Source organism: Amphibalanus amphitrite, unplaced genomic scaffold (genome assembly GCF_019059575.1).
Source record: "Amphibalanus amphitrite isolate SeventyFive unplaced genomic scaffold, NRLGWU_Aamphi_draft 001501F_arrow, whole genome shotgun sequence".
NCBI classification, from domain to species: domain Eukaryota; kingdom Metazoa; phylum Arthropoda; class Thecostraca; order Balanomorpha; family Balanidae; genus Amphibalanus; species Amphibalanus amphitrite.
In genome coordinates this window covers 1-71112 of record NW_024882994.1, presented here as the reverse complement: position 1 = coordinate 71112, position 71112 = coordinate 1, and the positions used below count along the sequence as shown (strand labels likewise).

Here is a 71112-nt window from a genome sequence, read left to right as displayed (position 1 = left end):
GCGGCTTCTGCTCATACTTTGTGGTGCGGTGGTGGTGCGTCGGGCTGCGCGCTCTGACTTCGGCCAAGAAAAATGCGTCAGCTGATCTTGTCATTTCTGCCACTTGCGTGTGGTGAAATGGGGTCATAACTTATAAGACGGCTTTATCATATCAATTATTTTACATCAAATCATATTTCAAACCATAAATAATGTTCGACAGCCAAATAAAAGAAACAATACCAATACGGGCTTACAGTTTAAGGCTCGATATTGTGTTGTCTACGATTAGACAGCTGATAACTCATTCCCGTACGTCGTATGGTCGTAACACTATAATGACCTTTGCTTATTGTCACAAGTGCGCCGCATTCGCGATTGTTGCCCGACGCCTGTTTGCAGGTGAGCCCACTACAGTTGTTATACATATCTAAAAACCGATAAACTTTTAGGCGAAAAAGGCACTATTCCAGGCCCATTTTTGATTTTTTTGCGATATTAGGTAAAAACAGAAGCTTCTTATCCTAGGAAAAATAAAATGGGAAATCTTTCAAAGGTGGCACACTACCTTTAAGAGAAAAGAAGTCAACATATTGTGCCGAAATGGAACGAGTATTGACTAGCTACCTACAAACGCGAGCCAGGGCTTAGGTTTCGCGATCAAAAGCAACATACCCATACATACATACATACATACATACATGTTACAACATACCCCACCCGGCTCTGATACAACATGTACCTCGCCGCCATTTTGGAAAAAACATCCTCGTGCTCAAAAACAGCGGACAGAGCTGGAGAAATCCATTTTCACTCACGCAGCCTTAGAACCTCCCTCACCACCGCTACGGAGATCTTTCAAATTCGTGCACATCTAAATGCCCAAAACACACATTTTCTTGCAACTTATTTTTTTAGAATGACATTAAAAAAAAAAAAACATAAAATCGGCTCTCACCACGAGACGCGTCTACCCAGCCACACGACAGAACAGGGAAAGATGGCGCCCGGAAAACCTCGTCGGCTGGTCGTGTCACGAGCGCTATCTATTGGATAAGTTTGGCACAATTCGCCCTGATACAACTTGGACATGATACAACTCTCCCCGCTCTCCCCTATTCTAATTCCAGACTTGGAGAAGCAGGAGGAGAAGCAGCAGCAGCAGAAACAATAACAACAACAACAACAACAACAACAACAACAACAACAACAACAGCAGCAGCAGCAGCAGGAGCAGCGCCAACAACAACAAGAACAACAACAGGAGCGGCAGCCAGGCCGGCACCTTGAGCACCTCCGGAATCTCATAGAGGCGACGCGAAGACACCGCCAGCAGCTCATCCAGCTCCAGGAGCGGCACAACCAGGAGCTGGAGGAGCAGAGGAGACGTCACCGGCAGGAGAGGAAGGATCTGGAGCGGCGCCTCGGCTGTCGGCGGGACAGCCAGGAGCGGCGCCACGAACAGTGACCAACGTGAGTTAATTCTGCAACTTGAAAATTCCTCTATGTCAGGGGCGGATCCAGAAAATCTCCAAGGGAGGGGCCATTAGAAACCAGGAGGCCCCCCCCCATAATCCCACCTGTTGGAGGCCCCATCTTCCCACTTGTTGGGCCCCCCCCCAAAAAAAAACTGCGTCTATTGAGCTTATCTAGCTGTTCAGGCAACATCTCAACATCTGTGCAGGCTTGGAGGCCCTCTGTGCAGGTTAGGAGGCCCTGTAAAAGTGGTCATCTCTGTGAGTATAAGAGACCTCCAAGCTATGAAAAGCTTTACCAATCTTCTAACAAAGAAGTCTTCTCAGCTAGTCTTCTAAGAAATAACTAAGTGGGTAGGTTAAAAAAAAACTCATCGGATTTCGGCCACTTTATTTTCAGGAGGCCCCCTTTTCAGCTTTTTAACTTTTTAACTTTTTATTTTATTTTTGAAAAAAATCGGCCAAGGGGGGGGGGGGCATGGCCCCCATGGCCCCCCCCTTGTATCCGCGCCTGCTCTATGTGTTCCGTATCAAATCAGAATAATTAACCCGCGCATGACTGTGGTACCTATTTTCCATAGCACGGCTGACCGGGGGCTCTACAGAGCCCTCCTATCTCCGAAACTACGGGGCCCATCGTCAAAATTCAAAAGGCGTCTGATAGCACTGAAAAACTATAGAACCAAACTTAATTTCATTGACCTCCAGGATACCGATGACGTCTCAGATCAGGTCAAAGTAAAAATTATGAGCATTTTGGCTTGTTCATAATTTAGGCTCTTGTCACCGGCTTACAAGTCCGATTAGGCTCATTTTTGGTTTACACAATCGTTGGTATGTATATGCCAAACATACTCTGAGGATGTCAAACTTTTACTTCAAATTTTTCAGATGATTCCCAGGTCATCCTAGGTCACGGAAATGTTATGTCATGTATCGGTCTCGCGACACGAAAAAGTGTCGTCTGTGCTATTTAGGTCACTTTCAGCTGAATATACCCAGCTGAGCTCAGGTCACCTTCAGGTCAAAAAGGTTTAAACTTAGAAGTTAAAATTATTAACAAAAAGTGTTTACCAGATGCACTTAAAGCTCAGAAACACGATGGTGCTATTTATTTATTACTTTACGATGTCAAAAACGGTATCTTGCTGTATTTTTCTGTGCAAAGGTATCTTGCAGTGCAATGTCAAAAACGTACTGAAATAGGTATTGATTTAAAAATTGAAAATGGTGAAACATTGACTATACCTAAAGCGTATAAATCAGCTAGTTTTGAAGATATTGGGCAAAAACTTCCTAGAGTAGATCATCAGTCATCGGCATGTGTTCTATCACATGTATGTCGTTTTTTACGAAAAGTCAAAAACGTAAAGGAAGAATTTAAAAATCAAATTCTTGCGTTTTTATGCGTAAAATTTTCAACTTTTTTACATTTTGAAAATCCGAGATAGCAATGCCTTGAATTCTAAGTCCTCCCATGCAAAGAAATTGGACTGGCTTAATAACTGAGTTCTTGAGAACGATTGCCGTAGTTCAATGCTTTGTATCAAAATTGGTCAACATTACGTCACTCTTACGTCTTTTTCGGCCGACCTATGGTAGTTACGAAACTTTCATTTAACACAAGGTGCCAAACTGATGCAGCCGGAGGTGCTGCACGTTTCGTGCTGATGCGTTCAGGGGCTCAGAAAATATTGCAGAAAAATGGAAGGGGGCTCCGTAGATCCCCCCCCCCGTCATGCGCGGCTTAATGTGGAATGCAGCCCTGGAACACGGATCTGAGAAACTATCAGGTTTGTCATGTGGTTTAGGTCTCCTCAGGCTCATATTTGGTATATCCAAATAACCTGTTATATGTTTGTGTTTCAGGATATCAGCGGAGTCGCGGACCACCCCGAGGAGGCGTCACTGGAGAACAGTCGAGTACCAGAGATTCGTTATCTCGGAGAAGTTGAAAATGAATCGGCTATGTAGTTACTGGAAATAGAAAATGAAAACATGTACATAGTTTGTATCATCACCTTTCCACAAGGGCCAGAAGTTACAAAAAGGATGCATTTTAGGTCATTGCCATTATCATTATGTAGGTATACCTATGTACAAATTGGCGATGTTCACGATGTTCATGGCGTGTAAATAAGTGTACACTGTACATGAGATATTGTACAGTGTGACCGATGTCGTTGTCCAAGTACAAACTGGTGTTTGATGATGTCACATATTGAGGTGGGCTCAGTGAACAGTTATTGTTATTGTTGTACTTATTGATGCAAAAATACTATTGACGATAAGAAGTACAGGTCTCGCGGGTTTTAATGGTAGGCTTTGCACCTAGAAAATTTAGTGTACTTCAGGCTATATCTTGGTCGTCTTAAGCTTTTAAGTGTTGAAGATGCGATCGACTTGTTGGGTAACAAGCCGGCCATGATCGTGTAAAATGGCTTCATCGTAGATCGATTAGTTTCTGAGAAATAACCGGAAATGTAAAAGCGCAAAACCTACCGCTTAATCTCACGAGACCTGTACCTACGCGACACTTTCTAATTTCTATCTACACCTTTCGATGCCAAACAAAAGGCCCGCTGCCATGTGTCATTGAGGTAATATGAATTTATAATGGATCATCACATGGAAACCTTCGATAATAGCATTATATCTAGTCTGTTTTTATTCAAAAGGACTCTGGCTCCAAGTTCATTATCGAAGCTCTCACTTGAGTGTTGGCAGCTTCAGTGTCTGGCCAAGAATTTCTCACCGAAAAAAAAAAATGGAAAAAAGTATTCCATTTCAAATTATGCTCGGTAAATGCATGGAAATTATACCTTCAAAACTGAGCAATCTTTGATGACGTCACTGGTGGCGGCTGGCACCTAATGTCCGTACAATGGCACAAAAAGTCAACGAAATTGATGAAAATTTCGTTTTCATTGTAACCGAGGTTAGAAGGTAGTTATGCACTGCATTGCAATGCAAGTTCGTTAGCATGACATCACCGCTGTCCTAATATCTAGCTACACAAAACGTACGTATGGAAATTATCGGGAAGAAATCACTTGTTAAAATAAGTCGACGTTTGATTTTCTCAGATTCAGTTTTTGCCCACTTTGCTGGCTAAATCGCGTGCTTATTCGGAAAACACATTTGGAGCCAGAGTCTTTTTTAATAAAAGCAGACTATAGTGGCCATTGGATGCAGTGTTATATAGTGACAGCCTGGCACGACCCCGTTAAAGGGACCCTTCCACCTTAACATTAGTTTTGAGTTGAGATAGCCAAGTTTGCGGCCAGGCTCAGAAACCACCATTTATCCTGATCGCAACCCCCGCAGCTTTATGGTGTTCAAGAAATTTCTTCCCTTTACTTGCAGGGTGGGACCAGCGTGGTCCCTATCTCTTAACCATTACGGGAATCTGATGACGTCATCAGGCTTTCGAACGTCCGTCATTAAGTTTGACTAAAACGTTTTGTAGCACGCGGTGGTATATTGCTATTTGCGCGCAACATCTGCCGCAAACGACGCACTTCTAAAATAAAGTCGCTAGAAACAGCGGAGATCCCAAAAAAGTAAACAAAAGTAAAAGTCAAATATCTTGAAAACCGGTGAATATTTTTCGGTGAAATTTGGTAGATATTCGTTTTCGCTCTTTCTGAACCGAGCGACATCACTTTCATGCCAATTCATAAACTTTTTTGAAGGTGGGAGGGTCCCTTTAAATTCTGGCAGGAATCTGGTAGACTTACCAGTGAATACTAAACACCTATAGGTACTGTTCGATGAGCCTGGTGGGCCTGCGCCCCTCGCTGGGCGTGCGGGGGCGGTTGGCTGCGCTAGACAATCCGAGACACGGCGGCGGCGGTAGTGATCTATTGGAGACAGTGAATAGGTTGAGATTTGGCGCCACGAGATAAGCCCATGACTTTTGCGCCAACTCTCCGTGATGCATACTCGATGCACCTCATGTATGTAGTTTGTCAATAAAGTTCGTGTGTGTGTGTGTGAAAAAAAGACAGCGAAGGGACACTGGAATACCGGCCGGGCTCCACTGAAAGCGCTGATCTGCACCGCCACGTCCGGCACAGGAAGGGTGACGACAACTGCGGCCGACTGGCCAGGAAGGGCGTCAGATAGGCGCGGGCTGGCACCGCCGTCTCCTCTAGACGCAGGCAGGATGGTGCGGTTGGCGTGTCGTCGGTTAGGAAGGGGGGGGGGTTCTGGGGACGGGGCAGCTATCTGGACAGAACCAGCTCATGAGAGTTTGTGATCTTGCATTGGTCACTGGTCAGAGACCAGTGTTTCTGACCAGTGGTCTGGGTTAAGTCATGGGGCTTGGGAACTGTAAAAGTGACCATCCCACCTCAAAGTGACCATCCCACCATTAGTTTTGAGTTGAGATAGCCAAAATGGGGTCCCTGGCTCGCACTTACCAGTTTGGGCGCTCACAACATCGAGAAACGCTTCAATTTGGAGATATTCAATTTCAAAGTTGCAGCATTTTGGATTCAGGGGGGCTAATGCATTTGAATACCCCCTCTGATTTTGTGACGTCAGCGCAGATCTAGCGATTTTAAAACTTTATACAAACATCTTTGTGAAGCAGTGGTGGGATATGCTATTTGCACGCAAAATCTACCGCAAATGCCGCACTTTTTAACCCGCGCCCTGGTGGGGTCTGTTTATAACGCGACCGTGGGTGGGGGGTGCTATTCCCCCCCCCCCTCGTATCTCCAAAACTACAGAACAGATCCGCAAAAATCAAACGGCGTTTTTTGAAAGTTTGAATATGAATTAACAGTTCTTCTTTTTGTTTTAAACAATGCCTACATAGCGTTCCCATATTTGGGTTTTTCGCTCCCAAATATGGGAACGAAAATGCGTTCCCAAAAATGGGCACGCTTGACCATAGTTCGCCTACTGAAATTGTTGCTAAGCCGTTCCTACAAATTAGCACCCGTGTCGAAAAATAGTGATTTAGCGGGTGATTTTAAGCACCCTAAATGGGTGCAACCATTTAGCACCTAGCACCCTAAATGAGTTAACCCTCGCCGGCACAGGGGGGTTGATGCAACCCCCTAAGGTTTTTCGCGAATTACTCTCGTAAAAAGCGGCCGATTGCGACGAAACTTTCAGTACCCTCGCATTGATTAATTTTACACCTACCCTGAAAATTTCATGACCCGGAGCCAAATGACCTTTGACCTGTGACCTCTTTTCCGAGACAATGTTTGGCCGGAATCGCGATTCGGCGTATGTCGGCTCGCATTAGCCGCGCGTTTGCAAGCTTTTCGTGGTTTCAAACGTTCAAACATGTGATTTGATGTTGCTCCCATACATAATGCTGGGTGTCAAGGTCACCTGAAGGTCAGGTCAGGTCATTGACCTTTGGTGACCTCGGGTGACCTCGGTTCACTTTTTCGAGTTTTATAGGTATGTTTCTAGGCTAGGTTTTTAGCTGAATTCGAATTTAGCAACCATTTGAACATTTACGAAGTAGTTTTGGTGCCTTCGTAACATGTTACGAAGCTGTCAGAGGCGGTTGACACGTATTACGAATACCCGTCACAACCCCTACCGGTTGACCTGACCTGACCTGACCCGACCTGGTCTAAATGCTTAAAGACATCATCTCTGATCAAAACTAACACGATATTCGTGATCAGCACCCCGGAAAACCACATAGCAGCCACACTTTACGACTTTCTTACAGGTCCCGATTTTCCCGGTTTTCGGGTCATTGACCTGACCTGGAAGGTCACCTGATGACCTAGGACCTTAAAATTGGGTTTCATCGGCTTCCTCTTGTGGCGGGCAACACGCTCGTTTTTTCCGCGAAGCTCTAGCTCGATCAGGGGCCAAACGCGAGTGGGGGTCGTACACCCCCCCCCCCTTGTGCCGTCGAAGGACGCAAAATGGCCTGTGCCGGCGAGGGTTAAGGTTTAAGGACCCTAAATGGGTGCAACCATTTAGGGTGCTTAAAATAAGCCGGTACAGGGAGCTACTTTTCGACACGGGTGCTAAACTTCAGTAACAGTTTAGCAGCCATTTAGCCTGCTTTAAGGGAGCTGCCAGTACAAGGAGCTGGTTTTTGACACGGGTGCTAAACTTTTTTACAGTGTATGGTAAAATTCATGTGACATCGACGTGATACCGACAGGCTCTATTTATAGCGCTGGTCTGCACCGCCACGTCCACCACAGGGAGGGTGACGACAACTGCGGCCGACTGGCCAGGAAGGCCGTCAGATAGGCGGCCTGACACCGCCGTCTCCAACTAGCCGCAGAGGAAGGCCGTCAGATAGGTGGCTTGCCACCGCCGTCTTCACTACCCGCAGGCGGGAAGGTGCGGTTGGCGTGGGGTCAGCCAGGAAGGGGGCTGGGGACGGGGCAGACATCTGGAAAATACTGAGCAGGATGGAACTTGCGCCATTTTGCCCGACTGAGATCACAAACGTGATATCAAGCCCTGGCTTCGATGCCTCTCGGACAAGGTCGTCCGGGAGACGTCGATGTCCGGGAAAGATTCAACGTCGTCCGGCCAATGACGTTCGAGGTCGGCGGGGCTGGGCTGCTGCTATCGAACGGCATTGGCCGGACGACCTAGAATCTTTGTCGTCCGGCAGACACCGAATCCAGCCAAGGTCTAGGGTCAGGTCACAATAGAGTGATCGTTGGTTGTCATATCACTAGGAAGCTTGTTAATTAACCCTCGCCCGGCGAGGGGGGTTGATGCAACCCCCCCCCCCCCAGGGTTTTTCGCAAATAACATAAAACGGCGGTGCATAGCGCCGCCAAATTTGGCATACCTACCCTCTGGGGCAACCTTTCCGCGCCTATCCTGAAAATTTCAAGTCCCAGTCTGTTCAGGTCAGATCACCAGGTCACAAAACCGGACCGGTACAAGGTCAGGGGAAAATTGGACTAGTTTAGCGGCAACTGAATGACGGAGTTATTCGTTGATAGCGTGAATGCTATGGCACGTAGCGCTACCAAATCTCAGACACAACTTAGGCCATCTATTTGACACATGACTTGGGAGTTTTAGATTCCAGTGACCTGAGGTCAGGTCACAAGGTCACAAAAACCGGTACATAGTCAAAATGGCACTAAAAGTGCACTATTTTGTTCATGGAAACAAGAGTTCTTATCGATTTGATTCAAACTTGCAGGATATGATAAGGTCACCAAGTGGCATCACATGCATCCCAGTTTTTCAAAATCGGTTGAACTGAGGTCATCTAGAGCCCATGACAATTTTTAATGAAATTTTTCCGAATGTGTAAAGATATGAGATGTGTGCTTTCTTTTAACGTTTTTTGTGTTGTAGTTCCTTGCTTTACATCTGCTTGGTGTTTGCAAGCTGCAAGAACGCATGGGTCGGGTCAACTGAGGTCAACTAAGGTCAAACAACGTTTTTGCTAATAACTTCCCAGTAAACATGCCGACGTCGGCCCAACGTCGGTTCAACCTCGGCCCGACATTGGCTGGACGTCGGATATGCCCGCATGTTCCGACGTCCAGCCGAAGTCCAGCCGACGTCGAGCCGACGTCGGGCCGAGGTCGTTTGCCGAGGTTGACGAGATCGTTTGTCGTTGGACCGACGGGGCCGACGTCGGCATGTTTATTGGGACAACGCGCCAAAAATATCAACCGACGGCGGGATTCGAGCCCCCCTGTCGCCGACGTCGGCATGTTTACTGGGACAACACGCCAAAAGCTTCAGCCGGCGATGGGATTCGAACCCCGTGTCATTTGAACGAGAGGTTAGTGCGCTAACCACTACACCACGCAACCAGATAGCGCATTTAGTTTGTTTTGTTGGGTTATGCCCTTTCGGTCTGACAAGACCATTTCAGAACCGGAATGATGATAGGATGGAGACATTGGTCTTCTTGGCGAGCACCCTGGGTCCAGTTCATATACAGTCCCTGGTCCCATTGCTTTAACGTGACACTTATTGGAAAGGGCGACCCCACAATGGATTCACATAGCCACTCTTACACACCTGCACCAACGTTTCCCAAAGTGTCCTTTTGATAAGTGGGGCATTCCACGATAGATCGTACCACTTTTTTCCAATTTGACACCCTCATCTCTCGGAATTTGACGATAATTGGTCTCAGGGGTAATCAGGGGCTCTGAATCCACCGGTAACAATTTCAGGCTTATCAGATAAGTATTTTTTGAGTTATGGTGTATAACATTTTTTGGATCTTGCTTTGCAGCGCTAAGTTTGGCGGGCTGTAACTCTAAGACGGATTATTCAAATGCCAAATGTTATATAACAGTAAACTTGCAATGAAACAGAGATTAATATGTATTTTTGAAATTTCGAAAAATACGCTATTTTTGATATATGACATATCGAGTTTTCTTTCATTTGTATTTATTGGACTTTGGGACCAATTTTTTTTGAATTTTTATTTGTTTAAAAAATATTTGGCTCATTGTTAAGAAGTATGCAAAAAATTAGGAAGGTGTTCTTTCTATAAATTTATTTATTTTACGTCACGATAACGGTTTCGAATAGTGATTTCGGGAGGGGAGCTTACAAATGGCGTGGTAAGGCTGCCTAGTGACATCACGGGTTACTGAAATTTCAATTCAAGTCTGAGTCATTTGAAAAAAGTGAAAAGAGGGTTCATTCAACCCTCTTTCCTATAAGCGCGAGGGTGAAAAAGGCTGTTTGGTTCTGACATTGTTTTAGACGCCAATGACCATAGCTGTCCAAGATGAAAGTTACAGGACGTATACATGGTGTCCTCCAGAGGTCTCACAACTTGTATATCTGGGAATTTTTCAAGGTTACATGAGATCAGGTCGGTCACGTGACATCACTGTTATATATCAATGGGGAAATATAAAAACTGTTATTTTGGTGCCGAGAATGATCTAAAACTACCCCACGTACCTACATGGTATCGTGATTTCGTGCACTCCTTGCAAAGTCCAATGCTTTACTTTTGCATTGTTAACCTTGCGTGACGTCATTTATGACGTCACTAGGGTCGTACGAGTTTTTCGTCAATAACTCCCGATCCAATAGAGCTGGAGAGTCGGGAAAGCCACCAATGGACTCGGGAAGACCTTCCGAATCGAATGATATGCCATATGATACCCTTTGCCCAGCTTCGTGACCTGAGGGGCTCTGACCTGACCTTGACTCGAGGTCAACTACTTAAGTTGACCTCACCCTAGCAAAAAGTATGCCATTCGATGCACCTGAGCTAGGCGAACACAATGATGCCCAAATCGCGGCTCTGCGGCCATTTTTTGCGAAGTTATTTACTAAAAACCGAACCCGTAACTTCAGTCACTTGACCTGACCTCAGACGCTACCGGTTAACCTGAGACCTTAAATTTGGGTCCAAATCGCTGCGACTTGTAACGGCACACACGCTCGTTTTTTTCCGCGAGGCTCTAGCTCTATTAGAAGCGAAACGGCGCGCTGGGGTCGTATCAACCCCTCCGAAACCCATTTTGTTTGCGGGAAAATGAGGAACTTATAGAAAGAACACCTTTCTAATTTTTTGTATGTCGATTTGCAATGACATGAAGTTTATTTTGAAAAAAATAAAAATGTGAAAAATTTTGGTCCCAAAAGTCATTAGAGGCAAATGAAAAAAGATTAAGGTTTTTGCTCAACAATGAAAATTTTTCTTTGGAATTTTTAAATGGTAATATTAATTTTTGATTTATCGCAAGCTTAGTGTTATTTACTGTTTGTTGGTTGTTTAACCCGTTTTTGAGTCATAGGCCATCAAACTCACCGTTACAAACCGAAGTTAAATAAATGTATTGCAATATTACTCAAAAAGTTTTGATCTGAGAAGTCTGATATTTTGCCAGGCATCTTTGGGGCCTATGATTACCCCTAGGACCGATTTTCATTAAAATCTGAGAGGTGAGGGTGACGGGCCTGGTACGATCTATCGTGGAATGCCCCAAGTGGCACTTTGGCAAAGTGACACTTGCCGACTGGCCTTTCCATATGAACTGGGCCCGGCCCTGGTGAGTTGCCGGGGCTGAGCCTGACCAAAGGATAGGCCGAGCAGCCCCCAAGCACTCACCGCACCCGGCTACGGGCGAGCTCGGCTTACGGGCAATCCCAAATGGGATAAAGTTTCCCGTCCAGTCCGGATCAGGGGTTGCGGCGTGGATGAAGATTTGAGTTTCCTGAGGATATTTTGGATACAGAAGCTCTTTATGAAACATGAAACATGTATCTTATATTATTTCTAACGGTCAAAACAGCGGCCGATGTCGGTCCGACGTCGCCCCGACGTCGGCCTGACGTCGGCTGGACCTCAGCAATTGATCTCGGTCCGACGTCGGCCTGACGTCGGCTGGACCTCGGCTGCTGCCATTGTCCAACCGAATTCCGAATTGGACATCGGACAAAATCGGAATTCCGAAGATTCAAGTACCGATTGACACCACTAGTGTAATTGCGAACATTCGTCAGTGGACAGTAATCGCCACCCTACGTGTGGATTGTCTATATTGTAATGCATACATACATGCATACATAGACTTACGTTGATATAACTTAGAAAACGCCTGTCGATATGGCCTACCAAAAGAAAACTGAAATCCGTTGCGCCGGTAATAGGAAAAAATAAATAAAGAAGCACAGCGACAATATAGTCATCGACGACATATCCAACTATATAACTACCATCTACTTTTTTTCTTCGGAGAATCTATGCACCATAATGTACCTATACCTATTCTGTTTCCGGTGTCAGGAAGAAGAGTAGCTTTGCCCACCTAGAGCAGAGCCGCGAGTATTGGGGGGGGGGGGACAAAAGATACTAGCCGTTTTCACGACGGCCGTCTGGTACACATTTGGTGTACATTTGGTGCAGATTAGGTGCAGATTTGGTCAAATTAGGTTCAGCGTGTCTCTTAGTGGCTATCAGCTAGGGTTGCACTAACTGCTTATATGTCTGCTCTATCATGTTATCAGAGAGTATCATCGTATAAACACACAAATAAATTCATAAAATGAAGATATTTACAGTAAAAGAGATTAGGTGCAGATTTGGTCAAATTACGTGCATTCGCCGGATAGGCCGTCGTGAAAACGGCTAATATGCCCCCCCCCCGACATTTTGGTTGGAGGGGACGTTTCGCCCGTCCTCCCCCCCCCCCCCCCGCCGTTGGTGGAGCCCATGTGAGGGACGAGAGAGTGGACGTCGAGGCGACCGGTCCGAAGAGAGGCCGGGCGCGACCAACCGGTCGTCGGTCCGCCTCATGCATGCGGTAGTGCCTATATACATATGGCCTCGTCGGCAGTGCAGTTACGGCGTCTGTGCGCTGCGGACCGCGGCTGGCACCGTGGAGGCTCTGTGCCCGGCGCCATGGAGTGGCTGCGGCGCGCGCGGAGGCACGTGGCCCGGCGGTGGACGGTGCACCGTCTGCTGGGGAAGTGCGGCGCCGACGCTCGTCTGGCCATCGACTCGCTGAGCATGGCTGACGAGCTGGTCATGGGACTCCCGGCCGCCAAAGTGGCCGAGATGGCCCAGTTTGCGGTGCGCGACGCGCTGGTGTGGCTGTCTGAGTGGCCGCTGTGGGCCGCGCTGCAGTTCGGCAGGAGCGCCGCCGTCCGGGAGTCGGCGGACAGGTGCCCCCGCTGCACGCCGGCCACCCCGCTCCGCGTGCTGCACATAGGCCGGTCGGGCAGCAGCGCCGAGGGACTGGCCGATCTATTTCAGGATCAGTCCAGTTCGTCCGACTATGATCTCATGTACGAGTTGGGCGGAGATTTCCGATGGATGGACAGACCGCTGGTGCCCCCGGGCGAGGAGCCCGACTGCATCAGTGCGCAGGACGCGCCGCAGCTGTGGGCCCGGCCCACTGAAAACCCTGCCTTTGTCACGCTACACTGGGCCCGCACGGTCGAGTGTGAGCACCAGTCGGCGCTGCTGGCGCTGCCCGCCCAGGAGGTGCGCCGAATGATGTCGGAGTTCTGTCATGCTCTGAGACCCCGCAGCACCATCGACACCCCCGGACCGGCCGTCAACGCACAACGGCCTGAGGACAAACACGGCGGAATGGACCACGTGCCCTGCCTCAGGCTGCCCGTGTGGCCGGGGAGGGAGGCGTTCCTCTCGCGCCGCCGAGTGACCGAGTTCCCCTCTGCGACGGCGCGTCAGGAGGTCTGCCAGTTCGGCGTGCACCTGGTGCCCACCGGCCGGGAGGGCAGCGCCACAGAGCTGTACGAGTGGCGCCTCTCCTTCTCCCGCGCCGAGGTGGTGGCCATTCACCAGCTGACGGTCACTCAGCGAGCCGTGGTAAAGGCCGTGAAGAGGATGAAGAACTACATGAGGGAAGGCGGGGCGAACACGCCGCGGGGCCGCGCCGAGCTGCTGCTGCAGCCCGAGCTGCTGGCTCGGCTTCTCACCGAGACCGTCCCGGAGAGAAAGGCGTGGCTGGAGAAGAGCGACCGAGAGACGCCTCTGGTGTATGGCGCTCCTCTGCCGGCCTGCCAGAAGTACCGTCAGCGCCTTGAAAAAATGCTAGCTTGCAGCGAAGGCTTTGTTCCTCACCTCAAGCCTTTGCCCGGTATGGACGAGAACACTGCGATCACAACAACCCGCGTGTGGCAGCTTCGCGTGCGCCACCTGCTCACCGGTGACCGGTTTAAGAGGCAGTTCTGGGCGGCCATCCGAGGCTCCGTGGGCAGATGGAGGCTTCGGCAGCATGTTTTGGGCGGCATCACGGCTGGCGAACACCAGACCAGCAAACAGGAGAGCCACCGGAGTCAGGAGCGTCGGCGTCACGAGGAGGAGGAGCAGCGCTTCGAGAGGTACGTGCTGAAGGTCGCTGAGCTGGTCAGCCGACAGGCGTTGGAGCTGAAGCAAGCACGAGCAGCGAGTGAGGACGAGTCGCAGGACGATGGGGTCCGGGTGGAAGTGGTGTATACCTCTCCCGGACCAACGTCCGGTCGGCGGGGAGCCGCTCCCCAGTCGGGAGCAGGTGATACGGAGCCGGAGGCTCAAACACACGCTCGAGCTGATGAAAATGATGGAGAGGCATCAGCGGCAGCTGGACGAGCTCGATCGGCTGGAGCGGGACGGAGCGCTTCATGAACACCAGGAGCAGCAAGATCATGACTCACAGAACGAGTTGCCAGAACAGTGATGATACCGGGTGATCATTTGGGAATGAGATAAAGTAAGTGGCACGTGCAGATGTGTATTCAATAGCACACCAGACAAAAGACACGTCATTAGACTCGTCATCGTGGGACATTTTGTACTGCACACTATTATACACCTGCAAGCCACTGTTCATCTACAGCAGGTGCTCAAAGTGGCCACCCCCTTCTGAGCGGCACAGCTCAGCCCGACGGCGTGTGTGACGCGCCATCTTTCGCAGCTGCTCTTCGTCCATGTTGCGGGCGAAGTCCTCAACCAGTTCCTTCAGCTGTTCCAGCGTTTGGGGCTCGCTGCGCACGATCTGAGCCGTCACCAATGACCAGAAACAAAAGTCCAGACAAGACAGGTCGGGACTGTACGGCGGCCATCGGTGTTCACTGTTCCGGGAGATGACGCGGATGGCCAGGATGGACCCTTGTGAATTCTGGCTAACCCATGATGAGGAGTGGTTTGAGCGTGTACTCTGGAGTGACGAAAAGTGGTTTGTTCTGCATCCGTCTCCAAACAAGAAGAACACCGTGTGCTGGTCGCCAGAGAATCCGAACAAGCTCGTGCCATGCAAGAAGGCCCAGGGGTAGAAGGTGATGGCGTGGGTGGGCGTGGTGGATGGGAAGTGCCTGCCAGTTCACTGGTTCACTGGCTCCGTCAACAGCGACGCCTACCTGGAGATGCTGCAGACGGTGGTGTGGCCTGCGGTGAAGGCTCGGGCGACGCGCCACCAGTACTGGTTCCAGCAGGACGGCGCGCCGCCGCACGTCACTGCTCCCGTGATGGACTTCCTCCACTCGAAGTTCGGCGGCCGCGTCATCTCCCGGAACAGTGAACACCGATGGCCGCCGTACAGTCCCGACCTGTCTTGTCTGGACTTTTGTTTCTGGTCATTGGTGACGGCTCAGATCGTGCGCAGCGAGCCCCAAACGCTGGAACAGCTGAAGGAACTGGTTGAGGACTTCGCCCGCAACATGGACGAAGAGCAGCTGCGAAAGATGGCGCGTCACACACGCCGTCGGGCTGAGCTGTGCCGCTCAGAAGGGGGTGGCCACTTTGAGCACCTGCTGTAGATGAACAGTGGCTTGCAGGTGTATAATAGTGTGCAGTACAAAATGTCCCACGATGACGAGTCTAATGACGTGTCTTTTGTCTGGTGTGCTATTGAATACACATCTGCACGTGCCACTTACTTTATCTCATTCCCAAATGATCACCCGGTACATATACCCAAAGGAGCGATTAGGCTCATCTCGTTCAGTGGAACATATCCTAAATTTCGTCTTATTATGTCGGCAAAATTTGATAGGCGATACTACAACGAATATATTTTTTAGACCACGTTTGTACCAGTCTGGACCACTTACAGGGTGTCCCATAAGTTCGTTCTCACCTAAATTTTACGTTTTTAGGCTCTCTTGCTTAAAGGCACGCTGAAATTGGTTCGTTACTGAGCTTACGTGGTTGCCATGGCTGGTAGAAATTTGCTCCACAGTAACTAATTTCTGTAGACAAAATAGTTTTTGCTAGAGAGCCCGTTTCCTACACAGACGACTAACGCCGCAACATAGAGGTCTCCAATACGGGTACGTCTCAGTATTTAGTCAGCACGTGACCATTCGCGACGATTGAGGGTGATTGAGGCCTACCAGTCTGTAGACAATGTCCATCGCTAACTGGACGCACAGTCAGCAAGTGACACCGATGATTTGTCGGGAGTCAATTATTGCAAGTTTATCCTCTTTTTTGTCAGCGCTCAGGAGTGAGCCATGTGGCCAAAACTGTGTGGCGCCAAAGTGGCCATCAAAAAGGTCAAAGGGTTAGAAAGTTGGTAAGCACCCTATTCAGAATGGATTACCAGCTGTCTTAGAGTGTTCTTTCGGGGTACATAACTCAAGGTGACTTAAGCTTTGCTTACCGGAGGGCTCAAAACAGTCAAAAACGTCTTAAAATGGCCAAACATGAGTTTCGTTATGCCTGAGGCTAAAAACACTAAAGGGCTGAGGACATCAACCAGGTCATCTGGACTAACTAGTCCACGTTCGAGACGAAACACCCGTCCAAACCCGAAAACAACCCCATAAGGGCGAAGGAGGAGGCCTCCGTTTCGTCCCGTTATGTTCCTATGCGAAAGGCCAAGGTCACGGTATTGTGGGGTTGTAGGCGTCCAGACGCTGACCAGGTTGCGATTGGTGTCCCAGAAACAGCTTTGGGAAGCATAATACTTTCCGAAGAATATCTAGGAGGAGTTTCAACCCTCAAGCTGAACTCGAACCGCGAGTATGAACACATTTATAGAGGAGAAAATGGCATCCGAGAGGTCGTAGGCCCATCTTCAGGCAAAACAGTGCATCAGTGCACAGGTCAAGCAAAGCTTAAAAGCGGTGCAAGGAGACTGTGACAGGCGTTTGTGGCAAGACCACATGCCAGGCACCTCATCGGATCAAAATTTCATAAAAATTTGTTGGTTATGCTGAAAATTAGGCTCGTCGAAGCGTAGCGCTGTTCCAGCCTCGAGGAGCTCACGGCGCATGTCAAGTCAGTCTGGGTTAACTTTAAGCCTGCTATGCAGCCAAACATGCCGGTTGGCATGCCGCAGCATGTGTTCATGTGTTTGCCTATTAAATGGGGAGCACATTGAGGGGTCACAAATATATCAAAACGCAATGTACTCTGTTTCACATGCAAATATAATGTGAGAACGAACTTATGGGACACCCTGTAGAAATAAGGTTTGCTAGGAAATCGGTTTCAGGACAATTCACCGTGTCCTGTGACTTGTCTGGCGCCCCATTGGAACTTTTGTTCAGGTTCCACAGAAAGTGACAAGAAGTACAGGGTGTCTCAAAAGTTCGTTCAGGGGTGTCGTTTTCCGAAAATGATTGGTAGGGCCCAAAGGCGGCGGCCGGCCACATGTGGCGGGGCTTAAAAGGTAGGGTACCCCCAAATCTGCCTTTCTCATCGGATTTCGGCCACTTATTTTTCGCCCTGGTCATTGACAAGACAAACCAAAATCTAAAAAAAAAAAAAACATTTTGGAAGTCTAGGTCCTCAACGAGCTCCATGCACAAAACGTGCAGTTAAATAGGCAGTTATAATAGTGTCGGAGGAATGCACGCCATTCTGAAAGAGGCCCACGCCGACTTAAAAGCACGGCTGTGCTGAAAGGGGCCAGGGACGGTTTTGATGGCCCAAGCCGAATGAAAAAGACGGCTACGGGGCCAGGAACGGCTTTGAAGGCCCACGCCAATCGCAGGGTTGGACAAATAACGAGGTCTCGAAACACCACGATAGTTAGAAAGACCTGCTTGCCAAAACAAAAGGATGACGGTACAAGCCGGCATTCAGAAAGTTACATGCCCGACCATGAAGAAGCAGAGAGATACGTCATCGACTTATTAGACAAAAAAGTTCATTTATTCAAATAACCACCGCTAAGACAAACACATTTCGCGCAGCGCTTCGGCCTTCGGGAGAGCCCTCAAAGTCTCCATAATTAATTGGGTTTTGGACCCATCCCACGTCCAAGACGGCTGCTTTAGTCTCCCTGCAGTCAGCGAAGCTGCCACTGCTAATTTCCTTATGTTGGGGAAGAGGTGGCAACCAGAGGGTGCAGGGTTCGGAAAAAAGTGGATGCGACAACAACTCGAAGCCACATTTCATCACTTAACTTATCGTCACCCCGCGCAAGTACGCAGGTGCGTGGCCGTGGATCAGTTGCACACTTTATGTCAGCTTCTCTATAGCCTCTCCTCGATGTCTATCGAATGGACGCACATCATCAATTGTGCGCCCCTGTTTTAGAAAGTTGACAAGCAGAGCCCCGTCGGCATACCAAAATGTAACACTATCACTTTGCCGACTAACTTCAACTCGTACCACTCATTTGGTGGCCGTTACTCGGTGTGCACTGTGCTTCCACTTGCGCAACTCGGCACGGTGTCCCTTAGTGTCAACGTGTGACGCCCACAATTCCTTTACGGTGACAAGTCAATGATATCTTCTAGATATTCGATAAGGGGCCAAACACCCCGCTAAGCCTCCTTTCGAGCTTGCCTTTTCTCTGCAGTGTCAGCAAACGGGGGATACATCTTGCAGAGATCTTAAACATAGCATGATAGATTCCAGTGGCGTAGCCAAGTGGGGGGGGGGGGGGGGCACAGGGGGCGCGTGCCCCTCCCATCGGCTCCAGGGGGCCCTTCGGGTCCCTGCGGCGCCAATCGGCCGCTGAGGGTCCACGCTGGCCATATTTCGTCTCAAAGGGACCCCACAGGGCTCGTCAGAGCATCTCATGGGTCCCTAAGTGGCGTATTAAGATCTTCGTAAGTGCCCCACGCCGGCTTCTTAGAGCCCTTGTCACCAGTTAAGGCCCTAAGAGGCCGCCAAGGGCCCCTTACCAGCCTGCCCCTCACGGTCTCTGAGAATCTCTTGCTGGCCTCTGAGGGCCCATTGGTGGCCTTGGCTCTGAGGGCGCATTGGTGGCCTCGGCTCTGAGGGCCTATTGGTGGCCTCTGAGGGCCCTTACCGGCCTATTAGGAGCCGGCTCTACGAGCTGCATGCCCGCCTGTGATGGTTCAACACCAATTCTCTTAGGGCCCCAATAACTGTGAGGAGTGCCTCTGATAGCCCACACCGGCGTTTCTGAGAGCCCACGCCGGCGTTTCTGAGGCCCCTTCTCCCCCAGTTCTGAGGGTCTTCATCAGAGGCTCCTAAGGCCCTACACCAGCGACTCTGACGGCTCCACTGAGTCCACACTGGTGACTCTGAGGGTCCCAGTGGCGTCTGAGAATACTATTCCGGTCTAAAGGGACCCCCTCGGCGCTCCTGAAGTCACCACCGACCTCTGAGGTCCCCTTGTCGTCCTATGAAGGGCCGGCACCAGCACTCAGCTCAGCAGCTCTAAGGGTCCCACGCATATCTGTGATGGCCATAAACCAGTGTATCTGAGGGCCCCGAAACGGCGCTTAAGAGGGCCCTCACCGGCGACTGTGCAGGTCCCACTCCGGCGCCTCTGAAAGCCCCACACATATGCATCTGACGGACACCCACCAGTGACTTTTGCGTGGCCCACACCGGCAATTCTGAGGATCCCACCGGAGTCTGAGAGTACCGTGCCGTTCTCTAAGGACCCCACTGAACTTCTGAAGGTGCTGCCGGCCTCTGAAGACCCTTTGCCGGCCTGAGGAGTGAGGACACCTTGCCGTTCCCTAAGAATCCCCTGCCGGCTTGCGAAGGGTTCGCGACAGCAGCTCCTACGGCCCACAGGCCACACACATCTGTGACGAATGTACATATATGCTTATTTGCTTATCTTTTTATTTTTATTTTTTTACCAAGTGACAAAAGATTGGTAGAGCTCAGCGAACACTGGTGGGGCCCAAATAAACATTGGTAGGGCCCGGGCCCTACCAGGCCTATACAAAACGACGCCCCTGAGTTCGTTTACACATTTCCCATGTCAATAAAGCATATAAGAACCGGCCAAAAATCTAAGGTTTTGGTGTCCGTGTGTACACTAGACAAATATGCATGCTTTGACAACTGATTCGGAAGGTTGGAAACCAATCCCTTTGCTGTATTTCCAAAAATATTTGCCCATACCGATTTTCGTCACTCCGTCAGCTGCCGGAGGCTGATAAAAGGTTACCAGCTTTCAAGCTTTTGTAGGGGAATCCCCCGCAGTTTCTGCGTCGGATTTAGGTTTGATGAGCTCCCCGGCAACATCCGCTTCTCCCTGAAAGCCGATAGCTTGCATCGACACCATCCGTGAGTATTTTGTAGGTCTTCTCTGGCGCTAACTCCTTCATGAATGACTGGCGCCGACCTCCCAAGCACCATTTTCCTTTTCAAAACAACCCCATTCCTGAACAAATGGGAAGTGCCAGGGGCAAATTTTTCGCAGCATATCGTAGCAGAATGTGTCGGCCATCTGTTTCTTAGACACATTTTGCAAAATTTGCAAATCCCGAACGCTCGTCATTCCCAATGCCAAGACCTTCGCTGGGTTCCGGAGTGTTTTCCTCAGGAGAGGTTCTGCTTTGTAAACGGCCAAAACCTGTCCATCGTGCGGTTTTGTCCGGATTTTGTGTGTAAAAGAAAGCTATTTGCTCCAGATCTGCCTCTTGAAACTTCGTTAGATAAAACTTTACATTAATTGACACTTTTGGAGGGTCACTTGTCCTCGGCATTGACGATTTTCGCATTATTTTCCCTCAAAATTTAGCGTTATAGATATTATAAACAATTTTAAATGATATTTTGTCTTTATTTTATGATGACCTGCAATTTTTGAAACTGGGTAACCTCTGTCTGTGAGCTTCTAGTCAGTTTTCAATAGTTAGGACTGCATTTTCAGCTGCTTTCCGGAGCACGAGTCTGCTGCGGTACAAGGGTCGTTCAAAGCGCTGTAAGTCTCGCATGGTTTTGTCCTTCAAAAATTTTAGCCACCGTTTTTATTAGATGACCATTATGTTGTACTCATCCTCGCCGACACTTTGCCATGTGTCATTTCCGACCTAACCATTCCCATTACTCGTGAAACAGAGAGTTTCTCAGCCGACCCGAGTATGCGACCTCCATTTTCATGCCTGATCCATGGTCAGAGGTGAACCCTTTTTGTGTGCTCATGAAGGGTCGAATGCGCTTGAAAACAATGAAGCTGCTTGAGGAAGGTTGTTACCAATGCCCATGCAAAATTTCGACTGTTAATTTCATGTTGATTCAGAATTATTGACAAAAAAGCATGGCTGGTACCTGTAAGCGAACTTTTGAGACACCCTGTAGATGTCTGCATGATTTTAGACCAAACTATCACATACTTGTACCTATTTTTCTTTGAAGCCGTTATGAATATATTTGCTTAGTAGTTATCTACTCATTACTGCTGATCTTTTTATGTGATCTTAGAGAAAATATATCACTTCTGACATGGGATTTTGAACTGGAATAGCAGTTTCGTAGCTGGAGCTGAGACTAGCACAAATCAGGCTTTCACGGCCCAATTAAGATCACCCTAGGCAAAGATATTCCATATCTCGTTCCGAAACCAGTGTCTTGCGCCGGTATTTAGTGCCTTACGGAAGAATGCCAAGAACGCAGCCACCTGTCACAGAGGCCAGCGTCGGCCAAACAGCAGTTGGTTTTGCTTTGCGCAGCATGATTGGTCAAAACTATTTCCTTTAAAAACCGGGTTGCATGTGATGGCACTGAGAGAGCTGAGAATATCCTGCAGCTTTGAATCAAATCGATAAACAACCATAAATTTCATGAAAACAAAGTGTGGAAAAGGGTGGAATAAGGCCGGGGCAAGACGGGCCACCAGTCTTCCCAGCTGAACCGCTGCGGTTATCTGCCGCTTTATGCACTCACTACCCTTGTTTTTCTTCGTAACAATTGCCAGCTTGGGCTCGTGGGCCAGGACGCATTAATTTTGAGCTGTTAAGAAAGATGTCTTTCTTCGTACTGATCTGATGTTAGAAGCCTAGAGGATAATCTAATTTAGGTGTCTTTCATCATCATCACCATCATAATCAAGTTTATTTAACAAAACACGGTCTGGAAATGCATAAAAAATAAGACAGGCGCAAAAGCAAAGGCTTAATTAACCCGCGCCCCGTAGGGGGGCCGAAACGCTCCCCCTGTCCTTTTCGGTCGATATCTCCTAAACGGCTGGAGATATCGCCACCAAACTTTCAGGGCCTCTCCGGCCATCAATTTTACACATTATGACTAAAAATTTTTGGAGAGACTATGATAGGTTGGCCACAAATGACGTCAGAATGACGTCATGTTCTGTCATTTTCGACCGAAAAAAGACTTTCGCGAGAAGACCTGTCAGGCCTACAGCTTTGAAGATACAGAAAAATGATCAAGGCATAAAAGGTGTAGAATTGACAGGGCTACAAAACTGTCATCTCGAATTTTTGAAATTTTTGAGTTTTGACCCCAAAAAATCAAAAAACATTTTTTCGATATATTAGCCAAAAATTCAAAAAAGTTTTTTGAGTTTCGAAAAAAACCGGAATGTATGTGATAGTACCTACCGTCTTCTATCTACATACCAAATTTCAGATCGATACCTCGTTTTTTGGCTAAGTTATAGCGAAAAAACTGTTCAAAAATGATGACGTCAAATTTTCAAACTCAATTTTTGGCAATTCTAGACCTCGTAGAGCAAAACAAAGACCACCATTAGACTCCCCGTGATGAGCTGCATCGAATCGATACCCATTGTATGCAAAAATATTAACTTTGAAATTTGACCTAATTTGACCTGACCTTGACCTGACCTTCACCAACACGTGACCTAGGCTGGCCCCAAAGGCTGCCTAACCCACATAATCGCATTTGTCATGTAAAATGGACCATAAAACATGTATCACACGACACTTTCATATTGTGACCCCGGTGACCTGACCTCGCTGTGACCTGACCTGGTATCAGTGACCTCAGATAGCAAAGTATGTGTTTGACGAACAATGTACCATCGATGGTTTTCAATAAATTACCAATTTACTCGAACACATTTCTTGAAATGCCTGTGAACGGTGAAAATCTGACCTTTGACCTGACCTGTGACGTCATCGGTTTGACCTAGGTCAATGAAATTTGGTCACAAGGTAGTTCCCGGGTGGGGCTATCGAACACCGTTTGAATTTTGAAAATCGGCCGGTAACTTTCCGAGATCTTAGGGGGGGCCGAAACGGCCCCCCCCCCCCTTCGGGTGGTAGGGTCCGCCGGTAGCCCTACGGGGCGCGGGATAACTCATAGCGCCTTGTCTGAATGACAATAAACCAATGCAAACACGGCTGCGGCCGCCACCACGGCACAGCTCACCAGCAGTTGAAGTCGCTGCTCGCTTACCGCTCCTCTCCAGAGATCGGAATAGAAGACAGAAGATACGGGCCGAGGAAAAAATGAAAATGAAATCTAAGCTCGAGTGAACCTCTTTAATGTTGTTAAAAGTTTTGAACTTTTAGTGCCACTGCCATATCGTCACTGCTGCTGAGACCCTCGCCGTAAATTATAATGTCACGCTGCTGCTTTGCAAAGAGTTGTATTAAGTCCGTTTTATAATTTCTTGCATGATTTTTTTTTGCTGTTAAGGCTAATAACCACAGTGACTACAACGCTGCTAAGAAACACAACACAAGGAGACTGCAACGCAAGACTTGAATTTTGAGCTATTAAGAAAAATGTTGTCTTTCTTCGCACTGATCTAATGCTAGATGCCTAAGGAAAATTTGATTTAGGCGCCTTTCATCGTCATCATTACAAACAAGTTGCACAACACAAAGAGACTGGAAAGCTGCTGGCAAGCAAAATTAAAGGTAGACTGCAACGTCGCTAAAGATGTAACACAAAGACTGCAGCGCCACTAAGAAGCATAACACACAGGCTGCAACGCCACTAAGAACCATAACACACAAAGACTGCAGCGCCACTAAAAACATAACACACAAAGACTGTAACACCGCTAAGAAACATAACACACAAAGACTGCAACGCCACTAAGAAACATGGCACACAAGGACTGCAACGCCGCTAAGAAACATAACACACAAAGACTGTAACGCCGCTAAGAAACATAACACACAGAGACTGCAACGCCACTAAGAAACATAACACACAAAGACTGCAACGCCACTAAGAAACATGGCACACAGACTGCAACGCCACTAAGAAACATAACACAAAAAGACTGCAACGCCACTAAAAACATAACACACAGAGACTGCAACGCCACTAAGAAACATAACACACAGAGACTGCAACGCCACTAAGAAACATAACACACAAAGACTGCAACGCCACTAAGAAACATGGCACACAGACTGCAACGCCACTAAGAAACATGGCACACAAAGGCTGCAACGCCACTAAAAAACATGGCACACAAAGACTGCAACGCCACTAAGAGACATAACACACAGAGACTGCAACGCCACTAAGAAACATAACACAAAAAGATTGCAACGCCACTAAAAAACATAACACACAAAGACTGCAGCGCCACTAAGAAACATGGCACACAAGGACTGCAACGCCACTAAGAAACATAACACACAAAGACTGCAACGCCACTAAGAAACACAACACACAAAGACTGCAACGTCACTAAGAAACATAGCACACAGAGACTGCAATGCAACGCCACTAAGAAACATAACACACAAAGACTGCAACGCCACTAAGAAACATAGCACACAGAGACTGCAATGCAACGCCACTAAGAAACATAACACACAAAGACTGCAACGCCACTAAGAAACATAACACACAAAGACTGCAACGCCACTAAGAAACATAACACACAGAGACTGCAACGCCAGAAACATAACACACAGAGACTGCAACGCCAGAAACATAACACACAGAGACTGCAACGCCACTAAGAAACATAACACACAGAGACTGCAGCGCCACTAAGAAACATAACACACAGAGACTGCAGCGCCACTAAGAAACATAACACACAGAGACTGCAACGCCACTAAGAAACATAGCACACAGAGACTGCAACGCCACTAAGAAACATAGCACACAGAGGTTGCAACATCGCTAATGCTGCTAAGAAACATAACACAAGGAGACTGAAAAGATGCTAAAACGTTATCACAAAGAGACCGCAGCGCTGCCACTGCCAGCAATCATAACATAGAGAGACTGCAGCGCTGCCACTGCCAGCATGCATATTACCCTGTATATAGAGAGACTGCAGCGCTGCCACTGCCAGCATGCATAACATAGGGAGACTGCAGCGCTGCCACTTCCAGCAAGCATAACATAGAGAGACTGCAGCGCTGCCAAGGAACGACACAAGGAGACTGCCAGCGCTGCTAGCAAGCTAAACACAGAAAAAACTGCAACGCTGTACAGAAACATGGCATAGAGACCGCGACACTGGGTACTGAAAAACAAAATACACAGAGATAGAAAACAATATTTTTTGCTCTTTACAAAACAATATCAAAACAGTAGAAACAAAACATGTATATGAAAGCGAGCCATGGCCGCCGCTCTGTCAGAGCCGAGTTTTACCGGACCGGTTTGCCAGCCGGAGTCACTGCTCGGCTGCGCACATACTACATATAGCGCACTTCGCGCCAAGGAACAATATTATTTACATTCGCCTCCGACGCCAATGCGGTCCAGACACCTCACAGTTTACGGCGAGGGCAAATCGTGTACGATACAATAGCCAGTGGCACCTAGACAACGTCTTTAATGAGTTAGCTCGTATGGGACGGGATTTAGTCGAAAAACCTGTACAAATGATAACCGTTCATTTATTTATTTTTTTATTTATTTGATTCATCATCCACAGGCATAGAAACCCAATAATGGACGAAGTCTTATATAAAAACGCTGCACACATGCAGCACCATAAGCACGCACATCACACACGTCTCACACACATACATACACTCTCTAAGTCGTATTACGCTGAGCGGTCTGACGGACGGTACGTCTCCACTGATAGGAGCTTTGGTGCCATATATCGGCCTCTCGGCTGACATTTATCAGCTCGTTGCAGGCTTCCGGGATGCGGACAAACAAGCCGCGCTTAATAGTGTTGACCCTTGCGTAGGGGACATGAAATAAGGCCGGCCTGCGCACGTTCCTCGCCGGCACGGCGAGAGGCAGATGCTGCAGGAGGTACGACGAGTCTATGACCTGACGGTGGACATTTCTAATAAACATGAGGTCATGTTGTCTACGCCGACGCGATAGGTTTTCCAAACCAAACTGTTGCTCCAGCACGTCGTATCGCACGGGCACATCAGTGAATCGACAGCGAACGCGGAGCCACGTCATGAACTTGTGCTGTATGCGCTCTAATCGCAGCAAATGAGTGGCGGCCGCGCCTCCCCAAATAACACTGCCGTACTCGGCTATCGATCTCACGTTCGCACAGTACGAGGTGATAATCGCCTGAGAGTCACATCGATAGAGTGACCGGCCGTGCTTCCCTGTCTGAAACGAGCGGATTAGGAGACCTAGCGCCCTGTTTGCTTTGCGCACTGTGCAGTCAATGTGGTCAGCAAACGTCAGTTTTTCATCAAGCACAATGCCTAAGTCTCGCATTTCCGTCACTCTACCCAGGGACTCGCCGCCTAAAGTGTATAGGTATGCCGGTGATTCGAGCGCGACGAAGTGAAAATGACAACACTCTGCACTTGCTGGTGTTGAGGGACATGTACCACTGCTGTGACCAGTCGCACAGAGCATCTATCTGTCTTTGTAAGAAATCACAGTCCGCCTGGCGCTCTATCCTGTGATACAGTTTCACATCATCGGCAAACATCAGACATTTACAACTCACAGCATCAGGTAAATCATTGATAAAGCACGCACATGATGATAAAGCAAGCATTCAATAAAAAGATCAACAGTTTTGAGTAGGTGCTTAGCAAATACATTCATGCCAACTTCAAAGAAAAATACGGGCATGTGATAGTTTGTCCAAAGTTATGCAGACGTCTGCTTCTTGTCACTTTCTGTGGATTGTGGAACCTTAACAGAAGTTTGAATGGGGCGCCAGACAAGTCACGGGACACGAGGATTATCCTGAAACCGATTCCCAAGCCAACCTTATTTCTAGGTGGTCCAGACTGGCACAAACGTGGTCCAATTCTATTCGTTGTAGTTTTCCATATCAAATTTCGCCTATGTTTTAACCCTCGCCCCGTTGGGGGGGGGCCATTTTGGCCCCCCCCTGTGGTTTTTCCTGAATAGCAAGAAAACGGCGGCGCGCAGCGCCGCCAAATTTTCAGTACCTTTCCGGGCATCAATTTGACACCTTCACACCAAATTTCAAGTCTTAGGTCACCTTAGGTCAGGAGTTATTGAGGTCAAACTGAGGTCATGTTCGAGCAAAAATGAGCAAAAAACATGCAATCTTGAAACGCTCACCAAATCTACAGTTATCAAGCAATTTCAAAGTTCTTTATATGGTCTAATAGACAAAAAGCGGCGCTACAAAACTGCTATTTTGGATTTTCAAAATTTTGGGTTTTTGACCCAAAAAAATCCGAAAAATTGATTTTTTTAGAAAAACTAAAAAAAAATCCAAAATTTTTCCGAATTTCGAAAAAAACCGGAATATATGTGATAGTCCCTGCGCTCTTCTATATACATACCAAATTTCAGATCGATATCTCGTTTTTTGGCCAAGTTATAGCGAAAACACTGTTCAAAAATGATGACGTCAAATTTTTGAACTCAATTTTTAGCGATTCTAGACCTCGTACGGCAAAACAAAGACCACCATTGAACTCCCCGTGACGAGCTGCATCGATTCGATACCCATTTTATGCAAAAATATCAACTTTGAAATTTGACCTTATTTGACCTGACCTTGACCTGACCTTGACCTGACCTTGACCAAAACGTGACCTAAGCTGGCCCCAAAGGCTGCCTGACCCACATAATCGCATTTGTCATGTAAAATGGACCATAAAACATGTATCACACGACACTTTCATATTGTGACCCCCCAGTGACCTGACCTCAGTGACCTGACCTGGTATCAGTGACCTCAACTAGCAAAATATGTGTTTGAAGAACATTTCCCCATCGATGATTTTCAATGAAATGCATTTTACTCGATTTTACAACGCATTTCTTGAAATGCCTGTAAACGGTGAAAATTGGACCTTTGACCTGACCTGTGACGTCATCGGTTTGACCTAGGTCAATAAAATTGGGTCACAAGGTAGTTCCCTGATAGGGCTATCCAACACCGTTTGCCGCTTGTCGCTACGTTGCGTGGTTCTCGAGATCTTAGGGGGGGGGGCCAAAATGGCCCCCCCCCCCAACGGGGCGCGTTGCTCGGCAGAGCCCAACGGGGCGCGGGTTAAGCCACTGAAGTTTGACGGAGATGGCTTAAAGCGTTTAGAAAATATTGACGAAACACTAGGGGCATGTTCTGCCCCCCCCCCCCCCCACCCAGTGCGGATGAAGCTCAGACCTGCCCGATAAACTCGCCAAATCCGACAGTGTTCGTACTCCGCCGATCAGCCTCGACTCTCGCAGCCGATGGACCCCCCTGCCTGGTGGGGCCGCAGTCACCCGCGCTCAACTCCGACCATCAGCCAGCCCCGGTCAACTTCGTGTCATGGCACACCCTGCATCTCTGTCCTCGCATAAATGTACAATGTACATGTCCGCCGGATCTTTTCACTAATGTTGTAGGCCTCACCGGGAATTTCTGGGGGCCTTGTTTGCTGCGCATTGTCCTACCAGAAGGTCGAAACCGACTATGCTAAATACTTTGCGATGATAGTGTGACCTCCTCCGCGGTTTGACAAGGGGCGCAGGCCCTGTATCAGGGAGGTGGTTTCATGTTCTGCGGGTCGTTTCGGGTGCAGCGCTGCTGACGGGTTGGCATTGTCGAGGTGCATCGGACACGCCAATGCACATTGGAAATATGTTTGCGATATAGAGCGACGGCGGACCCAGGGGAAATGCCTCCCCGCAGCGCCCGAAAGCGACCAAAATTTATTATTTTTCGACAATAAAACGAAAACTAAACAACTTTTATGGGGAATGAAGTGTCTTAATCTGCACAGCAAAACGTAATAAATCGAAATCCGATGAGTTTTTGGAATTAGAAGAAACTTTTATTGGGGTGTATCCCCCGGCAGCGTCCAAGACCGCCTTCCCGGATCCACTAGTGCACGATTTTATAAGCATTGAACAATCTACTGGCAACAACATAACCGAATTCAAAAACTTAGTCATATGGCCTTTTGATGAGATCACCACTTCCGAATATACATTGTTATCAATTTGAGTCAGGGAAATAGGCACCGCATGTTGTGTTTAAAGTTTTAGGTCAAAATCAAGGTCACGCTCAAAATTGACCTCAAGCTTTACACTTTTTCAGATAGCGTAGGTAGGAGGGTTGATACCGAATTCGCTTTGAAACGCTTTGAAATATTTTCTAGATATCCAGGTCCCTGTTTGAGATTTATGTATTTACGATGCTAGGCTGCCCCAAGGTCAAAGTCATGCAAGCGTATCCTCGCTAGAGGCTATTTTACGGATTCAAGTCAGCCATTATAGTTAACACAGTCACTTTTGCTATACTGGGGCTCTAAAGGAATGTTTGGAGCAGAAAGGATGCCATATTCTTGATCAGAGGCTACGAATACATCATATAAGACCTAGCATGTGTCAAGGTCATCCAAAGCTATCAAAGGTCATTCCAGGCCACATAAGGTCAACTTAAAACTTGACCTTTTTCAAAGAACTTGTCCACCGTTTGGAAAGTTTTGACGAGCCGTGCATTGCAACCTCTCTCTTAGCTCTAGGAGCATTTTCGTTTAGGTTGTTGGTTAAAAAAATTAAAACCTTAGCTTGTGGTCTTTGACCTGATCTCTGAGGTCTTCTGTTGATTTGGGGCTCTAAGTATATTGCTGACCTTGATCATGCTATCAGTACCTATATGTGGGTGTAAAAATTAAATGCCAGGCGAGTAAGAATAGTCATATACAGCGGACGCATCTTGATATGAAACATGAATGAAAATTGGCGTGACGGAAGAGTATTTGACGAATACCTGTCCGACTTTGGTCGTGGAATTTGGGCTGGTGCCGGCAGCCTGGAGTCGTCGAGTCTGAACTGGGGAGCCAGGAGTCTGTACCTACATTCGCATGTGGTTAGACCCGTTCCCTGACTCGATGCATGGCAGCATTATGTCGGTCAGTGTATGAAACCTACTTGTGTGGAAATTGTCATGCATGGTTTGGCTGTGTCGCAGTCCACTGACCCGCCACCGCTACATATTCAGCATCGATTATCGTGACCCTGAAACGGCACAGGGTGACCGTGAAAAGGGCCCCCGAATTCTGAGGGGCCAGAATATTTCCCGGAGCTCCGGCTCGGGATTGGTGCGACTGTTGTGCCATGTCCGGTGACAAAAGTCAGCCGATGTTCCGACCTCTGACCAGTTGAAGCCGCACACCCACAGAGGCAGGATGGCTGGCAGCTACCTTCCCTCGACTAGAGTCGCTCGACTGAGCTTGGTAGGTGAATCAGCCGGTTCATTTGTTCAATTGTGACTGGTTGCCTCTCAGTTTTGCTTAAACTGGCAATTTAATACCAACGAAGAACCGGTGTCAGTGTGCATGTGAATGGAGTTTTTTTTTTCTTGCGCATGGCTTAACCCTCGCCCGTATTGGTGTTTTTCCAGCCGCGAACGTATAAGGGGGGGGGGGGTCCGTTGGACCCTCTCCCCTTGCCGTTTCGCCCCTGATCGAGCTAGAGCTTCGCGGAAAAAAACGAGCGTGTTGCCCGTGACGAGAGGAAGCCGATGATACCTAATTTTAAGGTCCTAGGTCATTGGTTGACCTTGCAGGTCAGGTCAATGACCCAAAAGTCGGGAAAATCGGAACCTGTTAGAACGTCGTAAAGTGTGGCTGCTATGGGGTTTTTCGGGGCGCTGATCACGCATATCATGTTAGTTTTGATCACAGATGATTTCTTTATGCATTTAGTCCAGGTCGGGTCAGGTCAGGTCAGGTCAACCAGTAGGGGTCCTGCCGGGTATTCCTAGTAGGTGTCAACCGCCTCTGACAGCTTCATAACATGTTACGAAGGCACCAAAACTACTTCGTAAATGTTCATATGGTTGCTAAATTCGAATTCAGCTCCAAAAACTGGCCTAGAAACATGTAAAACTCGAAAAAGTGAACCGAGGTCACCAAAGGTCAATGACCTGACCTGACCTTCAGGTGACCTTGACACCCACCCTAATGCATGGGGGCAACATCATATCACATGTTTGAACGCTTGAAACCACGAAAAGACTGCAAACGCGCGGCTAATGCGAGCCGACATACGCCGAATCGCGATTCCGGCCAAACATGGTCTCGAAAAGTAGGTCACAGGTCAAAGGTCATTGGGGTCAGGGTCATGAAATTTTCAGGGTAGGTGTAAAATTGACTAACGCGAGGGTACTGAAAGTTTCGTCGCGATCGGCCGCTTTTTACGCGAGTTATTTGCGAAAAACCATGGGGGGGGGGTCCGTTCGACCCCCCTATACGGGCGAGGGTTAAGCTTCAAATTATTTCCAAATGTACCAATTATTTCAATAATATGTTTATGAAATACCTGATTATACATATCTCTTAAATTATCAGAATTAGTTAGTTTTGTTGTCTGAATAAGCCCATTAGGTACCATTGACCACCTTGGAGGACCATGCTGGAGCAGTACAATGGACTGAAGTGGGCGATTTATCCGAGTGGCACCTTGTGAAAGACCCGACCCGTTGACATGTTCTCCTGGGCGGACCGAGCCGCCGGCCGCTTTGCGTTTTAAGGTCGTTTCACACAGCTCAACTTCAGCCCCTGCTGTCAAATCCCATTTACCGGACATTCACAAGACTGAGGGCCCCGGCGCGGCTGTAGCCGTCTGTGCCGGCAGTTGACTTTCTAGTCTGTTTATCTGCTGTGTTCCGACGTTTCAATGTGTTTTCCGTCCGTTTCAGCTTCTGTTCATTCTCCAGTGCCAGCCGAGCGACGGTCAACTGTTCGTCGTTCGCCAGGCGGTGTATGATCCGAACTGGTGGAGAGACAATTCCTACGATTACAGGACTGACAGGGGAGAGGATAACGATTACGCCACTCAGAGTCAGGAAGACTATACTGACTATACAGACACTCAGCACTCTGAGGACTACCCCACGAAGCAGGTTTCTCCGTGTCTTGGAGCCTCCCAAGGCTTTGAGCTCAGGCCCAGAGCCGCCTTTGGTTGTGCTTGCCCTCCCGGCATGGAGCCATGTGGCGATGTGTGCTGCAAAACATACAGCCCTCAGCCGAGTTCGGTCGAGCCGTGGTGGGGTCTGGGACGGTAAAGCGGGACGGCAGGACACCCCGACCAGTCGTCTACCGTGCACCGCGGCTCGTCGGCTGCATCCATTTGTGTGATGTTTGAATTATTTACTTGATTATGTGCTAATACACGTTGTGTAAACCCTCTTACGTCTAGCCGGGCGGAGGAGGGAGGTGTTTAAACACCCCAACACCATGCCTGACTCGGCTCCTGAGCCACGTAGCGACCGACACGCGGTAACCGGCTTTCGAAAGAGCATGAAAGAATAAGGAAGAAAGTATTTCGGTTATTTTTTAGTACCTAAATATGCACGCCAGTATTTCTTCCCGTGAACTTTGTCTGTGTATAAGTCTTTCTAATTCAGGTGCATTGTTTGAAAAAAAATCTGTCAGTGAGCGTTGTAGAATTGATGTGTAAATGTATGTGCCCGGGAGCGTAATGATGTGTAACTAAAGTTTTCCGTGCGAGCCGTGGTTTGGACGTAACCCGTCTCCAGTCTTCCCAGTACGCAAGGCTATCCGTCAGAATTGTGATGTCTCTGTTCGCTGTATTCTGTCAGTAAGGATGCCGGTCGTCGTGGCACATACTGAATGCGAACTCGCTCATGGGTGCGTATTTTCCGTTTCCGCTTTCACCAGATGATCCCCATCGGGTGTATCCCGTTTTAGATTCCGCATGTATCGATGAGTTTATTGACCTTCGGCCTCGCGCGGCAATCTCAACATAGCCCTCGGTCCCGAATGAAAGAAACATTTTACCAGCCCCGTATGATATGGTATACGTATATTCCCATTATGTTTCCGTGTGTGTGTATATTGTTCATTTTGACAAATGTTCAGTTTAATGTAAAACAATATTAAATTCTTATCTGTATTCGATGTAAACGCGTTTCGATTATTTCTTTATCAATACATTGATGCAATACAGATATAATGAACATACACGATTCATTGTGGGAACGCGAGCGATGAGTTGATATTTCAAACTTAAGACGTTCGAAACCACAAAGATACAAGTTCTTTCGTTATTCATATAGAGGAGCAAAACCATTTACAAAAATGGAAAGACGCAAGGGTTCTATGGAGCGAAAAAAGAAAAATCGACGAAAAATGATCGAAGCTGCGGTGATTGAATGCGTGCCAAATATCAACTCGAAAAGAGGAGATTACTCATTGGCACCAATTTTGGGCAGAATATTATGGAGGGAACAGAAAGTTTCGCCACGTGAATAGGTCATAACGTTTGAAATATTAATCTTATCGCTCGCGTTCACCCACATTGAATCGTATGTGTTCAATTGTTCATTATATCTGTATTGCATCAATGTATTGATATAGGGGATTCTTCATGGCTCCGAGTGGAAGATAAGGATATCTTTTCCAAGCGAGAAAGACTTGCTGCAATGCCTAGATACTATTTGAATGGAATAGAAGTTCAGGTTGTCAATGAGTTCAAATATTTAGGCGTGCATATTTCGAATAAATGTACCTGGCAAAATCATGTACAACATGTCACTGGTAAAGCGAATCAGATGCTACGATTTATTAAGCGAAATTTCAAGGATTGCCCACAGGCTGTAAAGGAAATCATGTATTTGTCTCTTGTTAGGCCACATCTAGACTATGCCAGCTCTGTTTGGGACCCATGGGGAGAGGGCATGAAGCATGAGCTGGAAATGGTTCAAAGGCGTGCTGCTAGATTTATACTTAATGACTACGACCGACATAGCAGTGTTACTGACATGCTGGCCACAATAGGATGGGTATCCCTAGAAAGCCGACGTAGAGAGGCGAGATTATGCTTACTGTACAAATTACACCATGGCAACATGAAAGTAGATGTTAGTAGAATTATATGTGAACCTAGCTATATATCACGGAGTGATCACCCTAAAAAGATAGAGACTTCCGTCGAGATTACTTCAGTACCATAACTCGTTTTTCCCAAAAACCATAAGAGAGTGGAACCAACTTTTGCCCAGCATGATGGAAGCCGAATCTGTGGAAGATTTTCGGAAAAACGTTCAAACACATGTAAATTCGGCGTAAACGTGATTGATTGTAATTGAAATTGCTCATGAGTAATGCAGAATGAATCAATCTAAAATCAGTAGTAATGTGAGTAGGTATGTACTTGTGTGTATGTACTTGTGTGTATGTGCGATACTGATGTGTGCATGATGTGTGAACCAGATTTAACATCACCAGGGCCAACCGGCATTCGTGATTGTTGTAATACATGATACATGATACATGTCCTTAACACGCGCGGAAAAGATATCCGATCTTCCACTCGGAGCCATGAAGAATCCTGAATCCTCTATATCTTTTCTCGGGTTACTGAAAAACCGAGCGACGCAGGAGCGAGGTTTTTATGTAACACGAGAGGAAAAGATACCCGATCTTCCACGAGTGAGCCATGAAGAATCCTATATCTTTCTATGTTGAGGTTTATTCTTAGGTACTCAATTAAATATTATATTTAAATATATTCATCTATGCAAAACAAATTTAGAGCAGTTTGTTTTTAATTCATAAGTTTCATAAAATAGTTCGGTTATTGACGCATCATCACTTGAACGCTTGATTTTTGGCTATGAACCCTCGAGACTTTATTTTTGCATCTCAGAGGGCTGCAAAGATAACAAATTCTTATCTTTGCACCCCAGAGGAGTGCGAGATAGAAATATCCCTGCACTGTAGACTCAATTGCAAATAAAGCTCAACTAGAAAGATAAAGAAATAATCGAAACGCGTTTACATTGAATACAGATAGGAATTTGATATTGTTTTTCATTGAACTGAACGTGTGTGTGTTTCCCGTTTCCACTTTGGCCAGGTCTCCATTGCGTGTGTGTGTGGCGCTTCATTCCGCCTCTCGTTTCTATTCGTTTCGCCACCCCGTCCCCGTCAGACGCACACTATTTTTTATTATTTTATTGGCATAATACGCACGCTCCGGAGACACCCCAGGCAGCCGGCCGCCGGCGGGGTGGCCGCCCTGTCTCGGGCCCTGTGAGGCGGGCCGGCCACCCCTGCACCGGCCGGCCGTCGCAGCTGCCGCCATCTGTTCGCTCGGCGCCACGGGTGGCCCTGGCCGCGCACCACTCACACCGGTAGGTATATCTACACTGGCGCCGGACAGTGACGTCACCGGCGCCCGCGTGCAATGTAACAACTCAGACACGTACTCAAAGCCCAAAGCAGGTTGCGTGGCCGGCGCACGCCATTCTGGCCAGCAGAGCACATTGCGTACACGGTACAGAAAGGCCAATTTAGCGTCCACGCATATCCACCACCGTTTCAACCGCAATCCATATGAAAAATAACAAGGGGACCACCGGATTTCAAGTTCGCGCGTCATTTTCACCAAGCATTCGTCGGGCTACCCTTGACTAGACAATGTAGCATTCGGACAAATAGAGTAGGGGAGAGACAATCGCATATAGCTGGCGCGCGCGGGCGGAAAAGAGGATGATCGTACTGCAGTTTTGATCGGCAACAACGGCAGTGCTTGGTGGGTAGTCTAGAAGCCCCGATCCCAAGCAAAGCCCGGGGCTGAGCGGGCCGGCGCCGCCGGGCGCGTCGCTCCGCGGTGTGCAAGGGGCAATTTGCACTCCGGATGTGGCTCGGGGCGGCGCGGCGGCGCCGACCGGCTCTCCCCAACGCAACAACGGCCCATACACAAACACAGCGGCGCGGCGCGGCGCCAACACAAGCGCGCTCCACAGGTGGGCAGGCCTCCCTCGTCCTCGGTGAATACGCGCGCGCGCTGCGGCGGCTCTGGCGGCGGCCGCCGCAGGCTCCAGTTCGTGGTGGCGGCGGCAGGTGGCGCGCGCGGCGCCCCGCCCCACTCCCGTTCGCACGGCACACTCGCTTTCTCTCCGTCTGCCGCGCATCAATCAAACTAGTATCGGTAAAAGTCGAGTCCGTGCTCCGCATCAGTACTGGCGATTGGGTCACTGTTCTCTATCGCGGCCGCCGGTCACCGCCAGGTGGCAGGCCAGTCGCGGCCGCCGGTCGCCGCCAGGTGGCAGTTCGGTCGCGGCCGCCGGTCGCCGCCAGGTGGCGGTGGCGGCGCGCGGCGCTCAGTCCTCGGTCTCGACTATCTCTCGCGACTCGGTGCCATCGGCGTCGGTGGTGATGCGCTCAGTGACGGTGCGCGTCACCGGCCGTCCCTCGTCGTCAAAGGTCGTCTGAGTGCGGGTCTCCGTGCGGACCATTCTGCCGACACACGGAGAGGCACGCGATTAGCAGTCGACTAACATCAGAGACACACATGGAAGGGCAGACAGACACGGAGGGACGGACAAAGTCATGGCAGGAGGGTCAGATACATGTAGATACAGCGTCAGAAAGATGGAGTTAAATTCAGATCAGATATAGCGATTTAACTACACGAGACACATGCGCACATGAGACCGAAAAGAGTCTGAAGGAACACTGAGAGATAACACAAATATGCGAGATCTGCGAGGCAATACGCGCATTTAACAACCTCTCTTATCGCTCCGTCAGGTCACAATTAGGCCTCTGGTGGGGGTGGGGGGTGGTGTCTCACCTTCTGAGTGTGGGTCCCTGGCCTGAGGTGCCCTCGACGAGCTCTGAAAACATTGCTGGTGACTCCGCTGGGTCGCCTGAGGACACAGCGCACAGTGGGTTAACACCCTGCCGTGGGGCGGCACACGGGGTGCTATGGGGACGGCGGGAACCGGCACAACCAGCGCACATAGATCAGCTGCAGGGTGTGATTTTTATATCATACTTTATTATTGAACAACTTAATCAATTCATAGTAAACTTCAATGGGAGCAAAATGCAAATGAAGAATTACTGACCCTTACGAAATAAATATGAATTTAAATGAAAACAAATTGACCGATGGAACTGAAAACTGCAATCGTAAAGCAAAGAAAAAGTTGAACGTAAATTATCCCATATAATTCTACATAAGGGCTCAGTGAGCACGGGAAGGCATTCTTTTGATGCGGCAAGAGCCGTTAACTGATGAGAAGACCGTAACGCAACGGTAAGACCTGGCTTGTGCCGAAAACAACTAATTTATCTTTCTTTCTCAAAACCGAACGGCCGCCTTCCCGGCCATTGAGCGGCCTCTTGGTTCGCCCATGGACCCCGGACACGTAGTGTTAGCCACGCGGCGCAAAGCGAAGAGTTGTGTTAGTGGCGCCCGTCTCTCAGGGCTCGTGGCGCGGGGGTTAGCTGCATGCACCATCATTGCATGCCGCACCACTCACAGCTGTGGTAAGATCGACCACAAAACGATCGCACAGAAACACTACCAAACACCTGAAAATGCACTACATGCCAACAAAATCAACAATCGTCAATCAAACACCACAAAGTCACTAAACTAAGGTCATCCAAACAGTCATCGAAGAGAATGCACCAGAACACAAATCCAAAACACCCGAAACGACTTGGTCACAATGAGAACCGATCCACACAATCCCAAATCGAACCCCACACGGACAGCACGGGCTACAGTGACCTCCATAACGGCACACTGCGGACCGAGACAGCACAGCAGCACCGGTGACGTCAGCAATGACGTCATGCACAGACAGGGACCCGAGGAGAGCAGAGACCGGTACAGAGGCCGGTAATTGGGTGGAAAGGTCGGTACATCTGGACCCGAGGTGAAACAGGCAGAGATTCAGGAGGGACTAGGTATGAGAGGTTTACATCGGTTCTGCTCTCTTTTGATGCGGGCAGTTTATCATAACTAAGTCATAAATTTAGCCGTTTTCAATGTCTTCTTATTGGTGAGCAGCGTTCAAGAACACGGGATGAATAAGCGACTAAGACGGTCAAGCCGGGATAGGATGTAGGGTTGACGCGAAAGACATAAGCAATTTAGACAGACGCAATATTACTCCAAGGGGAACAACAAGCAGTACCTATATATTTATTTAGACCGTGATATGAATACGAGTTAAAATAATACCAAAAACAGACTGGGCTGACGTCATTTACCCAGCCACCGCTACGGAAATGATGAAAGGCAGCGCCGTTTTGACAAGGAGGACCGAGAAGGACCGCAAAAGAACGGAGGGCACCGAGGACAGGGGCAGGTGAGCACCATCAGAGCAGAGCCCCACAGGTCGGAACCGGCTGGAACCGTCCAGGGGGTCCGTCCCCGTCCTGTACACCCGCTCCAGAGACCACTGACCGGGGCTGCCGACCGCGCTGCCATCTGTGGACGGCCCCGCGAAACACACCGCCGCGGGGGCCGGGGAGCCGGGACGGCGGGCGGCGGGAGGCGGGCGGGACGGGACCGGGGGCGGGACGGGAGGGTCCTCGGCGGCCGGGGACGGACCGACAGCGGTCTGTCCGCTCCATCAGCAGCCGTACACACCGCCGAACACGGGACATTGTCCGGGGCAGTCGGCGGCCTGGCCACCAGCCGGGGGATGCGGGAGCGGGAGGGCGGAGCGCGGGTCGGGTCAGGGGCGGGGCTCGCCGCTGCAACCGCGGCCCGGGCTGAAACACCACCAGCCGAGGGAGGGTCACACTGGAGCCACGTGAGCCAGGATGTCAGGGCGGTGAGGAAACTGAGGTATCGGGCATAAAGACGAATTGGACAAGTTAACGGTAGGTACACATCTGTCGGAGGTAACGAGAAACAAACACTACAAACAAACCCAAACGTGGCAACCGTCACAAATCAACACCAACGCCGTCACAGCCGTCACCACATTCGCCAACACCATCACCATCAAAACAGTCACCGCAGCCACCAACGCCAGAAGATCGAGTACCACTGCAGCCGCCACCCTGCCTCGGGAAACTGAGCCTTAACAGCATTACCATACGTTCGTGGCATCGGCAAATTGGCATGCAACGCGGTGCTGCTGAGCATAAATGCTAGACCGACGGCTAACACAGCCAACAGACATGCACGGAGCACGGTCAGCAGGCTCAGACCTGGGCGGCCACCTGGCGGGAAAAAGGGCGAAACGCAGTGTGAACCAGCGGCCAGTAGATGGCAGCGCCGCCGGCGTGACAGGTGTTAACTGGGCCAGTCTCATACAGGAAACTGCGATCAGTAAACAAAAAAATACAGAACGATGCTGATTGACGGCAAAATTTAGAGGAAAACCACTGATTTCAATGAGCATTTCTGTAGCTTCTGGTGTTTCAACCCAAACTGCTGTCATTTTGAATGCAGAGATGACGCCACGGGAATGCTGCCGTCCGGGAGCTTTCTTATAGAGCGTTTGCAGCGATACGGCGCAAAGTATCAGCAAAAGTGTAAGTAATTACATTATAACGCCACTAGAAGCTTCAGTCCTGCTCACACGCAAATAGGCATTTTGCCAGTCTCAACAAATGCTGTTTCAGTGATCGAACAGTTGGTTTACCTACTACGCATTCCTGTATGAAACTGACCGGCGCGTGCGCGTTAGTACGGACAGGCAAGCAGACATTGGTTTCTATTCGAGCAAAGACGGACCAAAATGCTACAGCAAGGCTGCCGTCGAGCATAAGACGATTGTAAAAGAAAATTAGACAAATAAAAGCATCTGTGGTGAGTCGGTGACTTTATGGTTAAGTGAATAAAAACAGATGAAATAAAGATAAAAACAAAAAGCCCGTGAGAAAATCAAGAATTTTATAGGTGCATCAATCAAAGCCTTATGAGATGGCGAAGGTTTGCGGATAAACGTGAAAGAGAAGCTTTCAAAGCCCAAAGAAAGCGTAAGCTGCAGAAGGAAGCGTCCTAATCCCGAGCAAAGAGCAGATACATTACGTTCAAAAAGCTCCACATCGGACAGCGAAGGACTCGTACACGACACGCCACTAGACTAGCGGACAATCACGACACTCATCCATCCATCCATCCATTCACAGTGCACGGCAGAGGTAGGGGCTGATGTGCAAGGTAAGGGACGCCGTCAGTACCGCCTGCATCGAGCGGCAGACGGCGGACGGCGAGGGTAAAGGGTACACGGGGCTGGAGGCGGGGCTCAGAACATTGACATTATCCACCAGTCTACCTACACACGAGATACCGAGAGCCATATACGGATCCATTCGACCAGCTAGCCAAGAACTATGTAAATAGTGCGTTGCTTAGTCATGCTTCTCTATATACCTATATAGGTAGAGATATAACATAGGTAAGATGTAGGTAACCGATAGGAAATATATTTCAATGTCGTTTTAAGTGCCCACTTTTCATTAGCAAAACATTTTCTTTTTCTTTTTCAGCGTTCGGACTAGCTGGCCACTGATCCGATCATAAAGGTATGTAGAGTTAGCACCTCTAGCTGTGCCGGAGTCAAGGCTGACATCTCGACTGCAGGCAGGAGCAATATCCGGGGCACCGCTCCCCCCCCCCACCGCTGGGGGCGCGTCAGCTATTTGGATCAATACCGTGGCGCACCGCCCGTCTGAGGTGGCGACAACGACCCACAATGGCGGCCAACGGAGGCAGAGGGAGAGAGGGACAGGGGAGAGGGAAGGAGAGGGTGGGTGACTTGGGCGACAGACAATAAAGACAATGTTTTTTTTTTGCACTATATGAAACCCTCTAGCCTATTGGTGGTGCTACCCAATTGTATAAATCTATTCTAGTCCATAGGTATTTTACTCAGCAAAAAAAAAAAAAAATGAATCACCAACAAAATAAAAATTGTCAATCAGATTATATTTACCGTACTTTTTTTGCTAATGGACAGTTTTTGTGCATACTCGCCTAATGTAGCCAAAGGCAATACATAAAGCTACGTATAATTTTAGTCGATGTTAACATGCGAAACCTTAGATAAGTTGCAATATGATGTTTAGGATGAACTGCAGGCAATAACGGTCATAAGGTTTCGGTAAGTGGCTGCGTATCTTTAAACAAACTCAGCAACGATTTTTTTTCTGGGAGAGGGAAAAGGAACTTTTAGGAAACCGTCCACATAAATTAGGTATCTATTTAGTCATATGTTAACAACAAAAGGTCCTCTTGAGTAGCTTTGCCCCTATCAGATACGCTAAAATATAGATCCGCCAGTCCTTATGAGGCGCGAGAGCCGCCCCCCCCCCCCCCCCACTGAGTCGGCTGTGGGCCGACTGTGACGTCACCGCCGGCCTGCCGGTCGATTACCCGTCATTACGGTCCAATTTCCCACCCGCCAGCCGCCAATCAGCGCCTTATGGCGGCTCTGAGCCGCCCGGGCGGGGAGCGTCTCACGGTCGCTGAGAGCAGCTCATACCAGCGCCACAGCTCACACGAGTTCAGTGGAGACGGGCGGCCGCAGTGGCTGCGCGCTCACCGCTGCAGGGGCAATGGCTGATCCCACAACAGCTTCTTTGTTTATATGTTACCGTCAAAGAATCCACCCGAAAAATAACTACATGCATGCAGGAATAACTTCATGGTTTAACTAGGCATAATGCAAGCAGCCAAATGTGCTGATAAATTAAAAATGCTGTTGGAATTAACTCATAAGTCGACAGATAAACAGGCATGCCACATTAAATGCCAAGGTGTCCTTTTAACTACAGAATTATCGTTCTCCTATTACCTACCATTTAATTCCTCATCCCTCCCAAAACTTTTTTCTACAAACTTCCAGTAAAAACATCCCTCAGCAGTGGATGTTTTTACTGGAAGCGTGCAGTGATAACACGGGCCGTGTCATGTAAGTCGGCCGCTGTTTACGCCGGCCTGAGACCGGTGTTGGTCCCCGGTTCTTCCCATCGGCCATCGCCCATATACATACATCGATTTCCTGTCCCCCACCCCCAGCAGGGAGGGGGGGGGGCGGCTGAGTCGGCGGCAGAAGTCACGTGACCAGCGGCGGCGGCTCCCATTGGTCGTCGGCCAGACAGGGCAGGATGGAGGTGGGCGGAGACTAGCCCATATCCATCTCGGCGCGATAGTGGCCACACAGTCCGGGTGGTACTAAAACGGCATTCAATGCAAGGAATTTTCGCGGCAACTGAGACGATTGGAAGTTGTGATTTAACATCTAGGAGACTGAATGTTATGTTTGTCTTAACACCAAAGCTACACAATAGCAAACACCAGACGTCGGCTAAATGCCGTGCTTTGGCCGTTAGTACCGCAGAGACTGACTGGTGTGACGTGGCCACTATCGGTCCGGTCCGGACTGGGGTGTGGCAAAAAGTGGGGCAGGGCGGAGGGGTAGGAGTCAGCCGCGGCGGCGGCGGCGGCAGCCAGTCCAGTCGCCTGCCGCTCGCCGGCCGGGGAGGGTGCCGTACGGTGGGGAGCCGGCCGGGGAGGTGCAGTGCGGTGGGGAGCCGGGCGGGGAGGATGCAGTACGGTGGGGAGCCGGGCGGGGTGAGGGTGCCGTACGGTGGGGAGCCGGAAGGGGAGGGTGCGGTACGGTGGGGTGTCGTGTGGTGATGTGTGGAGTAGGGCATAAGTTCGAGCAGCTCGGGATAATAGTGAACTAGCGAAAAAGCTGTCAGTAATGTCATGGGACAACTGTGATGTGATCTTAAAACGTTGAACTGTGTGTGTATGTGTGTGGGTGATCAATCTTTATTTCACACAAACGTCCACTGCTGCGTTATAATTTCGAGTGCCAACATTTTGATTCATGTTTTCATTTCTAGAACAAAAATACGAAATAAGTCGAAAATTATTTACTAAGCAGTGAAACCAGTAGCGGCGGAACACCTTCAATTAGGGGGGGGGGGGGGGGCAATGCCGACTTTTGGTCCCATTCTTTCCATGCAACGCCCATAGGGCTAATGTTAAAATGCCAAAATCAAAGGGGGGCACGGGGCCCCGGTGCCACCCCCGTTCCGCCGCCTATGAGTGAAACACTGGTCGGAAATTTTTCTGACAACCGTCGATACGGCAATGTAAATAACTGAATGTCAAACAATGCAGTCCAAAAGAACGACAATCAGGAATATTTGACTTTCTTGAGTCCACTACAAACAATTGAAATTCAGATGAAAAACTAGTCGGTATTCAAATCACCAGTTAATAGAAGATTCTGAAATTGTTTGATATTGTTATATTTAACATAACGTGTGAAAAAATTAACTCAAAACGAGTCAAAACCAATAATAACTCGCTAATTTAGATATGTTAGAATGTCCAAAACTGTTACAATGTCCCGGTCGGAATTTTTTTCTTCATAAAACGGGAACAAGCAATTGAAAATGATATATTTATATTATCACATTGACAATTTTAAAAAGGAATTCTCCGCCCTTTAGCCTTGTGAACAAAATCAGTACCTACCTATATACGCTGCGCGCAAGTGTACTTTGCTACCCACATGAAGGAGTGAGAGCTTCTATGAAAAAGTTACAGAACTAAATAAACAAAGGTGAGCTATGTTGTCTCAATCAATTTCGTCAATAAAAATTAAAAAACATCACATTCCTGCAAAATATGACCATTTGCTAAATTTGGTATGCTGTGACGTCAGGATTTTAACAACCTCCAGACACAAAAGTCCTAATTGCCAAAGTACACGTGTGTTGGCGCGTGGTCAATACGACCGGAGGCGCGCTGCTGACGCCCGCCCCGGTGACTCACGGGCCCCAGGCGAACCGCGCTGTATGTCTGCGAATCATCGAGCACTGTATCGATTGAGGCAGCCTGTTTTGAAAGTGTCGGAAGATAGCTGTACCACCGGCGTAGGCTTGACAGCATATCACCTATCGATACTTTGGATGTGCTTTTGGACCTTGCGATTTTTTATCAATAGCTGACTCGTGTATCGTTGTATGAACCTTTTTGATAAATAAAACCATAGGACTTAACTGACATCCGAATAAATGCATTTAGGTAATGGATGTTCGATCAATGAGCCACTGATTGCGTATCGATAGGTATAAGCGTGATCCGTGGGTGAATCGATATGCATCGACATGCGTCTCATAGCGAGCTAAGCATTGTGAGCAGATCAGCGTGATCACTTCATAAATAAATATTCTTGAGTAAATAGCCGAAACAGCGAAATGTGAATCATTGCATTGTGTAATGTAATGGATCGTGGTTGTTACCTGGGAAAACGATTGAAAGAATACACAAGGGAAAACGACTGTTTTTGTTTTTAAAACAAAGACCAAATAAAAGTTACCATTACAACCGTGCGTGTGTGTGGGTCTGTGTGTAGCTGACACCAGTCTACGGTGACCCAGGCGGAGCAGGGTCACTGCAGGTAGCGGGGACGGGGGGGGGGCAGTCGGGGTCAGCCGGGAGCAGCCTGGGGTCAGCTGAGCTGGCTGGGTGCGGAATCAGCGGACAGCAGGAGGCAGCCGGGAGGGGGGGGGGGCAGCCGGGAGCAGCCTGGGGTCAGCTGAGCTGGCTGGGTGCGGAATCAGCGGACAGCAGGAGGCAGTCGCGGGGGGGAGGTAGCCGGGAGGGGGCCGAGAGCCGCCCGAAGAAGTCGCCCGCCGCGCCGCCGCCGCCGCCGCCGTCGCCGGTCACGTGGCTCGCCGCCGGGCTCTGCCTGTGCTCGGGCCCTCTCCCTCTCGCGTCTTTCTCTGGCTCTCACCTCGCTCAGTACCCTGCCGAGGCTCCGCTAAAAGAAGCAGAAAGAAAAGAAAAAACGCCAGTTAGTGTATTAGCGGTGCAACTAGAAAAAGCGCGGCAGGCGGCGGGCAAAACCGACCTCAAAGCTTCAGGATGTTGCAACAGTGCCATGAGTAGAAACGCAGCGAGATATTCGCGACAGAAAACCCGCTGTTGGAGTCCAACAGCAGTTTTCAGCGCGCTCTCCAGCGTTCCCCTCAGGCACCGTTCCAAGTCCCTGGCCGTTCGCCGGCGGATTTTGTCCGTCACACTGCCTGCACTAAGGGGGCGGCCTGGGGAGGTGGGCGTGGCCTAGCAAGCAACGAAAAACCCATAGGCGTAGGAACAGGGGGGGCCAGGTGGGCAAGTGCCCACCTACTTTTCGAGGTGGGGGGGCCAACCATGTGTTTTGGCCCACCCACTTTTTACTCGAGGCCCCTCGTTTCGATTTGAGAGGACGTCGTCACCTTCCAGAATAAACAAACTCGGTAAAAATAAGTTCCACGAATCCCCACGCACGGACTCCAAGGGGCCGTGATGGATCCAAGGAGGCCCTCTGTTCATACTTGTCAGTCGAAGCCCCTGAGACTGATGGCCTGAGAGGCCCTAGTGGATCTGAGGAGGCCCCAATATCCACACTGGTCTGGGGAGGCCCCTGACACTGGCGGTCTGGGAGGCCCCTCTATCCCTCTATCCACACTAGTCAGAGGTCTGAGACTGGTGGTCTGGGAGGCCCCTCCATCCACACTAGTCAGAATAGGCCCCTGACACTGGCGGTCTAGCCGAGGCCCCCTACCCTCACTAGTCAGAGGAGGCCCCTCTATCCTCAATAGTCAGAAGAGGCCCCTGAGGCTGATGGTCTGGGAGGCCTATCCATCTACACTGTAGTCTGCAGTCAGAGGAGGCCCCTGAGACTGATGACCTGAGAGGCTCTTATAATCACACCAGGCAGAAGCGGCCCATGAGACTGATGGACTGAGAGGCCCTTCTATTCATACTGGCCACAGGAAACACCCAAAACTTTCGGTCTGGGCGGTCCCTCAATCCGGCACCAGTCAGAAGAGTCCCCTGAGACTGATGGTATGAGAGGCCCTCATATTCACACCAGTCAGAAGAGGCCCCCGAGGCTGATGGCTGTGACTTGTGAAGCCCTTCTGTTCATATAACTGGTCACTGGAGGCCCCTGAAACCGGTGGTCTGGGAGGGCCCTCTATCCAAACTAGTCAGAAGAGGCCCCTGAGACCGATGGTCTGAGAGGCTCTTATATTCATACTGGCCACAAGAGGCCCCTGAGACTGATAGTCAGAGAGCTCCACTCCTAATGAAACTGAGCTGGGGCCCTCTATCCACATTTACACTTTTCTAGGGAGGCCCCCGAGACTGATGGTCTGAGAGGCCCTTTTATTTATACTGTCCACAGGAGGGGCTCCTGTGGACAGTATAAATAAAAGGGTAATGGTCTGAGGGGCTCTTCTATTTATACTTACCAGAAGAGGCCCCTAGGATTGATGGTCTGAGGCCCTTCTATTTATACTAGCCAGAGGAGGCCCATGAGACTGATTGTCTGAGAGGCCCTTCTATTTAAATTAGGCAGATGAGGCCCCTGAGAATGATAGTCCGAAGAGCCATGCGGCGGCAACTGGCCGTGGCCATATTTCGGCTCGGTAGGGCCCCACAGAGCTCATGAGAGCACCTCAAGGGCTCGTGAGTAGACACGCTCATCCCCATAAGGGTGCCACGCCGGCTTCTGAAGGCTCCTTGTAGGCATCTAAGGGCCCTTTCCGGCCTCTAACGACTCCACCCGCCTGTGATGGCTCCACACCAGTGTTTATGAGCGCCACACAGCGGCGCCTTTGAGGGTCATACTAGTGTCTCTTAGGGCCCTATATCGGTGGCTCTGGGGGCCCCACACCGGCGCCTCTGTGGGCCACCACACCTGTGCATCTCAAGGCTCTATAGGTACATCTGAAGGACCCACACCGACACCTCTGAGGGCCCCACACCAGTATCTCGGAGCTCTGAAAGCCACACACCGGTGACTCTGAGGACTCACCGGCTCCTGAGAGCACCATGTTGATGTCTAACGGCTCCACAAGGCCACTGAAGGCACCACACAGGCTCTCACTGAGCTCTGATGTCCATGTACCGGCCTCTGAGGGATTTAAGCCAGCGCATTCATAGCTCCACACCAGCAATTGTACGGGCTTCACACTGAAGTATCTGAGAGTTCCACACCGGTGTCTCTAAGGGCCACATACCGGCATTTCTGAGGGCCCCATACCGGCGTCTCCAAGGGTCCACATCTGGCGGGCACCCATCAGCGACTGAAGGTCCCACACTGTGGACTCCGAGAGCCCCATCTGCGTCTGGGAGCAACATGCCGTCTCTAAGAACCACAGCGGCTCCTCCGTCGAAAGATGGGCGTCTGCATGCCAAAGGGGAGCGGTTCTGAGACAGTAGGGCACCTACGTGCAATAGAGGGGCGCCTATGAAGCCCTAAGCTAGGGGCGCCTCAATGCGAAAGAGGGGTGCCTCTGAGGCCTACATATATGGGCGTCCACATGCAATAGAGGTCTGCAAGACTGCAATTGATCAATGCCATGGGGGTGCATTCATAAGGAACAGGGGCGCCGGCATGGCAAAGAGAGGCGCCTTCAAGTGTCCATAAAAGAGAGATGCCTATGATAAGCGCACATTGTATGCGACAACTGTGGGACATATAGGGATGTCTCTGATGACTATACATAGGGCGCTTATAGGTATGCCAAAGAGGGCGCCTATGAAGCTAATAAGGGCACCTGGGAAACGAGGAAGACATTTGTGTAAGGGTTTTCAGGGGTCATGCGCCGTTTGCGGCAAATAGATTCTTTAAAAAAATCGGAGGGGGAATAAGTTTTAAAAATGGTGCGGACTTTCCGCACTGTTCGCTTAAGCGGTTACGCCCCTGGGTACATCTGCCCGATCTCAGAAGCTTGATTTGGAGGTCATACTTGAAAGCAGCCAGCAGGACGAGGCAAAAGTTGGAGGCCCCTGAAAATAGGAGGCCCCCTGGAAAAGGAGGCCCCTTGACAGGGTAGCCCACCCACTTTTCATGACGTTCCTACGCCCGTGGAAAAACCAGCCCTCGGCGCCGGGGGCGGGGTCAGCTGATATCGTAGGCTGGCGGGGGGGGGGGGGGACACAGACCGCTGCTGCAGACTGGGGGCTGGGGGGGGGGGTGCGTTAGGCCCGCAGCCCCTGTAAGCGCGGGGCTCCACCACCGGGAGGCTCGGTATGTGAGGCGGCACAGCCCGCCAGCCCGTCTCGGACAGCGACTAGCCGCCCGACTAACTACACTCTGCATACTGAAAGCGTTAGGTTTACGGAGCTGATTGATTTATTGAACAAACTATAATATTTCGACTGATTTACTTCGAAACTTTTATTTATATTTATATATAAACGTATTTATGGCTTTAGTAGAAAGAGATATCAACTGTCTAGCATGGTCGTTTTATATTGGACCACAACCATAGACAGTTTACATAAAATGTGCATGCGTTCAGAAGCTAAATAACATAAATTGGCAGTCATGCTGATTTCAGAGAGAAAACCTTTACGTGGCAAAGAAAAGAGATAAACTGCCGCTTTCAGCGGTTCCCAAACTTTGTCTTCGCTCAGCTAAAAGTGACTGAGGAATTTTGTTAGCCCAGACTTAGGTTTGGAAACCGCTGTCAGGGCATCGCTAGCGAAAAACAGATAAATTTGGTGCAGGCACAGCATTACGGACAGGGGCACGCTGGCAGTTTGGTGCCGTGTGCCGGGACGGAATGAGAACGAAGACAACTGAACTGCGATGGCTCTGAGTCCGCGTGAACGGGCCGCCGAGAGAGAAACGAACGCAACAGCAGCCGGGAGGGGGGCACATCGAAAGCCATCCAAACTGAGAACTCCTATCGGCAACCGAGAGCGCTAAACGGAGCATTCGTGTGGGGGGCTGAGAAGAGGGAAAGAGAATGAGAGAGAGCGAGCGAGAGACAACATTCAGCTCGGCCTCTGTCTGTACCTGTCCCCCGCGAACTGTCCTCTGTGTCCATGTGAGCGGCGCGCCGCGGCGCGGAGGGCGGAGGCGAGGGGGCCGGAGGGGAGGAGAAGGTCACGGTGGTCTGCTGGGTGGTCGGGCCCCCGGCGGCCGTCTGTCCCCCGGTCCGCGTCACCGTCACACACTGCCGGCGCACCACCAGGCGGCGCACGTGGCCGTGTCCGTCGTCCTCCACCTCCTCGGTCTCCTCCATTGGTCCGGGGTCGGCACCGGCCAGCAGCGCCTCCAGCTGCTCGGCCGGCACCGGCTGCGCGCCCGCTTCCACCACCACCCGCCGGCGCAGCACGCGCTGCACGTGCACATTGCCGTGCTCGTCAGTGACCTGGCTCTCGACCAGGTCCTCGCCGGGCTGCATTTCCAGCGCGAACGCCTGGGCGGCGGCGGCGGCGCCGGACCCGCTGAAGGTCGTCTGCCGGCCCTCTCCGGGCATCTGCACGGACCGGTAGCGGACGCGGTCAAAGCCCGGCTCGTCCGTGGACCACTCGCCCTCAGAGACGCGGCCCGGCGTCTGGAAGGTGCGCGAGCTGACCGACGGGCCGGCAGCGGCTCCCTCCAGGTCCGCCTCCGGGCCCAGCGTCTCGTTGGAGCCCATGATGGTGGCCGACATGGTGGAGGCCATGCTGGAGGACATCAGTGAGTCGGACTCACACTGGTAGGTGGCGTTGGTCGCCTGCGAGCTCGACACCGAGTCGAACGAGCAGAGTAGCGCGTCGCGGGCGGCGGCTGAGCCGCTGGGTACGTCCCCGGGCAGCGCGGCCGCGGCGCCCGCCGGGTCCGACCACGGCCCGCCGGCTGCCGAGGACAACTCCAGGGAGTCCGTCATCTGCTGCGGCGGCGCGTCCGGCTCGGCCTCGGCGGCGGGCCGGTCCTCCGGGCGGCCCTCCGCCGAGTCGGTCATCCGGCGCTGCTCTTCAATCGAGTCAGTCATCTGGCGCTGCTCTTCAATAGAGTCAGTCATTTGCCTCTGCTCCTCGATCGAGTCGGTCATTTGCCGCTGCTCCTCGATCGAGTCAGTCATCACTCTGGCAGCCTCTATCGAGTCGGCTGATATGGCGCCGGGGCGCGGGGCGCGCTCCAACGAGTCAGCGCTGCCGGACGCTCCGGCGCCGGCCGCCTCGCTCAGGAGGCGCCGGCGGAGCGGCGAGTCGACCGGCTCGCCGGCGCGCTGCTGCGAGGCCGGCGAGTCGTCCTCGCGCTCTCCGGGCGGCGTGTCCACCACCAGGCTCGACTCGGTCATGTCGACAATGTCCTCCAGGCGCAGGCTGTCGGACATGAGCTCGTCCTCGGCGTGTAGACGCTCGACATTGCTCTGCGCCTGGCGGATGATCTCGTCGATCTCGAACAGCTGGTCGTCGCGCTCGGCAGCCCGCTCGCTGGCACGAGAGACGGTCTCGCAGCTGTCACTCTCCGACATCTGGCTCTCGTGACCCTCCTCAATTTCGGATAGTAGGCGCTCAGCCTGCTCGGCGCGGGCTTCGATCTGCTGAGCCAGCTGACACTGACGCTCGAGACCTTCAAACTCCTGCAGCGAGTTGACGGAAACATCATCTCCCTGGGAGCTGCCGGCTCGGGGACTGCCGTTTCGGCGGGCGACTCCGTTTCCGCTGCCGCTACCGCTGCCACTGCCACTGTTGTTGTTGGTTGAAGACCCGAGCGAGTCCTGCGACCCGCGCTGGGCCATCAGCAGTTCAAGGCGCTCGAACTCTTGGAGCGAGCTCAGTGAAACGTCATCGCTCTCACCGCTGCGAGACACGAGTCGTCCCCGCGCGACCATCTCCAGCTCGGGCGTGGAGCTCAGCGACTCCTTCAGCCGCTCCAGCTCTCGGTTACTCAGCACCTCTTCTCGCTCTTCTTCAATGATGTCCTCTAGATGTTTGGTGAACAGCTCTTCCGCCTGGTAGTCAGTGCCGGTAGCACCGCGCGAACTCTCAAACTGCTGCTCGGCCCAGCGTTTTTGCTCGCTGACGTCGATATCTTCATCAGTGGGAGACACCGTGTCCTCGGTGATCTTCTGCACCTCCTCGGGAAAGTAGCGGACACGGGACAGAGGCGTCACGGTGGGCGGCGGCGACACGATCGAGTCCAGTCGTCCACCGCCCTCCACAAGGATAAACTCATCCGGCGAGAGGTCCGTGGGGGCGGGCGGAGCGACGGCACCGACACTGGACGCCACCGAATCACCTTTCCGTCCATTACTATCCCCGCTGTCCTCCTCTTCTTCGGGGATCGTCTCATGAACGCGTGTAGGAATCGCGGGAGCAAACTCCGGCTGCTCATCCAGCACATATTCACGTCCTTCGTCAGATGACGATTTCTCAGAGGAGGTCGGCGACTTGTCCGACGGGGGCGACACCTGCTGCGGCGAGGCCTCCGCCTCCTCCTGCGCTGCGGACTCGGGAGCCTCCGTGACCGAGATGGTCGGCGCCGCGGCCGGCTGCGGGCTGGGGCGACACTCGGGCGAAAACTCCGGCGTCACCGGCGTCTCGGACGGCATGCGTGTCGGGTAGTCCGCCATCGGCTCGGGGCTGTCGGGACGCTCCAGGCTGGGCGCGATGCTCGGGTCGGAGGGCTGCGTCATGATCTGCTGGATCTCCCACTCAGCACGCTCCTCTGACAGACCCTTCTCCAACAGCTGGGCGCGCAGACGCTCCCCGACGGCGCTGCTGGTCGCCGACTCTGACAGCGCTCTCCGCAGCACGCGCTCGGCCGGCGGAGCGACGGCCGGCGGCGGCGGCGACGGCTGCAGCGGCTCGGCCACTTCTTCCGTGTCCGTCTCGGAGAGCTGCGAGCCGGTGTCGTCCTGCTCCAGGATCCTGTCGCGCGGCAGCGGCAGCGGCGGCGGCCCGGACGGCTCATCCTGGCACAGCGTCTCCGACAGGCAGCTCTCGGACATGAGCGAGCACGTCATGGTGCTGAGCTGCTCTGAGGCGCTCGACAGGTCCATGCGCTCCGACTCTGTGCGCCACGTCTCCTTGATGGCCGCTCTCTGCGACTCAGTGGCCGACGGCTGCTCGGCACCGGTCAGCCGGCTCGTCTCCGACGCGCTGTCGATCGACTCCTGCATGATCTTCGTGGGCTCGACCGGCTCGCTCACCGACTCCATGGCTGGCTCCGGTGATACAACCCGGTCATTGTCGCGTTCCTTTTCCCCGAACACATGACCCTGAATGACGTCAGCGCCCTGACCTGGCGGCCCGAACACCATCTCAGCTGACCGTTTCATGTTCGGTTCCACAAATAGGTCGTCTCCTTCGAATTGTTCCGCCTCCGCACGAGCCTCCTCCTGTTCCTCTGGAGTGGATTCGCCGCTCTCCTCCTGTGACTGGTCTGCTCCTTCCGCCTTCGCATCATCACCATCGTCCTCATCATGCCCAGCCGCCTTGGGCTCTTCTTCCTCGGCCGGGTGGCCCGTGGGAGTCGACTCGCGGTCCAGCTCAACGGCAGAAGTCATCAGCGTCTCGGAGGGCTCACTGACCTCCACGCTGGCCAGGTGGCCGCTGCTCTCTGACGAGTCCAGCGACCGTCCCGGCCAGCTGAGCGACGTCTTGGCGGTGTAGTAGTCCTGCGACGAGCCGGTGGTCGCCGACAGCGCCGTCTCGTACTCAGAGGGCGTGCCCGTGTGCGTGCCGCCGAGCAGCTCCACCTCGGAGCTCGTCGGACGGGAGGTGGCGCGACTGCTGTCCGATAGCCCTTCGGCAGCCGTCTGGTACCTGCTGTCACCAGAACTCGGCGAGTCAGCCGCCGACCGACGCAGTTCGCTGTCCGGGCGACTGGAGGCCGAGCGCTGCCGCATCACCACGCCAGACTCGAAACTCGTGGAACGCAGCGGCCACTGCTCCTCGTCTGAGCTTTTCTGACGACGTGACGGAACGGCTGGAGTCTCGTCACCTCGCTCCGGCGATGGCACCGGCTCAAAAGCCAAGTCCTTGTCCTCCGGCATCTCCTGGGAGGGGCCGGTGTGGGTAAACTTTTCGGGTGACGAGGGCCTCTGATGAGATGGCGATTCTGAGGACTGTCGACGATCCACAACAGTAACTACCGACTCGCGACTGGAGACCAGTGAAGACTCGGCGCGGGAGTCGGACGAACGCGACAAGGTCCGCTCGGTCAGCCGACTGGCCGCCGTGAGGCCGGCGGCTGCATCGGCCGACGACAGCCAGCTTTCAGAGGTCTCCTCCAGCGACCTGCTCTCAGATGTTTCGGAAGATGACCTGGCTAATACTTCTGAAGACTCCGTAGAGGTCCGATTTAATGTTTCTGACCGACCCTCCAAGACCCCGGATACAACCTCCACCATTTCCTCGGAAGTGGTGCTCGTCTTTTCAGATCCTTCCACCAGAGACTTTGAGAACGCCTCGGACACCTCTGTGGCTACGCGACGGACCTTTTCAGACTTGTCCTCCGATGAACTATCACAAGATTCCTCCACAGACTTTGTGAGTGCTTCTGATGTCTCTTGCTGTGATTTCGCAAACGCTTCAGATACATCAGCTGATGTTCGATGGATTCTCTCAGATTTTTCATCTGTAGATCTGGCCGACGTTTCCTCGGTTGAGCGACTAATCTCTTCGGAAACTTCCTCTAGAGAGCGCCCAAACGTTTCAGAAACATCAGCAGAGGTTTTGAGATGCTTTTCCGACTTCCCATCTGACATCTTCAGTGACATGTCAAACAGTTCAGTAGATCGTGACACAGCCTCCGAGGTTTCGCTTGAAGACCTTGTGGTAGTTTCGGATTGTTCGTCTACAAGACGCGTTTCAGCCGAGCGAGAGAGAAGTCCTGCTGTTCTGATGAGTTTTTCAGTGGCTTCGTCGGTGGCCTTCACAGCTGCTTCAAACGTCTCCTCTGTTGAACGAGTAATCGCCTCAGATGCTTCCCCCGAGGAACGAGTCAGATTCTCAGATCGTTCTTCCGTCGACTTACTAAAACTCTCTTCCGAAGAGCGAGTGATTGAAGTGCGCAGCTTTTCGGCGGTCTCTGCTGTTCCCTTCTCGAAGGTGTCATCCGCCGACTTGCTGATCAATTCAGATGCTTCTTCGGAGGAACGGGACAACAGCTCTTGTTGTTCGTCAAATGACTTGGTAAAAGTTGATTCAGATTCTCTGGACGTTGACGTGGTTCGGTAAAACTCGGTGGCCAATTTCGATGATTGCTCATCAGCAAAAGAAACTGAACCAGCACCCTTTTCCGAAGCCTCAAAGACATCTGGCTCAAGCGATTCTTGTCTACTTTGTCTTTGCGTCTGAGTCTCCACCTCTGCTTGATGAGCCGCCTCCCCTGTGACACTCCCGTGTATGTCGTCGTCCTCCTCTGACCGAACTACTGTGGTGGTAAAAATAGTCCTTTCACCGGATACCCCTTCTTCGAAATCCCCACTGCTGATGACTCTCTGCCTCCGTTCGGTGGTGGAGCCATCCGCCGACGTCTTCTCAGTGAGCTCGGTGACTTCGTGCCCGGATGACGGGAGGTCACTTTCACCACGCAGCTCTTCCAATTCAGTCTGGTCTAGGGCGACCACCGACATTTGACGTAGCCTCTCCATGTGACTTTCCAACGGCGAGAGGTCATTACCACTCTCGCGAAGGTCCTCATCGGTGATCTCGAGGCTTTCTAGGTTGACATGGCGTCGCCGAGATAGATCTGCTGCCTTACGTTCTACCACTTGCTGCACCATGGTACAGTGTTCGTCATCATGACTGCCCTCCTCAGTCAGCTGACGTAGGTATTCGTCCACTTTGGAGTGTGTCTCTGATGTGAACACGGAATCTGGGGCCGGTCGGGGAAGACTTTCTAGATCATCAGTGCCCTCAACGTTGTCGTCGGGCTGCTTACATTCTGCGGCAGCCTCCGACTCCAGCTGGCTTCGTTCATCGCCCAGCAACACAGGCGGCTGCTCGTCGGAGAGCCGAGACAGCTCCGACGAGTCTGTGGTCACCTTATCGGACGACATGGAGTCTTGCAGGCGTGCGTCGGAGTCCTGGCGCGCCGGCTCGACAGCGGTCATGGTGCCCGTCACCGACTCCTCGCCAGTCACCAGCTCAGGGTGCTCCGACAGCCGGCTCTTGATGTCGGACACGATTTCCACCGCCAGTCGCTGGGCATCCTCAAATGACATTGACTGAGGCACGCCAGCAGCTCCACCATTCGCCTGTGTTCTTGTCTGTTCCTCAAAGCCCTCCGTTTCATCCGTGTGCTCTCGCACGCTCGAGTCCCCAACGCTGCTGGAAGACACCTCTTCCTCTCGCTCCAAAACAGTTTGCCGTTCAATGGGAATGTCGTGAACCATCTCAGTGTCCTCCTGCTCGGCGTGATCCAGCGCCGCCTCCCAAACAGGCTGGGCGAACGTCTCTGTCGATACGTGGATGGGCGAGGGCAGAGTGGCAGCTGCCGCCGGTGTTTCGGGTGACAGCGCATCTAACGGCCTAACCCGCACCGTCATATCCAACGACTTTCGAGCCGCAGCCGCATCTACTTCGACACTGCCACGATGCGGGTCACGTTCTTCAAGCTCATGCATCAAATGACTCCTTTCTTCTTCCAGATGCTCTTTCACTTCTCTGAGATGTTCCTTTTCTTCTTCAATGTGCATCTTTTCCTCCTCAATGTGCAGTTTCTCGTGTTCTATTTCATCCTTCATATGAGTCAGTGTTTCTCTCTGTCTTTCTATGCGCTCCTTTTCTTCATGAACGTGCTCCTCTTCGTGAAACAAGTATTCGCGCTCTTTTTGAAGCAATTCTTTCTGCTCCTCCATATATCCAATTTCTTCTTCCATCATTTCCATTCCCTCTTTGATCAGTTCTTTCTGTTCAGTCATCAACAGTTTTTCCTGGTCGACGTGCTGTTTATCCTCGTCCATTTGTTCTTTCACTTCTTTGAGATGTCTTTTCTCCTCTTCGACATGTCTCCTTTCTTCATAGATGTGTTCCATTTCCTCTTCAATATGTTCCTTCTCTTCTTCCAACCGTTTCTCAGTTTCTTCCAAAAGATCAATTTCCTCACCAATTAGCTCCATTCCCTCTTTAAGCAGTTTCTTTTCCTCCTCAACCAGGATCCTTTGAGAGTTTGACTCATCATCGTCCTTCAAGTGTGTCACCTCTTGAGTCATAGGCCCTGGTTCATAATGCTCTTCTTCATGCTCGAGATGTTCTGGTTCAGTCGATGGCTTATAAGCATATGACTCAAATGTTCCGGAGGAGGGTGCCGCCTCATTATCTTCCGCAGCTTCTCGGCACTCAGGAGACAGCATCACGGCATGATCGTCACTTGCAGCTTCCGTGGCACCCTGCTCATCGCCATGGAAGCCTGAATCAGGCTGGAATCTGGAGTCAGACGCTTCACTCTGCAGTCGGTAGGACTGCGGTAGCGAGTGCGTTGGCTCAGACGGCGAGACGTACTCTAAGTCAGGAGCAGACGGAGCCAGAAGCTCCAGGTCCATCCGCTGTCCCGACTGTGTGACGTCCGGAACGTCGACATCCCGAGACTTGGGCGATTCGTCAGCGCTAGACGATGGCTCGTCAGCGTAATGCTCCTGTTGGGGACTTCTAAGAACTTGCTGATGAACTCCTCTCAGTTCATCATCATCCATCGGACTTGCGGCTGCCTCAGCTTCCAAAACATCATCCACGTCATCGATACGATCCAGATGTTCAGAGATGTACTTGTGTTCGGTTTCGGAAACACGGTGTTCACGATGCCCCTGCTCTTCGTCTGGCTCGCGTATGGACGGTTCTTGATAGTCCAGCACTTCCGACTCCGGGGCATGCTCCTCAGTAACATCAAGAATGTCATTCTGAGTATCTGAAACGAACGATTTGGTTTCGATCTCATCCAGAATATTCGGCTGCGTTTCCGACCGCACCTCATCCTCCTGTATTTTCTGTCGCTCTTCGTCATCCTCAGCCAGCATCTTGCGTTCGGCCTCCTCCTCCTCAGCACACTCCGCTTCAGAGTATTCTTCCGTGCAAAACTCTTTAGCTTCATATGCCTCAGGGTCTTCTTCGTCAGCAGCTTGTGACTCAGACACTACGACGGCGGACGCGGCAAGTTCCTGCTGTCGAGCTAATTCCTCCTCTGGGGTAAGAAGCCGCTTTCTCTCCGGGCTCTGACTTTCCAGACTTTGACCCATCTCCTCCATCACAATGTCAGTGCGCATTCGCTTTTCAACGATAGCATGGGTAGCTTCTTCAACCTCCCTTGAGGAGCCCTTTTCTGTTTCTGCTGCCTCATATTTGGAAGATGTTCCCAGAGACTCGATGACATCACTCGTCGTCGTCACCGCATCAGCTTCATGCTGGTATTTCTCGGCAATAGGTGGGACGGCCTCATCCATGCTAAGCGTCTGCTGGTCGTCATCTGTAGCCTGACTCGAGTCATCCCGACTTCTACGGGCGATGAACGGCCTTCGCGCTGCCTGCGTCTCACGCTGAATCTCCTGTTCGAACAGATGGCGCTTAGTGGCGACATCAGCGGCAGAGACGTCTTCAGCCTCATCTTCTCGCGGCACCTCATACGGACTGGGCGCCCGCGGCAGACTGCTGTCGATCCGGTCCACTTCCTGTTCTCCCAGAAATGCCACGTTGACGAGTCCCCGGCCGCCGCCGCCGTCAGCTCCGTCATCGCCGCCAGATGACGGCGGGTCCGATCGAGGCTCGGTGTCATCCTCGTCCTTGCTGTCCTGGCTGTCGCGTCGTCGTGGTTTTTGTTCTTTGGAGCGAGGGGATGCCCCCTCTTGCGAATCTGTGTCCTGCGAACGACGGCTGACGTCCTCCCAGAAACTGCGGCGATCTGAGTAACTCTCAAGAGTCTCTTGGATGCCACTGCTCTCAATCACCCGCTCTGCAACTCGCGTTGTCACAGTGGTGGTGGCTGTCGTGCGTTCGTCATAAGTCGATCGTATGTTTCGTATGGACGTGGATTCAGGAAAAGGTGTTTGTAGTGAAGGATCGAGAGGTTCCGCTCTCGGACTTGCATAATCTATAAAGTTAGTAGACAAATACGAGTTAGATACTGCTTACGGAAGCAACCTTCTCACTTCCTACATACTTTGCGCTAACTGTATTGCTACTGTTTCCACAAAGTAAATCACATACTCATATGAACGAGCTGAAAATGTCGTTAATACACCATCAAGAAGGACAAATGTGAAGGAAGAAGGACAAAGGACCCACTCATTCAAACGTTTACTCAATCACACAGACGATCACACAGTTGCTGCCAAAGACAGCATTACATAAATCCTGGAACAAGGCGGCGTTAGCGCGGAGGAAGAAGCACCCAGTCACCTGAAAAAAATGCGGAGCGACCTCAAAGGTCAAGTGTCATGATTGAGCATGCAATTGGTGGGTGCTTCACCGATGGAGCTTCATCGCCGAAGCAATGAAACTCCATCGTACGACTGAGCCGACAGACGAGACTGCCAAGTCATTCCGGTGACCGTCCAGATTGCCGGCTCTGCATGAGCAGGCCATCGTCTAGGCAGGCACGACAGTTAGTAGGAAGGCGCCGCGCCCCAGCCGCCTACACCAGGTGCGAGTGGGCGTGCCATAACGGAGAGAGCACACCAAGCCAATTCATAGCGCTGTCGCTGCATGAGCCAGCCCTCTAACGGGTTAGTGCCAGTCGGCGCGGACCATCGACACGGCCGCTGCGGCCGCCGAATAGAATTCCGCTACAAGGAGTCGCCAAGTACCTTCGGCTCGGGCCGCGCCTGTCCGCGTGATTCTTCTCCCTTCTGGAAGCGGCTCGTGTGTCGCCACCTGGCGGACCACGGTGCGGCGCACCACACGACGAACACTGCCGTCCGGCAGCGTCTCCTCCTCGATTTGAGGCTCGGCTGCCGCCAGCTGGTCGATCTCCGGAGTGAGGAACTGGGTAGTAAGGACAGTGGAGCGTCGGACTACCCTTCGGACAGTGCCGTCGGGAAACACCTCCGTCTCCACCTGCTCAGGGGTGTCGGATGAGGATAGCAGCTCTCCGCCCGACTCAAGACGCCAGGCGTCGCCGCCAACGGCGGGCAAGTCCAGCAGTCCGCGCAGTGATTCCGGCACATCATCGCCGTACACCTCCCACACCAGGAATTGTCTAGCGTGACCTCCCGCGTCCGGCTCTTCGACCACTCGAGCACCAGTTGGCACCGGAGTCGTACCATCGTACGGCTGACGGATGGTGCGCTTCAGACGGCCGTCGGGAAGAGTCTGTTCCTCCACCTCGAGACCCTGTGGCACACTGGTGACATCGGAAGTCATGACCGTCCTCACCGTTCGACGTCGCACAACCTTCATGATCGAACCATCTGGCATCGTTTGCTCCTCTACGGTGCAGCCGTCCGGAAGGTTGTCGAGGTCGATGTCTGTCACGTTTCTGATAATTCGTCTTCGGATGATCCGCCGAATAGTTCCGTCAGGCAGGGTCTCCTCGTGCACCTCAGCATCGTCAGGCAATTCAGGGACCTCAGGTAGTCCAGCCTGCACTGGATGCGTGGGCTCACCCCGCACTACCTGGGTTCCAAGATCAATGGTTGGCATCTTCACGACGCGGTGCTTAACAAAGCGTCGAGTACCTCCCGGTGACGTTTGTTCAGCCTGCTCGGCCTGTTGGTCTCCCACCGCCCCCGTTGTTATCTGCTCGATGACCTCCGGTGACATTTCCATGGTTCGAACAATGCGGCGTCGAATGGTTTTTCTGACGGTGCCGTCCGGCAGGGTTTCCGTCACCACCTCGCCCTCATCCGGAGCAGCGCTGTCACTGGGAACTGTCTCCGTGGTAACAATGCGCCGGCGGATAATGCGGCGCACGGATCCGTCGGGCAGCGTCTCTTCTGTCACCTCTGCTCCTTCCGGCACCGCCATTTCTGGGGCCTCAGATGTTGTTACGATGCGCCGATGGATAACTCGCCGCACTCTGCCCTCAGGCGTCTCCTCTTCCTCCACTTCAGCGTCCTCCGGCAATGGCGCGCCTTCGGGCAGTTCGATCAGTCGACGCGTAATGCGGCGTACAGTCCCGTCAGGAAGAGTCTCCTCAGAGAACTCTGCACCCTCCGGTACATTGGCCTCTGGAATGGTAGATGTGACCACCGTCCGCCGGATGATGCGGCGAACAGAGCCATCAGGAAGAGTCTCTTCCGTGACCTCGGCGTCTTCTGGTATCTCTTGGTCAAGGCTAGTCGTCACTACGCGTCGGATAATTCGCCGAATGACCGATCCGTCTGGCTGGACTTCCTCCCGAACTTCGGCACCCTCCGGCACGTCAAACTCGGGTTCCTCTGTGCTTGTGATAATTCGTCTCTTAACGATGCGGCGCAGCACCGACCCATCAGGCTGGACCTCTTCCGTTACTTCAGCGCCCTCAGGCACATCGAACTCGGGCTCCTCAGATGTTTCCACTACTCGTCGCCTGATGATGCGCCGGATGATGGAACCGTTGGGCTGCACTTCCTCAGAAACTTCTGCTCCCTCAGGAACTTCAAAATCGGGCTCTTCGGCCGTCGTTGTAACGATTCGTCTTCTGATAATGCGACGAATGATGGAACCATCGGGCTGCACTTCCTCAGAAACTTCTGCTCCCTCAGGAACTTCAAAACCGGGCTCTTCAGCAGTTGTAGTCACTACCCGTCTCCTGATAATGTGACGAATAATTGAACCGTCCGGCTGAACTTCCTCGGAAACCTCAGCCCCTTCCGGCACCTCAAATTCTGGTTCCTCGGTCGTAACTACTCGTCTCCGTATGATGCGGCGAACTATTGAACCATCTGGCTGCACTTCCTCTGACACTTCAGCTCCTTCTGGAACTTCAAAATCTGGCTCTTCAGAAGTCATGAACGTTCGGCGAATTGTTCTTCGAATGACTGATCCATCTGGCAATGTCTCCTCGCTAACTTCGTCTGGCGCTGGGACTGCAGCACTTTGTGCGGGCCGAACAATTCTCCTTCGGCTCACTCTGCGAACCAGGCTTCCATCTGGAAGGGTCTGCTCTTGGATTTCTGTGCCAGCATCCTCCGGGATGTCAAAATCAGGATCACCAGGCTTCAAAACTTGTTTCCACACCTTTTGGAGAGTCCCGTCAGGCTGCCTTTCCTCCTCGACCTGTCCCTCTTCAGGCAGGAAGCCCCAATCTTCGGTGGTGATAATTCTTCTAATGGTGCGTTGTACGGAACCGTCCGGAAGGGTTTCTTCATACACGGTATAATCGGGGAAACGCAGATGCATAGAAGGCATGTCTGCGGCTGAAGAAACAATAGTGCGTTTGTAGATGCGCAGAATGCTGCCATCCGGCTGTTCTTGGATTTCAACATCAGCACCCAACGGCACCGAATCCGGATCAGGGGCATCAAGCTCGTCATCTGATTCGCAGACAGTTCGTTCAACAACCTGGTGGAGGTGAATGTCACCAGCTAGAGGAATGTCACACTCCTCCTTGGGTGTTGAAGGTGGGGTACGAGGGTCAGTTTTCGCTGCACCTCGAGCTGGAACCGATGGCATCTTTTTAGGAATCTTGGACTTCTTCGAAGCCTCCTTCTCCGCTTCAGTTGGTGTGACTGATTCGGGGACATCGTCAAGCGGAGCCAGCATTTTCTCGATTTGTGAGTCAGATATTACCTTCGAAAGATCTACATCCGGATCGGGAGGAGGAGAACCCTTCTTGGTGGAGCCTGGTCGGACCTTGATGGGCGGTTCCGCAGAGGGCGCGCCTGGAACTTTCTTCGGAATCTTGCTAGGCGATTCTTTCTCGCGAGTTTTTCTGTCAGCTGGCGCGGACGTCATTTCAGCCGGGAAGTCCGGCCGTGGTTTCTTTGATGGCAAATCCGGACCTCGATCGGCTGCCGGATGCTTACCAGCGTGAATCTCTAGAGACACGTCTGGCTTTTCTGTGCTAACCATGGAATCACGAACCATTTCCAATCCATCAGGATGGACCATAGACAACATGAAGCTGGTCATAGCAGCGCCGGGCTTTACAGTCGGCTCGTCGTCCTTTGACTTGCTTGATTTTCGCTTGGTCGATTCCGGCTTGGGTGATTTTCCTTCTCGTACAGGGATCTTGGATATCTTTGGAACCTTTTCTACGGAGACCTTCCGCTCACTAGATTTGCGTTTGATCAATTTTGGAATTCCAGACCATTTTACGCCTGGTTTCGGCTTCAGTACTTTCTTCTTTCTGCCGTCATGCAAGACGATTTCCGTAATCTCTATTGTTTCGAATCGAGGGATGACATAGGTTTCTTCGACATCAAAGTATTGAATCCAGACCTTTCTTTTGCGACCGTCGGGTGTGGTGTCATCCTCAATTTTCGCGCCAGCTGGCAGCTCTCCAAGGTTCGAGTCAGTTACCTCAGTTGTGATGACAGCTTGTCGCTGGCCGCTAGGCATTTCGAGGATCTCGATCTCAGAGGTGTCTAGGAACTTTACTTTAGGGAGTTGGTCCTCGGGGATCATCTCAGCAAGGAGCCTGCCCGGTGCCTCAGGCTCCTCTTGTTTCTTGCTACTGAACCCAAACGAAAACGATGGCCATTCGAAACCAGCTTTTGGTTTCACAGTTTTGCGCACACGACCGTCAGGAAGTACCTCTTCTTTCAGTTCGATTTCTGGGGAATCCAGACTTATCTCCGTGTTCACTGGCTGACGCCAAACACGACGTTGACGACCATCAGGTAAAGACTCAACTTCGATCTGCGCGTCCACTGGAATGTTTTTCAACTCCTCATCAGGCACCTCAGTCTTTACGACAAACTGATGCCCATGAACTGGGTGCTCCTCTACTTCTATTTCTGCCTTCTCCTTGCTGAATGATGGTAAGAAGCGAGGAAAACAGCCCAGAAAATGAAAAGCGTGCCTCATCATCACTGGCTGGACTAGGCGATCGTGAGCGCACCTTGAACGATCGGAATTCCCAGTCGGGCACCTGTAACATAGGAAGTTTTATCTTCGGCCATTTGGTTCCTTTCCGTGGACGGTAAGTGGTCTTGTGTGACCCATCGGCCTCGTCAGCCTCAGCAACGTCGGCGCTTGAACAGGTTGGTAGGGCCAGGTCTGAATCAGCCTTGAAATGCTGCTCGATGGTCTGCGCCACACGGCCCGATGGACGGGTGACTTCAGTTGGCGTGAGACCCGCTGGTAGCTTAGGCACGTCAGACTTTTGGATTTCTGTCCTCACGATGACATCACGAACCTTCATTCGTGGAAGATCCACGACGTCAACCTCTGTGGTGTCCCGTATGCGAAGCTTTCCTAATTTGTCTTCTGGAATCAAATATTCGAGGACTCCATCGATTCCGAGGAAGTTTGGTGGTCGTTTCATCGCTTTCTTTGGTGGTGCCGGTTGAGGTTTTGACTTCTTCTTGTCCGGAGCCTCTGTGAATTCTGGAGCCTTCTTTTTGAATTCCCAACCGGGAATATGGAATTTCGGCATATCAAGCTCTGGCCATTTGAAGCCGCCTTTAGGCTTGTAAGATGTTTTTATCCTGCCATCTGGCATCGTAACCTCCTCGACCTCAGCCCCTTCTATCTCCGGTAGTTGGAATTCCGGATCGACGTCAAAGTATTGACGCCAGACTTTGCGAGTCTTACCAGATGGAAGAGACTCGACTTCAATCTTGGCATCCTTTGGTAGTTTTGACAGTTCAGGCTCGGTTACTTCGGTAGTGATGACAAGGTGACGTTTTCCAGATGGAAGATCCTCCACATCGATTGTGGAATTGTCTCTGAACTCGATGGACGGAAGTTTGGCCTTTGGAATGAAGCTCGCTAGAAGCTCAGAAATTCCGTTAAACCTCGGCTTCTTTACCGACTTTGACACTTTGCGCTCTGGACTGGGAGAGCGATCACTTGAACGGAATTCCCAATCTGGCATCTGAAGGCTGGGCATAGATAACTTTGGCCATTTGAAGCCCGGCTTTGGCTTATAAGTAGCCTTGACGTTTCCATTCGGCAGAGTGACTTCGGAAATGTCAGCTCCGCTCACCCTTGGCAGCGGAAGGTCCGGACTGCTGCGGAAGTTTTGGCAGAGTGTATGCTTTAGTGCACCATTGGGCTGACTGATCTTGATAATGTCGCTATCAGGCGGCAGCAGCTGAATATCTGCTTCGGAAATTTCAGTCCGTACCTCGACATCGCGAGCGTCCCCTCCAGGAATGTCGATAACATCAACTTCCGTATTGTCCCTGATGCGCAGTTTGGGAAGGTCATCTTTGGGCAACAGATACTCAAGAAGCCCGTCTACACCAGACACTTTTGGCGGTTTCACTCCTTTCTTGAAACTGAACGACGGCAGCTTGAAGCTGAACGCCGAGTCTTTCTCGTCCCGCACAGGCGAAAGTGAACGTTCCCTGACAGAACGAACTTCCCTCTCTGGTATGCTTGTTAACGGCATGTGAATTTCAGGCCACTTCAGACCACGACAAGGCTTGTAGGTGAAGCGAACAGTACCATCAGGAAGCTTTGTTTCTACAACACTCGCCCCAAAGACATCCGGAATCTCTTTTCTTGGATCAATTTTGAATTTCTGGGTGAGGATCTGCTCTTCACCACCTGGGACGTTCACTGTGTCTATTTTAGCGTTGGGTGTTAGCTCCGGAACAGTAACGTCTGTCACATTCGTAACGATGAAAAGTTCACTTTTCTTTGGACCAGTGACCTCCACACGAACTTCCGATGTTTCCGTGAACACCAATGATGGGAGCTCGTTAGGAGGAATCAACTGCATCACTAGGTCCCCGATGCCATCAATACCGGTATCACTTGGTCTGCTGGAGCGCACTGATGATGCATCTGTACTTTCTTCCTTTCTCACAGACGGTGGACTGTACGAGCCACTGCTTCCTCCGAAGTGCCAGTCAGGCAAGTGAAGGGACGGAAGGGTGATCTTAGGCCACTTGAACCCAGCCTTTGGCTTGAAAGATGTTTTGATTGAGCCGTCAGGAAGCTTGATTTCACTGATATCCGCACCGGAAACCTTAGGAAGCGGCAGTTCAGCATTGGCTTTGAACTTCTGGGTCAACAAATTTTTGGTTTTGCCGTCAGGTAACTTGATTTTCTCAGTTTTCAGATCCGTCGAAAGTTTTGGAAGATTCGCGTCAGGAATGTCCGTCATAACAATCACCTCTCTGCCCATCGTACCTGGGAGATCAACAACGTCCACTTCGGATGTATCACGAATTCGTAGTTTCGAAAGGTCGCTCTCGGGAAGAAGATATCCCAGAAGATGGTCCAAACCGTCGACCTTTGGCGTTTTCACTCCTTTCCCAAAACCAAATGAAGGCATCTTTACACCGAAGTGGAAATCACTGTCGCTTTTCTTCCTTTCAGGGCTTGGGGAACGGCTTTTTGAACTAAACTCCCACTCAGGCATTTCAAGCATGGGGAGTGTGACAGTTGGCCACTTAAAGCCAGGCTTCGGTTTGAATGTGGTTTTAACCGTTCCGTCGGAAAGATTCTTTGAGTGTACTTCAGCTCCAGAAACCTTTGGCAGTGGCAGTGATGCATCTCCTTTGAATTCCTGAACCATAATAGCGGCAAGACCTCCATGATGAGTCACTTTGTCTACCTTTGCACCAGTTGGTACCTTTGGAAGATCAACTTCCTGGATTTCCGTTCTAACAACAACTTTTCTGCTCTTCGTATTCATCTCGTCAAGGACATCGACTTCGGTATTATCTCGGAGCCGCAGCTTTGAGATATCTGACTCTTGTATGAAGTAGGCTAGAAGAGCATCAATTCCTTTCAGCTCTGGGATTTCGGTTCTCTTTTCGAAACCAAGTGATGGCAATTTTATTCCAGCACTGACGTCACTCTTCTCCTTCCTTTCTACAACTGCTGACGTATCACCGGAACCAAAGTCCCAGTCCGGAGTTGGAGAGATGGCAGCGAGATTTTCGGCCACTTGAACCCAGCCTTGGGCTTGAACGATGTCTTTATCGAGCCATCGGGAAGCTTGATGTCGTCAATGTCTGCGCCAGACACCTTAGGTAGGGTAGTTCGGCGTTGCCCTTGAGCTTCTGCGTTAACACATTCTTGATCTTTCCGTCAGGCAGTGTGATCTTCTCAGTCTTCAGATCGGCAGACAGCTTCGGAAGGTCACGTCAGGGATATCGGTACTGACGACAACCTCCCTGCCCTTCATATCGGGTAAGTCAATGACATCAACCTCTGTGTTGTCGCGGATACGAAGCTTGGGCAGCTCAGATTCTGGCAGAAGGTAGGCAAGAAGACCGTCAACGCCATCCAGCTTGGGAACCTTGGCACCTTTGCCGAATCCGAAGGAAGGCATCTTGATTCCAAAACTGAAGTCGCTATCTTCCTTGTCTTTCTCCTTTCTCTCCGGGCTTGGCGACCTATCACCAGAACCAAAGTCCCAGTCAGGAAGTTGTAGAGATGGCAGTGAGATCTTGGGCCACTTGAAGCCAGCCTTGGGCTTGAACGATGTCTTTATCGAGCCATCGGGAAGCTTGAGGTCGTCAATGTCTGCGCCAGACACCTTAGGTAGGGGTAGCTCGGCGTTGCCCTTGAATTTCTGCGTCAACACATTCTTGATCTCTCCGTCAGGCAGGGTGATCTTCTCAGTCTTCAGATCGGCAGACAGCTTCGGAAGGTCAACATCAGGGATCTCGGTACTGACGACAACCTCCCTGCCCTTCATATCGGGTAAGTCAATGACATCAACCTCTGTGTTGTCGCGGATACGAAGCTTGGGCAGCTCAGATTCTGGCAGAAGGTAGCCAAGAAGACCGTCAACGCCATCCAGCTTGGGAACCTGGCACCTTTGCCGAATCCGAACGAAGGCATCTTGATTCCAAAGCTGAAGTCGCTATCTTCCTTGTCTTTCTCCTTTCTCTCCGGGCTTGGCGACCTATCACCAGAACCAAAGTCCCAGTCTGGAAGTTGTAGAGATGGCAGTGAGATCTTGGGCCACTTGAAGCCAACCTTGGGCTTGAACGATGTCTTTATCGAGCCATCGGGAAGCTTGAGGTCGTCAATGTCTGCGCCAGACACCTTAGGTAGGGGTAGCTCGGCGTTGCCCTTGAATTTCTGCGTCAACACATTCTTGATCTCTCCGTCAGGCAGGGTGATCTTCTCAGTCTTCAGATCGGCAGACAGCTTCGGAAGGTCAACATCAGGGATCTCGGTACTGACGACAACCTCCCTGCCCTTCATATCGGGTAAGTCAATGACATCAACCTCTGTGTTGTCGCGGATACGAAGCTTGGGCAGCTCAGATTCTGGCAGAAGGTAGCCAAGAAGACCGTCAACGCCATCCAACTTGGGAACCTTGGCACCTTTGCCGAATCCGAACGAAGGCATCTTGATTCCAAAGCTGAAGTCGCTATCTTCCTTGTCTTTCTCCTTTCTCTCCGGCTTGGCGACCTATCACCAGAACCAAAGTCCCAGTCTGGAAGTTGTAGAGATGGCAGTGAGATCTTGGGCCACTTGAAGCCAGCCTTGGGCTTGAACGATGTCTTTATCGAGCCATCGGGAAGCTTGATGTCGTCAATGTCTGCGCCCGACACCTTAGGTAGGGTAGCTCGGCGTTGCCCTTGAATTTCTGCGTCAACACATTCTTGATCTTTCCGTCAGGCAGGGTGATCTTCTCAGTCTTCAGATCGGCAGAGAGCTTCGGAAGGTCAACATCAGGGATCTCGGTACTGACGACAACCCCCTGCCCTTCATATCGGGTAAGTCGATGACATTCACCTCTGTGTTGTCGCGGATACGAAGCTTTGGCAGCTCAGACTCTGGCAGAAGGTAGCCAAGAAGACCGTCAACGCCATCCAGCTTGGGAACCTTGGCACCTTTGCCGAATCCGAACGAAGGCATCTTGATCCCAAAGCTGAAGTCGCTATCTTCCTTGTCTTTCTCCTTTCTCTCCGGGCTTGGCGCCCTATCACCAGAAACAAACTCCCAGTCGGGAAGTTGTAGAGATGGCAGTGAGATTTGGGGCCACTTGAAGCCAGCCTTGGGCTTGAATGATGTCTTTATCGAGCCATCGGGAAGCTTGATGTCGTCAATGTCTGCGCCAGACACCTTAAGTAGAGGTAGCTCGGCGTTGCCCTTGAATTTCTGCGTCAACACATTCTTGACCTTTCCGTCAGGCAGGGCGATCTTCTCCGTCTTCAGATCAGCAGACAGCTTCGGAAGGTCAACGTCAGGGATCTCAGTACTGACGACAACCTCCCTGCCCTTCATATCGGGTAAGTCAATGACATTCACTTCTGTGTTGTCGCGGATACGAAGCTTTGGCAGCTCAGACTCGGGAAGAAGGTAGCCAAGAAGACCGTCAACGCCATCCAGCTTGGGAATCTTGGCACCTTTGCCGAATCCGAACGAAGGCATCTTGATCCCAAAGCTGAAGTCGCCATCTTCCTTGTCTTTCTCCTTTCTCTCCGGGCTTGGCGACCTATCACCAGAACCAAACTCCCAGTCAGGAAGTTGTAGAGATGGCAATGAGATCTTGGGCCACTTGAAGCCAGCCTTGGGCTTGAACGATGTCTTTATCGAGCCATCGGGAAGCTTGATGTCGTCAATGTCTGCGCCAGACACCTTAGGTAGGGGTAGCTCGGCGTTGCCCTTGAATTTCTGCGTCAACACATTCTTGATCTTTCCGTCAGGCTGGATGACCTTCTCTGTCTTCAGATCGGCAGAGAGCTTCGGAACGTCAACATCAGGGATCTCGGTACTGACGACAACCTCCCTGCCCTTCATATCGGGTAAGTCATGACATCAACCTCTGTGTTGTCGCGAATACGAAGCTTTGGCAGCTCAGACTCTGGCAGAAGGTAGCCAAGAAGACCGTCAACGCCATCCAGCTTGGGGACCTTGGCACCTTTGCCGAATCCAAACGAAGGCATCTTGATCCCAAAGCTGAAGTCGCTATCTTCCTTGTCTTTCTCCTTTCTCTCCGGGCTTGGCGACCTATCACCAGAACCAAAGTCCCAGTCGGGAAGTTGTAGAGATGGCAGTGAGATCTTGGGCCACTTGAAGCCAGCCTTGGGCTTGAACGATGTCTTTATCGAGCCATCGGGAAGCTTGATGTCGTCAATGTCTGCGCCAGACACCTTAGGTAGGGTAGCTCGGCGTTGCCCTTGAATTTCTGCGTCAACATATTCTTGATCTCTCCGTCAGGCAGGGTGATCTTCTCAGTCTTCAGATCGGCAGACAGCTTCGGAAGGTCAACATCAGGGATCTCGGTACTGACGACAACCTCCCTGCCCTTCATATCGGGTAAGTCGATGACATTCACCTCTGTGTTGTTCCGGATACGAAGCTTTGGCAGCTCAGACTCTGGCAGAAGGTAGCCAAGTAGACCGTCAACGCCATCCAGCTTGGGAGCCTTGGCACCTTTGCCGAATCCGAACGAAGGTATGTTGATTCCAAAGCTGAAGTCGCTATCTTCCTTGTCTTTCTCCTTTCTCTCCGGGCTTGGCGACCTATCACCAGAACCAAACTCCCAGTCGGGAAGTTGTAGAGATGGCAGTGAGATTTGGGGCCACTTGAAGCCAGCCTTGGGCTTGTACGATGTTTTTATCGAGCCATCGGGAAGCTTGATGTCGTCAATGTCTGCGCCAGACACCTTAGGTAGGGGTAGCTCGGCGTTGCCCTTGAATTTCTGCGTCAACACATTCTTGATCTTTCCGTCAGGCAGGGTGATCTTCTCAGTCTTCAGATCGGCAGAGAGCTTCGGAAGGTCAACATCAGGGATCTCGGTACTGACGACAACCTCCCTGCCCTTCATATCGGGTAAGTCAATGACATTCACTTCTGTGTTGTCGCGGATACGAAGCTTTGGCAGCTCAGACTCGGGAAGAAGGTAGCCAAGAAGACCGTCAACGCCATCCAGCTTGGGAACCTTGGCACCTTTGCCGAATCCGAACGAAGGCATCTTGATTCCAAAGCTGAATTCGCTATCTTCCTTGGCCGTCTCATTTGTTCGGAACTCCCAATCCGGCATCTGGATTCCCGGAAGAGAAATTTCGGCCACTTGGATCCGGGCTTGGGCTTGTATGTTGTTTTCGTAGATCCGTCTGGTAATTTCACATCATCTGTTGAAGCTCCGGAAACTTTTGGAAGAGACAGACCTGCATTTCCTGTGTACTTCTGGATGAGTTCATTTTTTACTTCGTTGTTCGGAAGCGTAATTTGATTGATCTCGAAATCTCCGGACATCTTCGGCAAGTCGGCATCAAACAGAGGAGTGCGAACAATAACCTCACGTCCTTTCCCAGTCTGAAGATCGATGACGTCAACCTCAGTGAGGTCACGGATGCGTAGCGTGTCAATGTCTTCTTGAGGCAAAATGTATCCGAGAAGCCCGTCAATACCGTCAAATTTGGGCGCCTTGGGTGTCTTCTTAAAACCAAACGATGGCATTTTCATGCCCAGGTGGAATTCGTGATCACCCTTGCGCTCAGTGCCAGCTTGAGGGACGTTCGCTTCTGTGCTGAACTCCCAGTTCGGAATGTCAAATTGCGGCAATGTAAACTTCGGCCACTTGAAGCCAGGCTTGGGGCGGTAAGTAGTTTTGATTGAGCCTGGTTGTAGTTTCGTTTCACTGATATCAGCTCCCGATACCTTGGGCAAATGAAGCTCAGCATTGCCTGAAAAAGCTTGTTCGAGTACGTTCTTGGCATTGCCATCAGGGAAAGTAAGTTTCTTAGTTTTAAGGCCGGATGGAAGGCTTGATAGGTCAGTTTCTGGTATGATGGTGCGGACAATGATACTTCGTGTCTTTGGCTCAGCGTCGTCTATGATATCAACCTCGGTGTCGTCCTTGATGCGCAGCTTCGGCAAGTCAGATTCAGGGAGAAGGTATCCGAGCAGACCATCAATGCCATCGAATTTTGGGGTTTTGACTCCCTTTTTGAATCCAAATGATGGCATTCGGATGCCAAAGTGATGCTCACTCTCCTTGTCCGCCTTGCGCTCTGGACTCGGTGATCGATCAGTTGCCGGAACTTCCAGCCAGCATCTCCAGGGTTGGGAGATGGATCTCTGGCCATTTCATGCCAACCTTTGGTTTGAATGTTGTCTTTCTGGCTCCGTTAGGGAGGGTGGAGTCTTCTACGTCGGCGCCTGCAAGTTTCGGAAGAAGAA

The 71112-nt window shown here is 51.0% G+C and overlaps 3 protein-coding genes and 1 long non-coding RNA gene across 4 annotated transcripts in view; 2 read left to right on the top strand and 2 right to left on the bottom strand.

Annotated features, from left to right (window-relative positions):
- The window catches only part of LOC122373468, a 14031-nt gene extending 12803 nt beyond the window's left edge, over positions 1-1228 (top strand). Inside the window, exon 3 of the mRNA XM_043351551.1 lies at positions 1110-1228. Coding sequence (XP_043207486.1) covers positions 1110-1153 — 44 coding nt within the window. The 3' untranslated portion in view covers positions 1154-1228. The remainder of the gene's footprint in view (positions 1-1109) is intronic.
- A 29234-nt stretch (positions 1229-30462) lies between these two features.
- LOC122373467 lies at positions 30463-33367 on the top strand. Its single transcript, XR_006255050.1, has 2 exons — positions 30463-30629; positions 32096-33367. It is a non-coding gene; the product is annotated as an uncharacterized LOC122373467 (long non-coding RNA).
- A 1993-nt stretch (positions 33368-35360) lies between these two features.
- Positions 35361-58044, bottom strand: LOC122373474 (nucleoprotein TPR-like). Its single transcript, XM_043351575.1, has 4 exons — positions 49001-58044; positions 44939-44965; positions 37000-37075; positions 35361-36662 (listed from the first exon to the last, which is right to left on the bottom strand). Exons 1-4 carry the CDS (start codon positions 57363-57365, stop codon positions 36527-36529), a joined length of 8604 nt encoding a protein of 2867 aa, XP_043207510.1. The 5' UTR covers positions 57366-58044; the 3' UTR covers positions 35361-36526.
- Positions 58045-66076: 8032 nt separating this feature from the next.
- Positions 66077-68724, bottom strand: LOC122373473 (neuroblast differentiation-associated protein AHNAK-like). Its single transcript, XM_043351574.1, has 3 exons — positions 67717-68724; positions 66786-67389; positions 66077-66729 (listed from the first exon to the last, which is right to left on the bottom strand). The coding sequence occupies exons 1-3, from the start codon at positions 68722-68724 to the stop codon at positions 66077-66079; spliced, it is 2265 nt and encodes a 754-aa protein (XP_043207509.1).
- Between the last annotated feature and the right edge of the window lie 2388 nt (positions 68725-71112).

What these genes read in the sequence shown, in the direction of transcription:
- LOC122373474 (XM_043351575.1), bottom strand. Translation starts at nt 57,365, where the DNA reads ATGGATGAGGCCGTCCCACCTATTGCCGAGAAATACCAGCATGAAGCT. An exon ending in TCGGCAGGGTACTGAGCGAG is followed by an intron (nt 37,076 to 44,938) that starts GTGAGAGCCAGA and finishes CTGTGTCCTCAG; the next exon opens with GCGACCCAGCGGAGTCACCA. An exon ending in CAGGGACCCACACTCAGAAG is followed by an intron (nt 36,663 to 36,999) that starts GTGAGACACCAC and finishes GTGTGTCGGCAG; the next exon opens with AATGGTCCGCACGGAGACCC.
- LOC122373473 (XM_043351574.1), bottom strand. Translation starts at nt 68,724, where the DNA reads ATGAAGGGCAGGGAGGTTGTCGTCAGTACCGAGATCCCTGATGTTGAC. An exon ending in GTATCCGCGACAACACAGAG is followed by an intron (nt 67,390 to 67,716) that starts GTGAATGTCATC and finishes TTCTGGTGATAG; the next exon opens with GTCGCCAAGCCGGAGAGAAA. An exon ending in TTCGTTCGGATTCGGCAAAG is followed by an intron (nt 66,730 to 66,785) that starts GTGCCAGGTTCC and finishes ACCTTCTGCCAG; the next exon opens with AATCTGAGCTGCCCAAGCTT.